Consider the following 62,859-nt stretch of genomic DNA (forward strand, 5'->3'; position numbering starts at 1 on the left):
TCATGCTCAGTGAATATGATCTTTGTTGTTTTATTTTTTTGTTTGTTTGTTTCTCTCACAGAAGATGAACAGTGACAGCAAATCAAATGTTAAAGCACCTTAAAAGTATATTTTGTTTTATCATTCATTGTCCTCCATGTCACCCCCACCCCCCCGCCCATTATCCACTATTTCAGATGGTGTGAGAACACTTTGTGTATGCCCGTGTGTGTGTGTGTCTGTGGTGTTTTTGTAAGCCTTTTGTATGAGAGCTGTAAAATGGCCAACATCCACTTGCTTTATAAAGTCGGCTTTTTCTCACCCACCATCACATTTGGTTTCCTCTCCTTCTTTCTTCACGTTACTCATCATCAGTGGTGCTAATCTCCACTCACACTTTTTTTTTTTTTTTTTTTTTTCTGGACAGCTTTTATCGTAGCCAGGCACACAGGTCTTTGTTTTCTCTCTCTCTCTCTCCAGTTATTTGTTGTTTTAGGAGTCAGTGACGTATTTAAACTGAAGTTACTGTAGGTAGATTGAGTAGAGTTGGTGATTGCTGCCTTACATCCAACTCACTTATTTTATAGCCATGTATACTGTATGTAAACTCCTCTTCTGTGATGCAAAAAAAAAAAAATCATTTATGCATTATGTAGTCTAGAAAACATCAGGAAGGTGTATGGCAGTGTGCAAAAACTCTAAGCCTTTGATACAATAGGAACAGATTTGGAACAAAGACATTAAATTGGCTCCTGATATGTTTATACATGCAATTGAAAAAATGTAAATCTTATATGTTATTCATGTTAATATAAAATTCAATGCACACTCTTGGACCTAAGTATTTCTACAATATCTTAGCATTTGTTGGATGATTTTATGGGGCTGTATTGCTAATAAAATCCAGCTGGTAGATGAAATATTTCCATTTTCTTTTCTCCTTTCAGCTAAAAAGATAAGAAAACTGTGTTTGCTGATGACTGAAAAGGAAGTCACGTGACATTTAAAGGTACCCTGAAGTGTTTTTGACCTCTATATCCTACCACTTTTTTTCACACACTCACACAAAGTTGGTGAGGGGATCGTATCAATTAAAGGCTGGAAGCTGGAAATCTTGCTTTTGCTGACCTCCAGTGGATAAAAAGAACAAAGCTGGTTTTATATCAACAGTATAAAGTTTCCTTACTGTCAACAAATCCCAGAAAAGAGCGGCAATTTATGTTATAATATATCTCTTTCTAACTTTTGAAGTATTATCAGTCTGTTTATGTCTTGTATATCCTTGACAATAGGTCACAGATCCATCACTTCTTTTCTCATTTCTAAACATTTTTTCAGAGTCATTGTGCGCTGTATAAAAAGTCACACAAACAGTGGTAAAAAGTATGTTAACACTTTTGTGAGCTGTGGGTATGTTTATAAAATATCACCACACTTATTACTTCTCATCTTCCAGAGTCGGCTCTGTAATCTGTGACATCACTGGTGGGCGTGGTTACAGGATAAACTGCCGCTCATCAATCACTGACTTAGCCTTAAAAGTCTGTATATCAGATATAACTATTAATAGGTATTATATAATATAATTATGATATATGAATGATTAATAATTGAATTATGATTCCACTGAAATATAAATTAGTCTGTGTCATGTAAAATCTGTGATCTTAAATGACCTTACAGTATAACAAAATGTCTCTTTAGAGGGTTAATCAGCTACAACACTGCATGTGTGCTTTTTGTTCAGGAGAAATAGAACAAATGTGAAGTTAATTCAATCATACTGTTTTGTGTTTCTACTCTGAGAGAGACATTTTGGCGTATGAGCATATCATCGTCAACTTCCCTCATTTATCAATGCCTTACATTGCCATGGTGACCATAGAAACAAAACCATGATGCTGGTAAACGTTGAAGCAATTAAGTTGCACAGAATAGGATTTTTTTTAGAGCTGTATGCAGATGATGGATCTTGTGGTGCAGTTTTGATTTAAACTCTTTAATCTGGCACTTTGTTTTTTTTGCCTGTTGAAATCTTGCCGTACTCAGAGCCAGAGCTTGTCACTGCTCACTGAGATTAACATGCCTTACTCACAGTTTTTTTTTGACAGTGATGTATGGTAGAACTATAAAGTCCACTGGGTGTTTTTCATAATTTTGGGATATTCTGCAGACATGAAGGAAAAGTAGAAGCAGCAGGAGAAAGGGTTGGAAGAAAACACTATATAAACAAGAAGCTTTTCTTGTGTAGGCTTGGGGATGAAGAACAATGTGTGGCAGATCCAGTTTGTGGCGTAAACAAAGAGAACGACATGTGATGTGTTGAAAGGTCGGACTCGAAATGAAACTGTATTGTTAACAAACTCAGGAGTGGGGAGTTCTGGTTCCCATCCAGATCAATAGTGGCTGGAATGTGCTAGTGGGACCTCCAAGGCCTCGGAGCGGAGCGGAGCCTCCAGACCAAATAAGGACCGGAGCAGCAGGACCCGTCAACCAGAGAGAGAGAGACAGAGACAGAGACAGAGGGGAGACCAGCCAGACTCCGAGCTGCCCGGGGATGAGAGGAGGAGGAGGAGGGGGCTGCATGGTTTACATCCTCATTCTGTCCACAAGTGTCCACATACCTACTCGGTATGATGAAGTGTTTGTGTGTGTGTGTGTGTGTGTGTGTGGGCCAAAACTGGTTGTGGCAGGGTTCTTACGGATCCTTAAAAAGTTTTAAAAGGCATTGAATTCATTAATCTAAAAACAAGGCCTTAATTGGCATTAAAATGTCTTAAATCAATTTTTCAAACGTATTAAAAATGTTAACACTTGGTAAGACCCAACTCAGTCACTTTTTTTGCATTTGTGTTTATTGTGAAGTATAAGTATAAGTCTTAAATTTCATTTCAAGTGGCTTTAAAAATTTCTTTAAAAGTCTTAAATTTAACTTGGCTTACACTGTAGGAACCCTGTGTGGGTATAAGTAAAGTTTGAGTTGCACCTGATTTAAGAGACAATTACGCACTGGTTTCTATTTATAGACAGAGAGAGAGAGAGGTATGAAAAAGAAATAAGAAGAGGAAAAAAAAAGAAAAGGGCTTCACAAGAAGTTGGAAAACTGGCGAGCGAGTAAGTGCTGGTGGTGGGATACAAACAGAAGAGTCAGGTCCCAAAATCTGACAAATTACTTCACTGCTGGGGTGGGGTCTGTCCACTCTCCTCCCCCTGCAGCCCCCCCCCCACCACCACCACCACCACCACCACACTCCTCCCCCAGCGTGTGTTCAAATTCTCCATCACTTTCATAGTGCCTTGCTCTTTCACTGTGCTCCCCGCAGCGTGCAGCTCACTGCCCCGTGCTGTTGTTATCTAACAGCGGCAGGAGACTTTTTTTTTTAAAGGGTCATGCCACTCAATGTCGTGCTCAGCGGCCCGGCCCCCTGGGGGTTTCGCCTGATGGGAGGAAAGGACTTCAACCAGCCCCTGACCATCTCCAGGGTGAGTGAGTGAGAGAGTGGAAGAAAGTTTCAGTTTGCAGAATCAGTTTTTTGGGTTTTTCCTCTCAATCAAAACAAACCATCTAATGATGCTTTCATTTCCTTTCCTGGCACATTTTTACAGTGTTCTGGGCAAAAACGGGGGATTGTTTCACTCCGTTTATGATGTTTTAACCTGAGCCAATAATGTCAAACAGTGTAAACAGGAATGTGATTTTTAAACTGTTGTGTTTTAAACTGTTGTGTTTTAAACAGTGCAGAGGCGTTAGTCTTGGGTTCGGCTTCAACATTTGAGCTCTCCAGGAGGGTTCATTCGAGAAAGAGTCTGTGGCATGAGGTCTGCACCTGTGCCACAGTAAATGCAAGGGGCTTAGATACAAATAGCAACTTACATTGTACTCTGACATATGCACACACACACATACGGCTGTTTCACTGAAGGGATTTCAGACTGGCAAATTTAGGAGCATGGAAAATACCCCCTAAAAGTGCACTGCATTACTGCAGAGCATGTAAATCAATTCAGTTTAAACAACCTGGTAAGAAAACATGGCACCTGGAAAAGACAGAGGAACAGGATGGTGGAGTTTTCCAGATGCAGGATGAACTTTATCCGTTTGGACAAAGTGGTTTAATTCAGGGAATTCACACTGACAGCTGAGGCAGCTGAGTCAGAACAACGGATTTGTGTGTAATGATGATGTTGTAGGCTCTGTTGTGATGTTTCTATTATAACAGAGCAGCTGTTCAGGAGATAGTGAACCTCGGCTTTAGGGTCAACACGCAGCATCACGTAACAAATCATCCTCGTAAAGTGACAGCTACAGGTGGAGCAGAGAGATGACACATTACGCAATGGATAAGGAATTAAACCCCCAGTGTAGTTCAGTGAAGAAAACTTTACAAACACAGTTACAGATTCTTACTTAAAAAAAGAAGAGAGCAGACGGTTTGAAGGAGTCGTGGCTGCAGATTGAGACGAAGTGGATCAGGATTTATCTTCATCTGTGAATAAAAAAGATAATTTCCTGGAACTGATATGGCATTTCCTGTTGATAGGAAATGTAGCCAAACAACTGGATCAAATGTAACTACAAAACTGAAGATACCAGTAAGACTTTAGACCATTTAAAGGACCAGTGTGACAATTTGAGAGATATTTTTTTTAATTCACCTTTCTTTGCAATATAAGAAAATTGATATCAAGCTTGTGGTAAAAGTTTCTGTTTACCAACATCCTCTCATCAAACGATGTTAAAACAATCCCCCCCAAAAAACCCTCTGTTAACATCACAACAGTATGTGCTTTAAATGATTTCCTCTTCTGTTTTCTTCATTTTTTTTCTAAGGACAAGTTTTATTATTTCTAGTTGTTTCTAATTATTATCGTCACACTTCCAAATGGACACAGTTAATGGCTCCATCAAGACTAATTAAATTCACAGGAAGACAATCCTAATGGCGGAGTAAATAAAACCAAAAATACAAAATATGAAATGAAATTAAAATGAGGAAGAGAGTGATAAATAAACAGAGGAAATAATTACACACAGGAAAATAATATACAGAAATAAATGTGCCTGGATAATGCATAAATAGCATCATTAGGACTGTATTGCAATAACAGCTGCAGTAGCACTGAAAGATTTCTTTTTCCTATTTTCACTTTCATAATTGATATTTGCCTATCATTTATAACTCTTCAGCAGTGAACATCCTGCATATGAACGCTGACGTCTTCATCAGTGTTTGGCCTCATTTGCGAGCCATGTCCCCAGAGTCGTGGATCAGATGTGGGGAGATCCAGTGATCCCGCTCTGTTGGGGTTATGTGCGTCTATATTTAGGGGAAGATCTCAGGAAGTAACTGTCTAAAAGCACAGTCAGTTAAAAGCTCCGACCAGCGGCTCTGTCCTATAACCTAACACCTGTTGTGTTAGCGGACACTCGGCAGCTCCACATGAGAACAGTGATGAGAGAGGGCTGGACTGGATGAGGAAGGAGAAGAGTGGAAAAAGAGTGGCAGAGATGAATCAGTTAGAGTAAACTATACATGAGCTGTGGTACAAGAAGCATGTGCTAGAATGTGCTGGTAATAGAGACGTGCATTAAAGAAAAGACTCTGATATAACCGAGGAACAGTCTGTGTTGCGTTCAGTGTCTAATGTGACAAATGGACGGGATTGTTTCTGCAGCGAAGCCACAGACTTCCATTCAGGCACAGTGAATCGACAGTGTCTCCCTCCACTGCCATTTTTGGTCAGGAACATCCTCCTCTCTCTATGACCCGAGCCAGTGTTCCCAGCTGGTCGAGGAAAGTAAACACAAGTGATTATCATCTTTTTTTTCTCTCCAGCAGACAGCAGCAGCCTTAAAGGGACACTCCATAAAAAAACATGCACCTCAGGATCAGTTTATGTGATCCTCGAGTCACGGGAGCATTACAGTACTGAGCCTGTGAAAGCAGATGTATAGTTTCTTCTGTGCCTCTGGAGGAGCTGAGAAAATAACCCTGGTGATGTCATCATGGTCATTTTAGGTCAAGTATTCAAGTCTGCAGTAAATTAAATACTTAAAGCAGAAGTAAGTGATATATTTGTGTTAATATAAGTCTTAAATAGTTTTATCTTCCGACAGCAATCACTTACATAGAGTGTTTGGACCGAAACACGGGTCTCTCAGTCCCTCTGCTCTGCTCTGAGCCGAGGAGAAAACATTTATCGTATCCTACAGATTTTATCCAATGAGGAGAGAGAACGGCATGCAGGGCTGTGTGTGCAGCCAAGGGACGCCGTGAATGTGGCGACGTAGGGACGAGGACTGTTATGGTGCGTTCAAGGAAACTCGTAACTCGTGTTTTTCCGACCAGTGAAGTGGTACCAGTTCGATCTGGTACGAGTTCACGGGTCGGAAGTTACGAGTGGCCGTTATAGTGACTTTCACAGGTAAAACAGGTCGGAAAAACACGAGTGGGTTGCCTGGAACGCTACAAAGTCGTAAGTTCTGACTTGAAGCTGTAATTTACGGTTTCAAAAGCCTGCCTGGAATGCAGCATTAGCCAAAACGACCGGATCGCTTACTTCTGCTTTAAGTGAGGTTTCTATCCAAATTTGTTTCAAATTTTAACTGAATCTTGAGAAAATTTGCGAAAGAAAATGAGACTTATTGCACCTGTTTTACGTGTGAAAGTGCACTATAACGGCCACTTGTAACTTCCGACCCGTGAACTCGTACCACATCGAACTGGTACAACTTCACAGGTCGGAAAAACACGAGTTACGGGTTGCCTTGAACGCACCATAACTTCTTGTCAGCCGATGGAGTTAGCAGCCCCCGCCCTCGTCATGGATCTATTGGTCCTCGTCCCTACGTCACCACATTCACGCGCATCCCTTGGCTGCACACACAGCCCTTCATGCCGTTCTCTCTCCTCATTGGATAAAGGTTGTAGGATACAATCTTACAACAGAGCAGAGTGACTGACAGACCTGTGTTTCAGACCAAACACTCTATGTAAGTGATTGCCGTTGGAAGATATAACTATTTAAGACTTATATTAACACAAAAATATTGCTTACTTCTGCTTTAATGTGCATTTTCTTCCACCACCCTCACATACCCTCACACTGCTATCACTATTTTTGTCATTTGTTGTCATCTGTACATCATCATTTATTTGCCCAGGCTTTCAGTGATACACCATCCTTTAAAAGCAGCATTTCAAATTTCAAATTTCAAATTTTTTTATGTGGCCAGTTGTGAACACAATATTGACACTTTTTCTTCAAAGTAGGAATGGATGCTAACATGTTAGCAAATTGTGGACAGTGAGAACATGTAGCAAAGATAGAAATACATCTTCATTCACTCAGAGCTGTGTTTCTAGGCACTAAGGCGACTGTAAGTCCAGTGTTCATTCTAATTTTAACTCTGTTTGGTCTTCACAAGCTCCTTGGGGGAAACGTCTTATCTTTAGCAGCAGCCATATTCTACCAGTCACTTAATTAATCAGGCTGCTGTCTGGTCCTACTGTAGATATTGAGCATGCTATAGGGTTTGTTACAACTTTTTCTCCTATATCAAGTATGTAAAGTGAATTTAAACCTGCTTTAAAACCAAAACAATAAGCCAAAAGACCCTAAAATGCCCCTGTACAGTTAAAGGGAGCTGTAGAGTTTGGTGATGGTTTTCTGTGGGTTTAGCACAGTGAATAACCCATTTCACTTTGTCACAGTCATCTGATCCACTGTTACTATATAAATTATATGAATAATGATGTGTACAATACCAAATAACTGGAGTACAATGTTTTTAATGCAAGATTAGCAAACATGTATATATAGCATGTTTGTTTTTCTAATATTTTGTGGACAGTTATCACTGTAACTGAATTCTCTCTTTTTTTTTTATTATAAACGTATTGAAATATACTAGAAAATTGTACTGGAGTACCAATAGAGAAAATAATTCAGCTTTCATGTTCTTTCTTCAGTTTTCACAAGGAGGCAAAGGAAGAAAAAAGGAAAAAGTGCAGAAAACAAAGGCAAGAGGTTGTAGCAAAAGGACAGAACAAAGCAAAACAAAGAAATAGAGAGAAAGAAATAAGCAAAAGATCACATGATGGTCATCGTTTGAACAAAGACAGCTGTTTGACAAGACAACTGAGCTGCTGCAGCTAAAAGAAAGAATCCAATAAAAAGTTGTGCATGGATTCAGGTATCAGACATCAGAGCGGTAGAACATGCAGTCAGGCAAATGCTCCGCTGTAATTTACTGCTCCCTCTTTGGCAGCATGAGGCATCCCCTCAGCACTTTCATCCACTGTTATTTATAGGCAGATGACCTAATTCAAGTTTCAGTGTAACATCCCAGTGTAGCAAAGTTTCCTATGTCCCGTAATGCAATATGGCTGAGCATAGGTCATGCCCTGTGTAAGTGTCTAAGTGGGAATGTTGGGTTTGGTTGGAAGCTGCCTCCTGAGGTATTCCCTCTGACCTTGATGGCTTGTCTGGGAGTCCTTATTCATCCTGATCACTTCCTGGCCGGTACAGCACATATTCCATCTGGATGCTGTCATTTAGTGGGAAGCTGCACGTGTTTATTTTATCTCCATGACGGGGGGACCGACGGTTTATATGCATGCATACCAACCAGGGCAATGTCTTTCATGTGTAACAGAAACACTCCTGTTGCATCTAAGAACAGGCCTGTGTTTTTGCAGAATACATCTGGTGAAATAAAAAAAAGAAAAGAAAAATGAACAAAAAAGAGAGAGAGAGATTTAGGCTATTTAGAGGAGTCTGTGTTTTTATGTTTTGTATTTAGGCCAGGTGAGGACGAACAAAGAGAAACATGAACAAGGGGCCTCACTGTTGGGTATTGTACTAAGAGATGACGCGCCAGTGATGGAGAGCAGACCTTAAGTTTTCACGAAGCTGCACCATCTGCAGATAGTGAGCTGTTTGAATGGGTTGGATAAGAAACAGTAGGAAAAGACTGTTTTCTGTTTTCTGGCTGAGCAGATGAGAAGACATCCCTCCAGGATTCACTATGAAATGTAAAAAGAAAAAAACAAAAGTCCAACTAAGAAAAGTACATGTCTTAATCCATTCACAGTTTACAGTATTGATCTTTTATATATTAACTTAAAAGAACAATATTAGAAGAAGAATTTAACACTGAGTTTCCCATATGCTATTATTAGGAAAGTGAACTTAGAATACATTTATCCTCACACTCAGTACAGTGGCCCAGACAGGTCACAATACAGTTTAGAAGCTACAACACAAATGCAAAAGCCACAGACACAATGAGAAACATAAACCGCATCCATGTTGTGGCTTTTGTATTTCAGTTGATGTTGATGTAGCATTGGCCTGTCTGGGCCAGATCCTCTCAAATATGTTTCTTACCATGCTTGAAATTAACAATTTGTTTCCAGCCGATACTGGATTGTTACAGGTTTCTGAAACACAGATTGAATGCTGCGGTCACAGCACAGCAACGTTTAGAGTAACCACACATCATATTTACTTCAATAAAAATTGCATTTTTGTCTGACTTAAAAAAGCCTCTAGCATTACAACTGATTGATTATATAAATTTGTTCTTGAAAGGCTAAGTATGGTATTTGGGTGTTGTAACTTACAGGGTGCATGCTCAAGTTGTGTACAAACATAGTTTTTCATACATTATAGCTGCAAATCTTTTCAACTTTAATTTGAAGAAGAAAAACAGTTTTGTTGTTGTTTGCTGGTTGAATATGTAACATATTCAACCTTTCCTGCCCTTTGACCTGGCTGGCTGAAGTGAACTTCCCATGACCTCAGTGGAGCTGTCAGATGACTCTTATTTGACTCTTAAAGGCTTATTTTTGTTTGTGGATGGAACTCAAAATATAATTATACTGAAATTACTTATTCATTGGTTTATTTTTTCTGAAGATAAAACACCAAATTCATATTTAGGAGTTAGATAAAAAATGGGAAATAAAAACAAACAAAGAGAATTAGCTAAAAGTCCTTCAGGTTTCCTAACGTGCTGCCAGGTGACAAGTTAAAGAGGAAACAACATAAAGTCTCTCATAAAGTGTTGATATAGGATCTCTAGAGGTGCTGTAGGGATAAACACCATTCCTTTATCATGTATTATGTTGCTTTTAAATGTGATGTGGTGACAGTTAAAGCCACAGAACAAGAGTCACAACATTTTCACATGCATTAAATCATTCAGTGGTTCCTCATGTTGTGTATAGAGCCATGAGTCAGGTTATCAGGTCAGGTCATCTTTTAAAAACCAACTTTTGAAAAAATGCACATTTAACCCCTTAGACACCTAGTGTTGTACTTATTTTTGCAGAGCATTTTTACTGTAATTTCTTGGTTTTACAGTATAAACCATGGGCCACAGGATTTCCCTTTTATTTTACTTTTCATTAGTTGTGTCATTTGTTTGCCCCTGTTTTCTCTTCTGTTTTAATGTGTATTAAATTATGTTTATCTGTACAAGCACCTTGTAACTATGTTAACAAAGGTGCTATATAAAGTAAAATAAGATATATAACGTTTATTATTAAATTATCATGCAGCTGTAATGTTTACCCTCTTTATCTGGTTCATCCTTTGTCACCATCTCATGGTGACATGTCAGACCAGTTGTTAGTCGTTGTTTAGGCTAGGCAAGGCAAGGCAAGGCAATTTTATTTGTATAGCCCGTTTTTACAAACAGTTTGTCTCAAAGGGCTTTACATGGCATCATAACAACATCCTCTCTGCCCTTAGACCCTCACATCTACTGAGGAAAAACTCCATGGAAAACCCTTTTAACAGGGAAAAATCTGAGAAACCTCAGAGTGAGCAACAGAGGACGGATCCCTCACCCAGGATGGACAGACGTGCAATAGATGTTGTTACAGACAAGAAAACAGTTTACAGTTTAGGCCGGTGCATATTCGGCCTAAACTGTAGAAAAAAAAAAAAAAGTTTACAGTTTATAAACAGAGAATGTGGGAAACATGGAAATGTTAACAACAGCTGAAGGAGGAAGCTTCAGGTCGGCAAGGGAGACAGGGAGAGCAGGCCAGCTTAATGGGAGGACTGGATGGTAGACTGGTTCATGGGAGGGGAGCGCAGGCCGGTTTAACAGCAGGGGAAAAGGGGGGTTAGGGGGGCAATGCAGGCGGCAGTTGGCGAGGGGAGTTTACACCTTTGCTCTGCTCTCCTGCAGATCACACCTGGCAGTAAGGCCGCCCTCGCCAACTTATGCGCCGGCGACGTCATCGTGGCCATCGAGGGAGTCCCCGCTGCAGACATGCTGCACTGTGAGGCCCAGAACAAGATAAAGGAGTCCTTCAGTCAGCTCTCTCTCACCGTTGAAAGGTTGTATGAAGAAGACACACAACAGAAAACACAAACAGGTGTTGAACACAATGAAATTTAACACATGCAGCTGTGCAATAATGACAGTGTTTATGAAAGTTACTGTGCTGTTTTTGGTCTGACACCTGTTGATTCGAGTCCAAGTTACATTTGAAACCCAATGTTATAGTGTTGTATTGGATTACATCTTCTTCCACTGTGTCCATCAGGTCACATCTTTGTGTCTGCAGCTGTGTCCAGACACACAATGAACATCTTCACACAAAACCTATGTTTAAATGTTGCTTTTTCCCCCCTCGTTTTATCTGAATTGTTATTTTATTTCTTTAATTTTTAAATCCTTATAAGGCAAAAAATCATCCATGAAATCAGCCAATCATCTCACAATGGTTTGGATTTTTTCTTTGGACCTCTTACAGCGGTTTCCCCTCCTAATAGAAACCACAGCTTTTCTCTTGTGTATTAAAACAAGACTTCTTAGTACATTATTGTTTAGTGCTTACCGAAAATGATGCAAGTCTTGTGCTGCAAATGTCAGTGAAACCTTTAAGGGTTTTTTTTTTTTTACTTCCTCCATCTGCTCTTAGTTTAATCCTTCTGCAGCTGTGAGCATGCTCCTGCATTTTCTTTTGTGGATTTTACAACAGGACAATATAATATTCAACGACACTTTAAAAAACCAAGTGACTTTGCTATGACTTATGAATTTGGCTCCATTCAGATGCTTTTTTTTCAGTTTGAATTTGCTTGTGAAATTGTAAAATGGGAACCTGTGGTAAGACCAGACATGTCAGCATTAGTTCAAACCTCAGTCCTGATGTTTTTATAGGTTTGGATTACAGACTCAAACACGCACACACACACATACAGAAGAGTTATTGAACAGTCAGTCCATCAGTCATGTTGCGATGACCTTCTGACCAGGATCTGTTTTTTAACCCCCAGGAATGAGTCCAGACTGTGGTCGCCTCGTGTTGTGGAGGAGGGCAGAGCTCACCCATTTAAAATCAACCTAGAAGCAGAACAACAGGTTTGGGACAGAGTCTAAAGAATGCATTCACATTTATTTTAGCCTCACATTGTCTCACTGCTGTTCCTGTTCCCTTTGCTTGTCTGTTCAGGAGTTGAAACCTATTGGCACCGCTCACAACCGGAAAGCTCAACCATTTGTTGCTGCAGCAAACATCGATGACAAGCGCCAGGTGGTCAGCACGGCCTACAATACTCCGATAGGCCTTTACTCCTCAGGCAACATCCAGGACGCCATGGAGGGCCAGATCCGAGGCATCGTCCCTCAGAAGCCTGCGAGGTGACTGATCACAGCAGTCCAGTTAAAAGCCTCGCACCACACAAACTAACTAACACAAGTGTGTGAGTTGTTTAGCCCGACCTCTGCAGTGCACATCCATCCATCTGTTTCTGGTACCAGGTAACATTTGTTATCTTGGCAGCTAATGCACAGACAGACGTATTTAATGGGAATAGCGACAGGTTGTACAATAATTTTACCATAGTGGCCATCATCTCAATCAGCAAGTCACACGATGGGCAGCAGTAACAATGTCAGAATTTGAATTGCATCAAAAACGTCAAAAAACACATATTTCTAATAATAACATAAAATGAATAATGATTAAAAAAAATAGATAGAAAACACTAAAACATGAGGTTCAGGTGATTATATTGCACAACAATTAATAATATTGCAAATATGGTGTTGCACATGAATAAAGAGCAGTGTGAGATCAATAACATTTTGGCTGCTAAATTTAAATTCAAACCTCTTAAACAGTAAATTATTCCTATTGGCTGTCTTACAACAGTATTTCCTCCTGTCTTAGTAGATCCATGTTCATCTGAGCATGCATAACTCATCCCTGCACATTTCATTCTTGGCTTACACTGTAAATCATGACAACACACCATAAAGCATCCCATCAACCTCAGCTTAAAGCTAAAAGACATGCAAAAATGAGTGACCATGCTAACTGCTAATGTTGCTCACATGTAAAATGTTAATATTCCATGTTGCGTAATTATTTTTCTCATTAATAATAAGTTAATTGTTTATGAAAAGCACCCTTCAGGTCAAACAACAAAAATAACAATTTCTCATATGTAGCTATGACGCTTGTTCCCTCTTTGATTCCTGTTCCCCTCCAGTTCTGGTTACATTTACTTTAGCCCACCTGTTCTTTACATGACTCACCTCTTGAAGGCCACTTCATCACCCCGTTGGTCTGAAGGTGTCAGCTGAATAGCTTAATGCACCACAGTGTGTCAGCCTTCAGCCTTCCCATGCAGTCATGTGGATTTCATTAGGCTACCTGATATATGGTGTGTCACACTGAGAATATACAGTATTACCGCAGCACACAGGAATGAATCTTTCCATGGCTTAAACCACAACTTCTGAATAAGACATAAATCACGTCAGACCTGGGCCGTGGCAGCTGATGCAACGCAGACTCTCTGCTAGTTTCGGCTGATTTACATGGACCTTGTAATGTATTCACAGTATTATCAGCAGACTATATGAAATCATTTTAGACCAGAACATGATTATGATAGAAGCTATTACAATGTGCATGAAAAGAGCATAAATCTCAACTAAAACTGTTCATTAATCAACATCTTTTCTACGTGGTCTAGTCCATGAAGTTCACTTAAAACTGCAATGTATCATTTCTGCCACTAGCAGGAGGCAATCCCCTCTTACTGTAAATTAAATTAAGTGGTAACAAGGTATTGTGTGTGTGTCTGTGTGTGTATGTTTGTGTGTGCATTGCTCAGCCCCAGGACTCTGACCAGCATCGAGGACTCTGATGTGTACCGGATGTTACTGAAAGACCAGGAGGAGCCCCAGGAGCCTCGACAGTCTGGCTCCTTCAGAGCCCTGCAGGACTTTATTGACAGTGATGGTGAGCTCTTCCTCTTCCTCCAGGACAATATACAGTATTTCCTACACAAAAACATCTCACATGTTGAAATCATTCAGTATAGCAGAGGAGGTTGACAGTCTGAAATAGTTGTATGCTTTAAATGGTATGAAGATGCAATATTTCAGTTTAAAGACATAGAAACAGATGTTTTACATTTATTTATTTTATGTTCTTGCTCAGCTTATTCTTCAAGGGCTGTTTTGTGCTGGGTAAAAGAAAAAAAAATCCAATAGCACTATAGTTTTGATAATAAGCCTAACTTGTGTTTGTCTTTTCTCTGAGCTTTCCTCGTCAGTTTGTAGTGGGCGGGGTTTAGTTGGAAACCTGTTATTTCACATTCGCCAATCAGATATGGTGACTTTTAAAACCCCTTTTAGCAACCTAAAAAAAAAACATGCCCAGTTCAAGTCCAAGTTTAACCCCTTCCCTGCTGTGTACAAAGGAGGAAAACGTATCCCCACCTTTACTGCTGCAATATTTACACAGTTTACATTAATATCATTATCCATAATGAGCATTTTAGGCACATGGTGATGATAATACTTCTGTGTTTTTGGCTTTTCTTGTAACTGAGTATTTCTGCACTGTGCTGCTGCTACTTTTCCATATGTAAAAGATCACATTTCCTCTTCCATCACTGATTAAATATGAACACATCACACTCACACAGTCTAGAAAAAGCAGAGTGGGAGTGTGTTTAATGTTTAATAAATGAACATTGAAGGAATTAATATTCAATACAGTGGCTTTAAAACAAGTTTGTATTGCTACTGCAATTTTATCTTCATGAAATGTGTCAGGAATTTAAATGTATCGAAGGATTCAGTATTTTTATGTTGCATATCTACACAGTTCTGGGGTTCACTGCCCTGCACAAAAACAGGTAAACAGGAAGAACCAGGGATTGAACCAGCAACCCTACGACCAGTGTGCAGTATCTCTGCTGCTCATTTTATGTACTAGTACTCACACAAAAACTTTATTCATGGTGATTCAGGGAACAAAGATAAAACCACAGATGACATAACATTAGCTTACGGATTATACAGTATATGCTTTGGCACTGGCACACTCATATCTTGCATAGTTAAAAGCCACACAATATGTCATTATGACACACCATGTGTTCCCCTCATTATGCATGGAGTGACGCGCAAGAGCTGCACAACACGTCGTTACAAAACCACTCATGTTTTTCTTTCATTCATTGAGAAGTAAAAAATGTGTCAGACACAGAGCTGGGCAAGGCTTACAGCCTGAAAGGAAGTGTCATTTAGGATTCAAGTGTCCCTGCCTCCTGTCTCTAGAGTGTTTTGTTTATATTCACCTGCCCTAATCATGTATGAGTACAGAGTTGTCTTGTTGAGTGGTTTCTCTCCCATGTGGGCAGGCACTCGTCCCATTGTGACCAGGACAGTGAAAGCCCCCATGACCAAACCGGCTCCACCCACAGGAAACCTGCAGAAGCTGCCCGTCTGTGACAAGTGTGGGAATGGGATTGTGTGAGTAAAAATAGAGCAAATCATCTGTGATTCACATTCAGACCCAGCGTGAATCAATCCAGACAAAGGATGAGAGAAAATTACTACAACAATGTAGTCTATACGTACTACAACAGCACTGTAAGCAATGTAAAGCTTGTATAAACATGAATTACCATTTGAACATACTGTACTCTGCATGACTGGGACATGTTAGACAAAGAAAAGTTATCAAACATAAAATTATCTGCCTTTACATAAACAATTTATTCATGAAATGTATAGATTGGAAACATAAAGCTAAACTGAAAACAACAACAACAACAAAGTGTTATAAAAGCTAATGTAAGTGCATCATTGTGTTAAAAAATCCATCATTATTGCAACTTTTGTTTTAGGTCAAAGGAGACATTTGAGAAAGTTGAAGACTGTTTGAAATTGATTTCGGATACCCTTTTAATTTACAGGCCACTAATTACATGGTAATGTCAAGAAATAGCCCAAAAAAAAAAACAAAAAAAAAATTAATTGCGTAGTAATGTCAAGAAAAAGCATAGAAATAACAGTCAATTTAATAGTAATGTCATGTTTTTCAAAAAGGCAAAAGATTACATAACACAGGCTTCTCCTGCTTTGAATTTCTGAATTTTTCTCCACCAAGTCCTTGCAATTGACCGTTATTTCTGGGCTATGCAATCAGTTGTTATTTTCTGGCTACATTTCTCGACATTACTATGAAATTGACCTTAATATCTAGGCTATTTCTAGACATTATGACGCAATTAATTGTTATTTCTTGGCTATTTATTGACATTATCATGTAATTAGTGACCTGTAAATTAAGGGTTACCCATTCATCTAAGTGTCTTTGATTCTTAAATTTAGCATTTGTGTATTAGTTTTCTGTGATCAGGCATGGTTAAACATGCAACGCTGCACATTTCTGCTCACACCAAACAGTGATGCTCAATGGGATCATACAGGAGGTAAATTGACCCCAGCCTGGTGTTTAGGTTTTATTGTGTTTTTTTTACTGATTTGGTCCGTCCAGTGTTTTTTTTTTTTTGCTGCTGCTAATTGGTGGTTCACATAACTTTTTGTTCTTCTTCTGTCTCTGTTTTTCATGATACAGCGGGACGGTGGTGAAAGCACGGGATAAATATCGTCACCCCGGCTGCTTTGTGTGCTCTGACTGTGACGTCAACCTCAAACAAAGCGGTTATTTCTTCGTGGAGGGGCAGCTGTACTGTGAGACTCACGCTCGGGCCAGGATGAGACCACCAGAGGGACATGACCTAATCACAACTTATACATCTGAATAGATCCCCCTCCTCCTGAGCGCAAGACCCCAAGCACTTACACATGGCAGGCACATACACAAACAGACACACACTTCGGCACACACTCCTACGTCCTACGTCTGTTTAAGCGATCATCTGCACTTTGAAGTTGTCTGTGTGCAATCATATTTCAGCAAGAATATGCTTTTCTCTGTACATAACTGTATGCTGTGTTTACCTGGAAACCACTAACACGTTGCAGGTGATAACTGAACAGTCGTGTTGTTTGAAGAGCTCAGCAGAAGAGACAGCAGCCACTTTATTTCTTGCCAGTTTCTCACAGTTTGATGTCTTTCCAATAAAGACGCTCTGTTCATAGTCTATGATGATGTGTACTTGTTGTCTTGGGGTGATACTGCTGTGAGTTTTGCTATTACTGCTTCCAGCTTTAGCATAAACAGTTGGTTACTTACCAGTGTAGAAGACAGTTCATTATAAAAGTGAGTTCATTAAACATTTTTAGCGGCTTGCAGGCTATCTGATCATTTTCCGACACCCTGTTCCTGTACTGTCCAGTCTGTCCTAAAGAAGTGCTGTATACCACCTTTAACCTTTCTCTGGCAACATTATTTGGTCATAATTTCAATTTGTCCAATATGTTTTCGATACGAGTGCATTCCCATCAGCTCCAGCACTATGGATTTTCATTAGCCTGCTAACGCTAACACAATAAACTAAAATGGGAACATGTTAGACACAGTTCTTCCTGAATGGAAGTGTGTTAGCATTGTTATTGTAAAGCATGTTAGCATTTGGCTCTCCGGATACTTTTCAGGACCATCACAAAGCCATTTTTGTTGTTGTTGACACTGTTAAACTGATAACCAATGAAAGCAACATAACAGAGTGGCTAAGTTGCACAATACAATTGATACGACTAATATAATGACTTAAAGAAGACATATTATGCCCGTTTTCCACAAGTTAAAATAGTTCCCAGGTGTCTTAAAGACATGTCTGTGACATGCTGTGGTCAAAATACCCCAAGGATCAAACATCACAGCTCCTTTCATCCTCTCAAAACAGCCCTGTTCAGAATGGCTGGTTTCAGATCCTGTCCCTTTAAATGCAAATCAACCACTGCTTGCCCCGCTCCGCCCCTTCTACTGGTCCCAGGTAGGGGTGGTATTATGCAAATTCGAGTCCTAGTTACATCCCTGAAGGACAACTGAGGGAACAGCTCATAAAACCACATGGATTTCAACCTAGGGAGCCTGCACATTACAGATTTTTTTTTCTCGCATTTTGGGGGCCGGAAGGCAAGAGAAACACCCAAATAGCTATATAATATTAAAGAGCCTTCAGAAAGTGATATTTCCAGAATATGTCCCCTTTAAAAACAAGACTTACTGTATAGTGGCCAATAAATAGTGTAATGTTTACAGTAGCTTCCTTCTCACTGTTGATAATACTTGGAGCAGCCATCTTGGATTGGGAGTTCAGGGTATCCGAGAATATAAAAGCACAGCCTCACAGTGCTGCAAGCACGACTGTAGGCTGTTTAGTCTTGTTCAATGTGAGATGTTCACCTACTAGAGTGATGTTGACATTTCACTAGCTTTGACAGAGATGTGCTTGTATTTGTTTGTCAAGTTCAGTTGCACAAGCTACAAACAGAGGCCGTTCATTTGGCCATATAAAGACTTATCCTGGCTGAAATGTGTGCTTTGAACATCCTGAAATTACAAGTAGCCTACATTTTATGCTGCGGGGGTCATTTGTGAAGTTTCCAAAGGATGTTTTGACGTATACCACAACAACCTGTGACTGTTAGTCTTTTTCACAGAGGACATTCTGACAGCAGGATAAACATGCATTTATACTAAAATCAATAAGTGCAGAGGCATCAGTTTTCAGTCTACTGTAAAATTTAAATAGGACCGACCCTTAATGTCATTACAACACCCATGCTATGAAAAAAAGTATTTCATACTGGGGTAGACTTTTAGATGAACTGTTACCTTATTCTTCCTATAAAATGCTCCCAAAATACTTCAAACAACACACATACAAAAATAGCTAAAAGCAATTCTTATACTGGCTTCAAGGGCCTTGCACATGCACACAGGTGATTTCACTTAGTGTGGCTGATTAGACCAGCGTGACTGTGCCAGCCAGCCCTCCACCTGGGCTGCAGTCTAATCAGCACCACAAGTGAAAACACCTGTGTGGGTGTGCTTCATCTGCTGCAAACTCTGAGAGCGCGTACACACACACAGTAAGCCTGGGTATATTTGGCATTTTTGGTTGAGCAACTGCTAGTGATTTGTGCAGCCTCAAAAGATTTTTAAACAGGTCACTTTCACTGAGTGAGTAAATACAGCTAAATGCGTGTGTGGAGTGTGTATGTGTGTGTGGTGATTCATTTGTTTTTTTTAAAGGAAGCAACGATATTTCCTGCCAGCTGGCACGCCAAGATACCACACACAGCAATGTATTTGATCAACAGGACAAAAGTTTCTGAACATTGGTGCTCTGGTGAAGTGCAATAGTGTCAAGGTTATGAGATAAGAGAGAGCACTGGCTGATGTAATACAACTCCCTGGTATCACCGTTATTGATTTGGTCGCTTTTAGCAAAAGACAGCTACTTTACAACAGCCTTTGACGGAGGGTCCTGTCATTGTTTTTGTCCCCTGTTAAAATACAATATTGATTAGAATCCATTAAACAATTGGAGAAATTAATTTAAATTCAAGCTACATAACTTAATAGTTCCGCTCCTAATAATTGTTGGCTTCATCATTCGCCATTCGATAACTTTAATTAAACAGTGCACATAGAAAGGGCAGCAGGGATAAAATGTTGCCGCTACAGTTACATAACTGTCTGCTTAGGCTGAGGATAAAGCACAAGTCGATAATTACACACACACACACACACTTGTGTTTCTCAGAACTGCACAACTTTATTTTAAATTCCAGTTTTCAGTATGTATCTGTTGTATGTCACGATACAGTCATTGAAAAACATTGCATCAGGGCACAATACAACCGTGAATCAGCAGTGAAGTGTCAGAAACAGAAAATCCATACAATATTATCATACAGATATGAAAAATGACACTCCTACTAGTTACCATATGAGTCTCCAGTGACCAGTTCTCCAACATTAGGGACAGACAATCCAAGAACAATGTTAAATCAATATTGTAATTAATTCAGTCCACTGTGTATATCACACCGAGGGGAGGGGTAAGATCCTGTTGAGACACTGGAGGGAGCTACAGTATCATTCTTCAGCTCTTTCAACATCTCACATGACAACAGAAAAAAACAGTGCAGTCAATCTGAGGTACTGAGTTGCATGTTTTGAGGTTAGGAGATGTCTACTGTCTATATACAGCATAGCCTACTGGTGTGTGTGTGTGTGTGTGTGTGTGTGTGTGTGTGTGTGTGTGTGTGTGTGTGTGTGTGTGTGTGTGTGTGTGTGTGTGTGTGTGTGTGTGTGTGTGTGTGTGTGTGTGTGTGTGTGTGTGTGTGTGTGTGTGTGTGTGTGTGTGTGTGTGTGTGTGTGTGTGTGTGTGTATTCAACTGTAACACTGTATATATATATAATATCAATAATATAATTTTGACTCCTTATGAGTCTCTTTTCATATGTATTGTTGTAATATGTAAAAAACAAAATGGATAAACATGACAAATTCCCTTCTTGGGTTTTAGCTGGTAAATCTGCTTTGATTTAAAAAAAAAAAAAAAAAAAAAAGATTAAAAAGAAACAAACTTAGTGTTTGGTAATACAAAGGGTATTCCATAACAATGCAGTTTTCCCAAAGCCTTTCACCTCTTGTTTTGGTATGATCCACTCTCATTAACCCTTTTGTTTTCCAGGGGCTGGCTTTAGGTGGCCGAAAAAATGAACCTAACGTGAAAGCTGATACTGCTCTACGTCTGCTGCATCTGTGAGTAAGCTACAGTACTGTTTTCAAACATGTTAGCTACAACTTGCTGAAATGACATTATAAAACTGAAGCCAATAAATGTTGAGTTATATTGCTTCATACATGATAACATAGTGAATTTTCTGCCCTACTCGAGGAAGTGATAGCTAATGAATTCAGCGTTAGTGAATCTGTAGAAATTGTATGTTTAATAACAATGTCCCTGCTAAATGACCACGAGCCTCCATTAGCCATCACTGATTAATAAGCTGCCACACTGTGTTTCACAACTGGCACTTAATTATTTTACAATAGAATTACAATTAAACAACCAAATCAATATTCACTCCATATATGAAATGTCATTAATTAAATATTAATACATGGAGTATGGATAGAATGCAATGAGAGAGTCGTGCAGAGGCTTAAGTGCTTTTTCCTATGAAAGGCAAAAGAGAGGACCATCAGCAAAGAAGGGTAAATTGAATTAGTTTCAAAACTATTGTTCATTTTACTTGATTAGTAAGTATCCTCCCGAGGGCACATTTTGTGACAGCAGCAGCTGCTCGGACAGTTAAAGAAACAATTATTGATTTAGTGCTGAATGCACCATTGAATAGCTTACTAAAAATGGAGATGCAGAGCTAATATCCCAGTCCCTCGGCTCCTCACGTACACACAAAGTAAATCACTGAGGACCTGGTCAACAGGAAGGGCTCTTCAAAACCTGAGCGCCGGTGTAATCACTGTAAAAGCAAATAGTGGTAATTAGGATGCTCGCTGCAAACAAAGACAAGTGGGGGAAGGGGAGGAACTCTGTAGAATAAGCCCGTTTCTGCTGAAATCATAATGCAAACACACAAAAGATCATATAGATTGTAACAGTCATAGCATGTGGCACAATGAATGTCAAGGCTGAAACAAAGTCAAATATCGATATGTTTAATATTTACTTCACATGTTGGTATACCTCCATGCTTTATGTTATGGATTCATGTGTATTTTTCTTTTATTTGCTCTATAGCTTGTAGTACATTTTACCACCAGTGCTTCTACACTTGACTGTTGATTGAAAAGTTATCTTACATTATATAACAAAGTTATACTGTATTACATTGAAGCAGACTGTTATGTGTGCTCTTATGGCATGTCCAAACCAGGCTTATGTAATACAATATATCACATGACCCTATGAGGCTCAGTACAAGTCCTGTCTTTATACATCTGAATGCTGACAGTTATCACGCTCCCCTCCTTCATCACCGCACAGACATTTCCAGTGTCAGGATGTTGCAGATGATGTGCATCTCTCATGCAAGACCCAGTTTTGTTTTCTGTTGCCAAGGAATCAATATTTAACACATGGAATCAGAGATAAATGCTGTTGCATTAATTTGTCAAACATCTTCGCTGACTGACAGCTCCTTTTGACGTCAGACCATATTCAGGTTTTGACGGCACTCCAGGTTTTAGTCCAGCAAAGCGCTCACAGTAAACACTCAGCTTTTAAAACAAGTTTAATTAAAATGAATTGACTAACTTAATTATTTAGTTCTTTTTTTCTAATTTATCAATTGTGCAAAATGTCAAGGTTAACTTTATATATATCTTCAACTATGATAATAATATAATAATAGTGTAATAAATCACACAGGTGCAACTTGCATTACAGATAAGTTACTGCATAATGTCACTAACGAAACACCCACAATACATCCTGTATGGGACTACAATCTTTGTTTGGTTTGTTCATGAGGTTATACACTGTATGAAGACTGGCACACTTTGATGTATCAAAGGTCCTTACATCCTTTGCCAAAATGCTATATTCCTAGTTAAGCAGATATTACTTTCCTAAACATGTGTATAGTAATAATATAAATGTATCTCTGAATTAGGTTTTCAATTTGTGAGATGAGATTGTTCTAAAAAGCAGCAACAACGCAGCATAATGCTGCCCTCTTGCAGTTATGTATAGATCCCAGAACATACTGAGATATACACTGTGAAGCTAAACAACATGCACAAGAAAAGTATTCAGGCTTCGTCATGGCTTGTGAAGCATTTTACGGTGGTAGCGAACATGTGGCTGACGTCCGCGCTGCCGGGTCAAGGCCGGAAATATTCGGCATGAGCCTGTGCTCCAGCTTCAAACAAGAACTAATGATTTAAATATGCCCTTTTGCTTGATTTAATAAAAAGGGGACTTGGAAAGATGAAAGCTGAGAAGTTGCAAAGTATTGAATTTTAAAAAGGTCTAATGGATATCAACCTTGTTCTTTGAAATGATCATCGTCAGTTTCCATATTCACAATTTCAGTATTCATGTTTTAAGAAGCTTTGAATGCATCATGATAACGTTCTGGGATAACTATCTAAAATACGCTCTTTGAATTACTGCGTATAGACCATGCAGGTTAAATGGAGTGGAGCCAATATGGTTTAAAGCGTACATGAGTGACTTCTCTGGACACAGTTAATGATAATATATTTTTAGATATTTCATGTCTGTGTGAACTGAAGGTTTTGTTATATTTTATTTCTGTGAGTTTTATCAGTTTGAAGCAGTTGAGCCCAGTTCAGTGCTGGTGTTGACACATGGATCCAATGTCAGAGTCACTGTTTCCTGAGCTGAACTCTGGAGAGCGTCTCAGAGATGGTTTTATGGTTGATGGAGATGTAACAGGCTTTTACTTGATGTCACATGTTCTCTTGGCAACTGACCGTGACCTCTCAAGGTCTCACTGCATCCGTATACTGTTAGAAGCAGAGCTGCTATAGCCAATGGGCTGATTGAAGGACTAATTCATATATATGTTGTTTAGCATTAACTGTAAGTCTCTGAAGAGCAAGGTTGTTTTAACATATGCCTATTTTAAATTATATGTGTGTGTATAATATATAAGTTATGTATTACTTGTATGGGAATATAATGTTTTTTCAGGATCCTTGCTTTTTTTTTTTTTTTGCTGTTTAATTGTCCTGTATTGCTATGGATCATTATGAACTGAAATTAATTTTATTTGAGGATTTGACCATGTGTAAAGCTAAATAATGTAAACAACCTATAGAAAAGAACATGAATCCTCATGTATGCCAAGTCACATTCACAAACACTGCCACAAAACTGGATCATATTATGCAAAAGAAGAATATTTATGCAGTTAGACCATAACAACCACATAGGGGAGTGAATAACGCGTCGTGTTTTACTGCTGACACATAACACATATGTGTTTAGTGGCACTTTAGTCTGAATTGGAGAGCAGCTGTAGCATCAGGATTTAGTCGTTTGCCATAAATACAATATTCTAAATCACTGGGTGTAAGATGTGAATGTAGCGCTCTGTGATTTTCACACAGTCTCTTAAACACAGTCTTTATCATCACTGACTGCTTGAGCGCCGAAGCCTGGGTCATCTCTGCCTCAATTTTAGATGCAAATCGTCAAAACGTCAAGAGCAGTAGTCTCACAAAATCAACACCAATGACAAGCACAGACAATCTGAATCACAGACAAATATCCATTATTATTTGACTCACAAAAACACTTGATCTGACGAGCATTATTGTTTGGGATTAGTTAGTAGGACCCAGTTCTTTGTACGGACGGTTATTTAGTTTTGTTTTTGGGTTGTTTTTTTTGTTGTTTTTTTAAGTCAAAGCCCTTTTTTATGTTGATTTCCATTCCATCCAACCCATAAACAATTTTCATTTCCAGAGCAAAACGCCCACAAAAGCAAATGCAAACTTCCCATATCCACAAATGGTAATCAATGAAGCTTCCTTGACTGCACATCTTACACATTTGTTGATCTGCTGTCGTTGCACGCCTTGCCCTCCCCCTTTAGTGTATCTCCGTTTTTAGAGCGTCTCGACCTCAGACTGAACGGCCTGTAACACTTACACACGGACAAAAAGGCCGACCTGTAGTTGTTGTTCATCCAGCCGTACAGGATGGGATTGACAAACGTGGAGCACATGGCCACAATATGGAAAACGGTGAAAAGCAGCTTGAAGTCTTTCATGTAAAGGACGGTGCTGTCGATGTCAACAGCCAATTGAAACGCATGGAAAGGCAACCAGCTGACGGCGAAGACCACCACCATGGTGAACAGCATCTTGGTGGTCTTCTTCCTGCGCTGATGGCGGTCGTTACGGCCTCCGAGAGTCATGTGGTTCTTCAGTTTATTCCAGATGCGGAAGTAAGCGACAGAGGTAATGGCCAGTGGTAAGCCATATTGAACCAGAAGCATCGATAAACTGTAGACGCTTCCGTTCATGCTGTCTTCCGGCCACTTCTCCATACACACCTGAATGGATTTGTCTGGTGAAAGATCAAATGTCCCGTACTCCCTGAAGATGGCGAGCGGGCTGGCCAACAGGGCGCTCACGGCCCACGTTATGGCGATGACCACTGCACACATGTCTTTGGACATCTTGGTCTCCATGTGGTAGACGATGCTCCTGTGGCGGTCCAGGGCGATGATGTTCAAGGTGATGGTGGACACGTGCACGGCCATGCCCTGAGCGCAGGGCAGCATGAAGCACAGCACCTGGCCGAACATCCACTCGCCGTACAGAGTGTAGACGAGGGTGAAGGGCAAACACAGCGTGTTCACCAGCAAGTCTGCCACCGCCAGGTTCACGATGAAGAAGTTGGTCACGGTGCGAAGATTTTTAAACTTGTACACGACGTATATCACCAAGGAGTTCCCGATGACTCCGAACAATATGATGGTGCTGTAAGCAAAGATGAGGATGATCTGGACTCCGATCAGCTTGGTGCTGTCGTCCAGCTTCAAGAAGTTCTCATCAACTATTGTTCCTGCAGTTGAGCAGCAGTTGGAGGATTTGACTTCAAGTTGTGAATCTTCGACTTGACTCATGTTGAGCTGATCTACTGTATCCATGGCTCACAGTCCCCATATGTCACTCTGTGAAAAGATTAACTTCAGTTTCAGCAATCGACATACAGTAGGCTATATGTTGTGACCCAAACAAGGTCAATTATTTGTTTTTGTTTTTTTGTTGTTGATGTTTTTTATGCATTACCAGGAAGCAATCTGGCAAAATATTATCATCATTCTGTCAAAACTAAATCTGAAAAATATACAATAATACACATCAATCTATGAGTAGATATGAACAACAATTATCTTAATTAGGGCCACTTTGATGCTGACTAAATATCCAATGTGCATTACAGAGGAAATTGATGGGATGGGACATAATATCCTTCTTTAACATGGAAACAGTGCCCAGAAACCACATCTTGAATATTGTGCAGCTCAATGAGCTGATGACAGGGGCAGGCTGCAGATGACACCTTCAGGAGATAGACAAAGGGAAAACTCTGGACACTGACAGCAGCTGTGATTTTTTTTTTTTTTTTTTTTTTTTTGGGGGGGGGGGGGGGGGGGGGGGGGGGTGCACATTTTCTGATCCATAGCTATCTTTTAGTAAAGCAGCATCTCTCTGACCTAATACTGTCTGTAGCGCCATACAGTGTCATCTGGTGAATTGCTCTTTGTAGATATCTACTTGTCCAAACAAAAGGCACAGAATACACAATATTCAGATTTCCACCTCTGGAAAGCACCTCCACCACCACAGCCACACTCTCCTTTTAATAAGTTGCTCTTATCTATTAAGGATCATAAAACCTGAATTTGTGATTATGAACAAAGACAAACAACCTGCTTTTAAATGTTTATCTCTGAGCTGCCTGTCCACTCAGCCTCTATAGAGCTACTGTATGGGACTGCCAAGCACATGTGTCACTTTAAATGGCTTTAGAAGTTAAAATGCAGATGTGACTGAGTCCTACAGTGGCAGGTGATAATGCTATACAATAAAAATCACATTTAATACAAGTCCTGGGTCAGTTGCTGTTACATGCAACAGATCTTTCTTTCTTTTTTTCTCACAACTGTCCGCATCAGAAAATCAAGCGCACGCCATCAACATCTTTTGGTTCAGATTAAAATCCACTCACCTCAATCTGCGGAGTGAGATTTTTTAGATTCTTCTGAATGTTTCTGTCCAGTTAAGTTTTTTTTTAAAGCGTCTCTTCTTTTCCCTGTGTTATCCAGTCTAATAAAACGATCGATATCCATCAAGGGAGCGCAACAGCAACGCGCGCAACATTTTTGCCAGTGCGCACTGCAGCCGGTTTGGCACTGAGGGTGCGTTACTACCTGCCCCGTGAGACGCAGAGAGACTGATATATGAGGCGGGTTGAGCAACAGGGAGGAAACGAGTCCTTCCCTGAACAACATCCTGAAACACACTGATGTCTGACTGCTGCCTATACCTCTGTCTCCACGTGGGTGCGTTTTTTTTTATGCACTTAATCTGGGAAAGTACGCGTCTGCTCGCGCTGGAGTGGAAAATGTCATTTATCCTGCTGTCTGTCAACAGTGGGGAAAAGCTAACGCATTGTGTATCTGGAGCGTTTTTATTATAAGATCTCAGTGAATAAAGTGTGAGGACATCCAGCTTTAAAATTAAAAACCGTCTGAAGTATCTAGAAGCAGAGCATTAATACACTTCATCATAATCTGCTTAAATTGATCTGTTTTTCTTCAGGGTCTGAGGCTCTGCTCTGGGTGTGCCTCTCTGCAGACCAGTCAGCTCACACAACAGACTGAAATGAAAAAGACACTCATGACTAGATCATATTACCTATCAGTCCTTTTTAATAAGAGGCAGCAATTAATTTAGAAAGGATAATCATTAATTTACAGCATTGACATGTGATTAGAATATATATTCTTTGTGAATCTTAAAATGGACACAGCATCATCACTTTGCTCAGATGACATTTAACTGATGTTACAGATGAGATGTTACATTCCTGAAGCCTTATTGACTCCAGCGTGCATAAAAATATATAACTAGAAAACTCACTTGCTGCAGTGATAGATTACTAACACGTCATACCATGGTCAATGAAGTGTAGTATACAATGTGGCCATCCCATCCCAAACAGTGAAAGCCCCTCGATGGTAATTGGACTCATAATTCAATTACTGCTGTTATAAACCAAGACACCATGTAGCCGTTAGAAATTGAGTTACTGTCAAGCAGCCTCTTTGGCAAAAGCCCACTTTGCTCAGAGTGCAACAACACAGATGGTGAAGTAATGAGAAAAGCCAGGAAACCCTGAATAGATGGGCATGTTAGTGGTCCCCCCATGATTTTAGGAGTTGGAGCAGATTGTAAATAGTGACCTTGCTTTCAATGTAAATGTCAGCATCAGAAAAAGATTCACCTGTTGCCATTTAACTGTCCTATATCCTGTATCATTTTGGACTTGTTTTCAAGTTTTAATTTGTGAAAAATGCCTTTTGAAGGGTTACCAATTTTCTTTGATCATCATGATCCTCAACATCTTTTTTCTGAATGCCTATACAAAGAATAAAGGGTTACACTTTACTTGAAGGTACCGTCATAAGAGTGACATGACACTGTCATAAGACTGACATGACACAGTCATGAACGTGTCATAAACAGGGTTAACCGAATGACATTTAATGACAACGTTATGACATTGACAAAATGTTTATGACACGTTTATGACAGTGTCATGTCACTCTTATGACGGTACCTTCAAGTAAAGTGTTACCGAATAAAGTGCATGTCCTCACACCAAAGACTGTGCTGGACCCAACTCAAGGAAGAAGAGGAGTCAAGTACTTTCATGCCAAAGAGAAATTAATTGAAAGTTTCAAAAAAGTAAAATTAACATTTGGGTGGCTGAGTTAAAAGAAAATTGTGATTTGGGAGCACAGATCCACTGTTATCTTATTGGTGCTTGGTAGGTAGTGTGCAATGAATTGATCAACTTTTTTAAAGAAACAAAAATATGTGCTGCAACTACAAATTAGATTTAATAAGAGCAGTGAGAGTGAATCAACATGGCGGAGTTGCAGAAAACCATAACATTTGCAGAGCACAGGTGAACAACCAATAAATCTCTGTGGGATTATTTGGCACAGCCCACATTCATATTGTCAATCATACTCGATGTGAAAATATTGATTAGAGCAGGATTATATACTTATGAAAGGATTTATAGCAAATCAAAATCCCACTTTTATTAGATCCGACAGGATCAAGTTGGATTTTCTTGGTCTCTTGATATTACATTACATTTCTACATAGTTATCATTTTACCTCTGGCAAACCAAGTTCCAACAAGACTCCTTATAGCGCTTGATGGCAATTTCACCAACAAATATTATTTCATTCTAACTGTGTCCATGTATACCTCACGTCTCTCAGTTGGCTGCACAAAAGTAAAATGCTAAATGTATTTCCTTTGTTTTTTTGTGCTTTATCTGCCCCATTTAGAGCTGAATTATATTGTCACAATTCACATCCGTTGAATAAGAACTATCCACGGCACTAAGTGGAAATGAGCACTGAACTGGTGACTGAACATGACGGCACAGAGAAGTGACTGATTATTGATGTCTCCCATCTAAATAGAATCATGCTCCAGAGATATCCGGAGTGATTGAAGCATACCTAAATACCTGCAGGAGTTTCTGTGGCTTACCCACTGTGTCTGAGGAGGACAGCTGCACATTTATCATCCTGAGCAGCAGAGACATTAAGATGCAAAGCTACACAGGGCACCTATGTCAGGGATATTTAATCATAGCCTGTTAGGATTATCGACCACATGTCACCAGTTCTTTACAATGCTGCCAACTCCTGCGTCGAAGTCTAAAAAGCAGATTTCAGTTTGGAGCTAAACTGTTCAAAAAACTTCTCACTGCATTTACTATCATGTTGACTGTGCTGTTGTTGTTTCATTCGGGGCTCTGTGTGTTTACTGCCTTATCTCTAGAGGCAGCGGAGACTAAACAGAATCTAAATGAGGTGATCATGATCCATCTTCAGTCATTCCTGCAGCAAATTCGCAGTCAGATAACAATAATACGTTGCCCCCCACTTTCACACACACCAGGCTTCCATTGTGAGTGTATATAGTCAATTTAGACATCTATTACCACACTGTTCTCGCACAATGAGTGAGAAATAGTCTTTCTGCCTGCAGCCTGACTGCTTCTCTACCTCCCTATACATCATGATTACTACAGTTGCTGCTGAGCCATAGTATTTAATATAGCATTGGAAAACAACAACTATACAGTCTGTGCTCTATAGATTTCCCAGCAGCATGGGTTTTTCTTGAAATACCATTTTCACATCAGCAATGACTGAACTGCAGCAGTAAATACTATATTTTGGAGGGAATATAACTCCAGATAACTCCATATAATGACCAGATTGTTTTCAGCTACTCCAAAGACTTTAAGCATCAACATTTGGGACTTGAAAAGTGAAAAAAAACATCATAGAATAATTTTAGGCACTCAGTAACCTCAGAGTGCGTTTGATGCCTAAACAACAAAACATATTGCAGATAGATGGATATGTTATTTCCAGCAACAGGTGTGGAATCAGAGTTTTTTTTTTCCTCTTACAACGTATGAGAAAATATAGTTTTTTTTTCCATTTTTGTCTTGTCCATAGGGACAAGGACAAACCAGTTATCTATTTCCAAGGCTGAATTCAAGCCTGGGGATGAAGCTTTAGTCACGGTTCCATATTGCTACTCACAGAATTGCCTTTTCTTTGGTGGCATTATGTCTGATTATTATATAGTATTTTGAACATGTAGCCTACTATAATGTTATGAAGCTTAGAGCATTAGCTGGGGAACTGCACTGCAATCAAAACAACAACAAAACATGCAAAGTGTTCCTGTATAATCAGCTCTTTAATGTAGTTAATAGCTTCCAATAAAATAGCAAATTCAAATATCATTGACTACAGGACAGGATCATACTTTTTTGTTTGCTTGTTTAACTTCAGTCTAAAAACGGAATTGGTGTAGAAACAAGGCAAAAACCTGAGGTACTTAGAATAGGTGATCACTAAAATAGTTGTGATTCATGTCACAAAACTGTTGAAGCCAACTACTGGCATCCAAGGTTTGGTAGCATTCAAATGCATCAAGATAAACAAAGGAATGCAAATTCTAAATGTGACTTTTTTGAGCGTAGAACACTGGTTCATCAGGCACAGGTTTTAAATGGTCATGAGTTTCAATTTTGTTTTGCAGTTGAATTTACAGTCCATAGCTGTCCCTTGCATCCACCTGCCGTAGGACGATATATAGCTACTCCCATATATCGATAATGCCATGTTGTGCAGAACCAACATTTGTTAAGGCACCAGACTGCAACTAAAATCCTGTTCTGTGCATCACCGCTGTTCCAAGGATGGCACCACAATACCTGATTATTGAGGTTGAGGAGAAGTCCCAACAGGTGATTGGATTCATTTGCAGGCCAAACATGTCATGTGCTGGACTGGACCGTTTTTCAAACCTTGGCTATGGCCTTTGTCTACACACCAACTGTTTTCTATGTAGCCTTTGTGGTGATTCTGTTGTATTTTCCTTCACAACCTCTCTAGAGAAAGCAAGTATTTTCTGACAGTCACTTCCTAGATGTTCACAGCCCCTGGGAAGTTCGTCTCTGAATTCTAGAGAAGCTTGGACCTGAATTGCAATGTTTCAAATAGACTATTGCTAAAGAGGCAATCATTTATTAGTCTTGCAGTGGTGTGGGAACTATTTCACAGCTGGAATGCTTGAACTTGGAAAATCCCTCAAGGCTGTGGCTGGGGTGAAAAACTGTTCAAAATGAAGAAATAGCCCCTTACTTATATGCTCGAATAGGCAATACAAAGAAATAACCTCTTTTGAGAAAAATAAAGCCTTTACATCAGCAACAAGAGAACACTGATGTCTTCTGTTTGCTGTAATAATCCTTCTGAATGGTGTATATTATACTGTAGGTATGTTTATGCTGGAAGGAGAATGTCCTTTTATCCTGGAGATAGGATGTGTTTCTGTTTGTCTCCTATTTAGCCTTCGTCCTTTATTTTCGAAGAGCCCATGTGATTTGGATTTGATGTATTTATTGTTTGCTAAATAAGGGAGACCCTTCATACCATGTGCGGAATATAGAAATGAAAATCGAATTTTCCTCAGTGAGTCGGGCCTAAAATCGGAAAGGTGTCAGTTTTAGACGTGACAAAACCAGGTTACTCTTCAATTTTACAGGGGCCGTGCACCTGCACTCCACTTAATAGAACTTGTGTGTTTCTGCCCATTACATGAGCCTCTGTGAAATCAATACATAGCCTACATCTTCTCTGCAGGATAAGTGCCTTAGTGTAATGGCGAGGCAATTATCCTTAATTAGCATCGGTCTGTATCGCTCAGGTTCAAGGTACAGATGATACATTTTTTCAGTTTGACCTTTTCTGCATTGTCTTCTTTACATCCATCCTGAGTGTCTAGCAGGTTTGAGTTTGAAAGAAAACATCTCTGACATCATTCATCTCAGGATGAGTTTCTGATTTCTATGATGTTCATAGGCTACATGAAGACTTGAGGTCTGTTTACTAAAAGTCCTGATGGATGTGGCTCAGTTACTGTAATTATGGAAACCGATGTTGTGACCAGTTTTGGTCTTGTGTTCACTTCATATCAAAATGGTGCTAACAGGAAGACAGAACACTAAGCCTGCAAGGTACTGATATTTACTTTTCTTTCAGATGGTCTTTCGATCTTCACATTGTTTGTTAATGCATTTACTCATTTGGCACACGCTTTTATCCAAAGTGACTTACAGGTAAAAGTACCAGTAAACTTCAGTGCAGAAGAACCACAGTGCAAATATTAAGTGCTTCATTTATTCAATAAGTGCGAGGAGATTATATCAAGCAAGCGCACCAAAAACTGCTGGTTAAATGAATTGGGGTATTGCAATTCTGCACAAGTGTCTTCATTTTAGGTTTAGTCAAATTATTATTACTCAGGCAGAATTTGTATAATATTGTGTATTGCCAAACAACAAATGGTTTTAAATTTGCTGTGCTTTGTTTTTGATATTGTTCATCATGGATTTTTGGCACAAAATGTTATTGACACTAAGCTTTGAATCAATAAAAGAGTCTAAGATGAGATCCACTTCAGAGATAGGTACAAGACACAAGATCCACAAACACCACCTGACCCTAAATCCCTTATTAACTGCACAGTACAGTATATTACAGTATATATGTGGACTTTGTCCTTTGTCCTCCTGGATAATATCATGTATTTGTGTCACCAGTAAGCCCAGCTCTGTATTGACCAAGCGTTGGTTTGTTTTTTTAGACTTTGCCCCTTTATTTTTTTTATTTTTTGGTCACAGCAATTCTCAGATTTTTCCAATCAACTTCTCTCGTGAGATTATTCAACAAGGTGTTTGAGTTTAACGTTTTGAAGCCCATTTTGTTCCTTTGACAGACTTTCATAAACTCATTGTGGGTACATATTCACCACCAACAAAGTATAATGACAATATATTGACTAGGGTTGCACAGATTGTTGGCCAAAATACACAAATATGTCAGATAATTACATTTTTTGCCAAGAAAAAAAAGAAGAGTTATCGTGCATCCTTAATATTGACTAGTCATATAAAGATTATTCCTTTCTCATGTCTGTTTCTCCTCTGGGTCATGAAGTTATCTTGAGTGTTGTCTCTTGATCACATTTACCACTCTGAGCCTGAAATTGATGAAAGTATTCATCACTGTGAAATTCAGAGTTGCTTGTATTAATAATTCTTTATCACAGTTGAGTATCTCCTGTGTTCGGTCCATCTGTTTGGGTGATCGTTTTGTTTGTTTGATATGAATCCTCAGGGAAAATGCTAAAAATAAGTCTTACGAGCATTGCCCAGTGCACAGTGCTATGCTATTCCTGTTGTGGTTACAATGACAGATAGTTGACCACATTCTCTTTAGTAATCAGTAAAAGAGTTAACTCAAATTGAATTTTTTTTGTGGCTATTTTTTCCCAAGAATCTATTCAATAAGACGTTCCCATAGCCCCTTTTAAATGTATTTTAAATAAATGTTTTTCCACTGGGTAAAACTGAGACACGGAACGTAAATAACTTAGATGGCAGCAGAGAAGATGTGAACATAAGTGCAAGAAACACAACGGGAAACTGGTAGGAATGCAAGTTTAATGGGCTGACAACAACATATACGCCAAACATCTGTCAAACTGATCTATCAAAGTAATATCACACAACAAGGTTATTGCACTTTGTCCAAGCCAACATTCAAGCTACAGCATGATACAAGTAGTATCATACGGATGGCTTTGTTTATAAAGCACATAAAAGTTATTTTCTTCTATGCTCCGGCTACGTATATCATTACTATAGGATAAAGTATATCATAGGTAATATCTTCACTGAGCTTCATCTCAGACCTCAGGACTTTGCCTTTGTGCTGAGTCAGAGTTCATATATAAACCATGAGCTGGAGCTGCTGAATGAGATTGATGTCGAATGTCGGAGTCTGAACATTAATGATGAATAACAGATAAAATTAGACATCTAACAAAAAAAAATGGGTTTCTGATAGCACCAAGGAGAAAATCCCATTAATGTAAAAAGAAAGATAAAACATCTGTAGATATAAAAACAAAATCAATAACTGCTCAAACAATGTAAACACACAATAACAGCATTTCATTATGGTGTACACATTATCTCCCAGTGCCTTTTTGTCACACAGCTAAAGCACAGGGTTTCATTTCACCGTCCACCAGCTATACCGGTTACTTGAGTCTTTCCCCCGTGAGGCCTTTAGGCCGCCATCCAGATGGTGAATGAGATGAGCACGGTCGGCAAAACCGTCAGCGGCGTCACACACCCCAGGTACAGCATGATTCCCACACCGCAAAGAGCAGTCAAATACGCACTCATCCTGCTGCAGACGATTTTCCTTACGGTTGTGCAGAACTGGAGGAGAGGATGTGAGAATTAGACAGTGATTTAGGGCAAAGTAAATAATAAAGTAGAGGAGCAGCAGCTGTGTGTTGTCAGAGGAAGCCTTCATTACCTCCAGGATGTCAGTAAATTGGACATAAGGCAACACTAGATGGAGCTGCTCGCCTCATGAATAAGTGACATTACTTTTCACTGCAGTGGACTGAAGCCAACAGCCCACTGCAGTGAAAACATGCCTATACTGCCATGGGTGAATAAGTCTGGAGTTCAAGCTCGCTCTAGCCAGTCATTTCCTCATAAGAACATTCAGATTAGCATTGCTTTGCACTGAGTGTGACTGGCAAATTGTCCAATAATCTCTTTATCGCTAAACTCCTTATAATAACTGAGGGGTTTCCAAATGCCACACGTGCAATAATAACTTGTGGTTCTGCATGTGACCTTTTTAGTAATGCAGGATGCAGATGTAGAAATAAGGATTGCAGTGGATAGAGACTGGTACTCATTGTTCTGTAATGATCATTGACAGTAAAGCTGTTCGACCGTGACAAACAATAGTTTTGTACAGAATATGTTGAAATATTTACTGTTAACACAAAAACAAATGCAATTCAATAGCATGTCTTTTCAAATCTGTCTTAAATCAACACTCACACATACTGTATTACATTGGTTATTGATTGCCTTAATTGTTCCTCTTGTCCACAAAGGCTGTGACAACATTTCATCATCTTCTAATGTGATTTAAGTCTCAGATTGAACAAAATGTATAACTACATCCAAGCAAAACTGTATTTCAAAGTTTAACTCAGTGAGATAAGATATAAATTATATTATCTGAAGTTTTTTGTGCAGTATTCCTTCCCTTTTCCTGTGTGTTTGTGAGTTTGGGAAGAGTTATGGACACACACAACTGCAGCCACTAAAAACTATCTCTCAGTGATAGGCATGTCAGGATTGTTTTAAGACAGACTTGTGAACCTATAACATACAATCTCTCACTGACTGGAGGCCAGTAGTAGACTGTAGTACCTGGTATGTCTGGTAGCTGATAGCCATGCCGTATCTGCAGTACATGACATAGTGTTCACAGTTGTACCACAGTAAACTGTAGGTGACGGAGCCCAGGAGCTTCTCGGCCCTTCGAGCCACCTCGTCCCCGTCCAGTGGAGGCTGGCTGCACACCTTGTCCATGTGGTTGACCAGGATATCTGAGCCATAAGCAAAATCCACCAGTGAGTCCACCCTGACGCTGGCCACTTTGGTGATCACCCCAAATAGCAAACGGTTATTTGTTACCATCTCGGCAATTGCAGATTTATTCTTTGTTATCACAGGCAGGATGTCCGGGATGAGATGAGCCACACGGTTGTCGCCCAGGTAGATGCCGAAGTGGGTGAACAATGTCCTGGGCACTTCCAAGAGATCGCCACGCTTGTAAATTGACAGGTCATACTTTGAGTCCTCCTCCTCCTCCTTTTTGGAAGCTACAAAGAAAAAGTTGAGTAGCTGGTAGAGAAACATGATGTCGATGTGCAGCACAGTGCCCGACTACCTGAGCATTTTATGTGCGTTGTGATTGGGGAGGGAGGGGCCATGGCTGTTAGTAGGATTAGATATTGGTCAACCTTTCAATTTGATTTTGACAGAAACAAAGCAGCTTTCTCTAATCACTTTGTTCTGTGGCTCGGATTTTGAAACTCAGGCCTTGTTCGTGGTGTATTAAGGTCAAGGGTCCTCATTAAGACGGCTGAACTGGCATTGAAGTTAAATCCTCATTTAAAAGGTTAGATATTGAGTGATTGTGCACAAAAAAACAGCCTTTGTTATTCATTGCTAGATTGGTCTACGACCGTTTCATCATTATTCAGCTGTTTCTTGAACATTAAAGGGACAACGAGGAGTTTCGGAAAGTGTTTTCACACTGCATTTCCCATGAGCCTCCGCGCACATGGTGAAATTCTTGGACCGGCGCAATACGGACGAAAGCAAAAACATTTCCCAAGAATGTTTTCATTCATCAAGAATGAAAGTCAGAGGTTTGAAGATGAATCGGCGGCGTTACTCACATGACCCGCCGGGCAGCATCCGCAAAACCGAAATGCTGGGCGAGCCGACCACTAATATTACCGTAATATCAAAATAACGATAAAGACAAAACGATATATTTATCGAAAACTGAACCATTAACAAGTGTGGGTAACATAGATTCATCCACATTAATATGAGACTTTTTTATAACCAAATACAAATTCCTCGTTGTGTTACTTTAAGAAAATCCATATACAGTATCTTGTAGAAATATAACAGTAATGTCCATTGTGACAATGTATCGTCACAGGTTCAGATTTAGTTGTAGACTTGGGTTGATGAACATGTTTCAATGTAATTGGCTCATTTGTTTTCAGTTATTCACTTATTCTTAATACTTATTATTTGCTTACACCGAACCAGTTCCACAAACAGCGCAACATCCTAATCAGCCATTACAGCTAATTTAAGCCTCTGCTTCCACTGGCATATTGGTAGGACCACATTCACACAAGACACACGAGTAAAAATAAATTGTTTATTAAACCTTTGTCATATTTACATTGCTATAATAAGTACAATACTATAACATATCCACTATATGTACATTATGATGCTCAAGATATTGTTATCAGATATTGTTACAGTCCATGATGTGCTGTATTTTGTGAAAACTCATAATGTTATCAATGCATTTACCACACTGTTATGAGAAGAGAAGTACAAGTCATATAGTAAATTATTTATGTACAAAACATTCAACATTGTCTACACAATAAAATGAAAGTAATTGTAGTAAAGTAGATTCATGAGGCATCACATGACGAGCATTTGGAAGGGGTTCCCGGTCAGTCGTCTCTGCCAAGTAAAAGTTCAGCTCAGTTCATTTGAAAGGTCTTTGTGCTGAGGCCTCCCTTTTTTCTTTTTTACCCAGCCATCCACAGAGTGAAGGGGATAAGAACTGTGGGTAATGTAGTTGAAGGTGCCATCCCGAAACAGACGATGGAGATAATTCCTAGCAGTCCTGAAACAATGACGCTGCGCTGGTCTCTGATGATTGATTTCAGACGCTCGCAGAACTACAAAGGGGAAGAAGAAGAAAAAAGTGAGTGACTTCACGTCTCTTGGCTGCAGACAGTTTCAGCTCTGCCGTCACCTGGAATGTGTTTGTACAAAAAATCATCACATATGGCCCCAGTCGTTAAACTGCTGTTGTAAATCAGTGTGCAAGGTTAAACCTAGTTCACCCGGTGTTGGGGTAGGTTGTGCACCACACACACAAGTACAATATGAACTCTGGGTCGCCCCTGTATTATCAAGGTTTATAGCAGAAGTAAAAAATGAAGACGACACCCGAGAACACATTAAGGCTCTGGGTAAAAGAGCTGTGGCTCGGTCTCACACAGCAGATGTCATATATTTAAGGAGGCTGATGAAACAGGATGTGTCAGCACCTGGGTCTAGGAAACCCTGACTTAAACTTTTGGACTTGTCTGGTAGAGGGGGCATCAGTCTTGTTTTGAGATCGTATTTTTGCACTTTGGTGCAGCTCTATTAGGCTGCAATTCAGACTCAATTTGAGCTCCTGTTTGCTTGGCTGTGTTGGTATTTGTGTGTCCTCTACTAAACCAGAACCTGGATTTGTCAGGATTTATGGGCAAAGTTGGAGGGGCCCTAACTGAGGCAGTCAGTAGGGGCCCAATAACATATTTCCCACCTGCCTCCAAACATGTTAATCCAGCCATTTGTGGTCGATCTTAGATTTCCGATTATGGATTTGAATGACAATTATGTGATGATTCAACTCCAACATGTAGAATATAACTGTATTCATCTAAACCAGTGCTTATTCTGTACCATTAGTCTCCTAATGACCTGTGTGTTGGCCCCAGCACCCATCCATACCTTCTCTGTTTGGCTGCTCGCTGCGTGTCCGTATCTGCAGTAAGTCACAAAGTGTTCACAGTTATTCCACAGCAGACTGTAGGGGATCGCTCCGATCCTCTTCTCGGCTCTCTTGGCGACATCTTCATTGGAAAACGCCCGCGCCTTCACCATCTTATCCATGCGGTTGACCAGGATGTTGGAGCCGTACGCAAAGTCCTCCAGCGTGTCCACGCGCACCGTGGCGCACTTGTAGATGCAGCCGAGGATCAGTCTCTTGTTCGTGATGACGGAGCCGATGAGCTTCGTGTCGTTGGTGAGCGCGGGGAGGATGTCGGGGATCAGGTGAGCCACTTTGTTGTCACCCAGGTAAATGCCGAAGTGGGTGAAAATGGTTCTCGGGACCTCGAGCAGGTCTCCTCTCCGGGGGGTGCACGGTGGCCCGCGGCGGTGCGTGGGGGGCTCGTGCTCCTGCTCCTCACTGTCCAACCAGCTGGACTCAAAGAGTTTGAAGTTGGAGAGGAGGGAGAGCTTCTCCACCAGGAATGTCAGCAGCTGCAGCATCGTGCGAGTCGTGCAGGGAAACGTCTGTGAGTGCTTCAGTGAAACGAGCTTTTTATCCTTTAGTGGCACGAGGAAGAGGGAAAGCCTCCTGGACACGAGTGACCTTGTGCACGTGTGCATTCTCCTTCCATCACCTCCTCAGCTCTACTGCATTGTTTTTTTAGTCAACACATGTGCAAACACTCTCCTCTAATCCTCTCTGCTTTTGCAGTGCAGAGAGGGGGAGAATTAGCTGGAATAAACTGAACTTGTCTAATTTCTTCCAACATTCACTCTGTGAAATACCACAAATACACAAAGCTTAGTTGAAATGCGACTGAAAAACATTTTAATTCAGTCATCATTTTCCAGGATTAAAAACATATCCCGTTGGCTTTTGCTTATCTACCTCATGAACTGGCAACCCAAAAGAGGTTCTGAGTAATGAACTCCATAGCCGGAAGATATTAGGCACCAATAACCCATGTAAAGCCATGCATTACTCTCTATAAGCCATTATTACAAGGTAACTGAGTGTTAGCAAGATTATTTGAGAACAGCAAAGAGGAAAGTTGAAGAGGATCTTTAAAATCAAGGAACTTTCTGTGGAAAGATCTATATCTACAGTACAGTAGGCTATATGGATGCACTACATGGTACAGACCTGACTAAAAACTTGCATTAATTTTCAAAGTTGCACATATGAGGTTTTCTTTTTTCTTTTTTTGACAGCAGATTGAGTCCTTGAGATTTTAGTCTGATCTGCTGGTGGAATACATATTCGGATCATTTATTCAAAGAGGCTATTTACATTTTCTGCGGTTTCTTGCTGGGAGTGAGTGGTGATGATGGCTGCTTGACATCTGACCTCTGAGCAGAGCTACATCATGAGTGCAGACTGGAGGCTGCAATTGGAAAGTGATGAGACAAGATGGGCTAGCTGGTTAGCATGCTAAAAGAAAGATTGATAAAATAGTTGATTGGCTTTGCTTTCCACCTCTGGAGACAGCAGTTGATTGAACTTAAGTTGATGTGTTTTGTTGCAATGTGAAACTTCACAACTCAGTAGTGTAACACTGGTTACTCTTCATTTTCACTATAAAATGAGTTCTTATTGAATGAATCTTCATTTGGGGCACTTTGCCTACTTTGGGCTCTGCCCACCATCACACATTGCTTCTTCACATCATATCTCTCTTAGTTGCACACAGGCAAGGTGGATCATTTGATTCAGTTTCCATACAGTTTCGTAAAAATTTCACCAAATTATGATACATATCAGGCACTTTAAAGGATACTTTATTAACCCAACCGTCTCCAGAAAGAGCAGCATCTGGCATTAGGAGGGAGGACAAACTTTCGTTTAACAAGAAGAAACCTCCAACAGAACCAGGAGGCTCATGTTGGGCAGCTATCTGCCTCAACCAGATAATGTTGTTGTAAGTTAATGAGAAGAATGCATCATATGTTGTGTGCTTATCTCAGTTATTTCAATAAATCAATGATTCAACAATAAATCTCATCTCAAACTTGGCCTCAGGCAGCCTGCTCCGTGTGATGAATGACAGATTAGTTTGGGCCCCTGACAAACTGAAATGTGCTGCAAAGAAACAAAATAATGTGATTTAAAGATACAAGTTTTAAGAAAAGTTCACTATTTTCCAGTTTGATAAAATAATGACTGTTGTTTTTTTGTTGTGATTTTTCCCCCCTTCCCAACTTCTAATTAGCCTATTAAGCTGATTACAAGCTACCTTAGCAAGTCATTGTCTGGAGGTTGGACGTCGCAGACACACAGAGGCCGGTCTGTTCTGTCTCGTCATCAGTCCAGGATCAGTCCTGTGGCTGCGCTGGATGCCCTGCACTTTCTCTGAGAAAACTTATGATAAGATTCTTTTGACCAGATTATACTTTAATCCTTTAGGGTTCAATTACACGCTCATCCTTTAACCCAGAAAATACCTTGAGAAACATTCACAGCCTTTTTGATCTTGTGTCCTTGGATCAAATTGTCACAGTACCTTTTCTGACCTAGATACTGCAAATTCCTCAAAAATGGGGATAAATGATTGGTGGTATTTAATTTAGGGCAGTCACTGCCTTTTCACACTGTGGGAAAGCCCCTTTAAGCCACAGATCATACCCTACTTTTGAGGAACTGTCAAGTGCAGGCACCAAATATACCTCACACACAAGCCTTGATTAATTAAGGCAAAGCTAAATGAACATTCATCAAGTTCATACACCAAAAACATCACATGTAGTTTATGCTGTTTTAGTTTTTGGACCAGTCAATATTGAGTTAAGAGTAACACAGAGCCGGACTTAAACTGTCAGTGGGTTTACAATGCTGAACTGACTTGAAACAGTTTGATTCATTTACAGACGCACAACATTATATTGTGTATTTCGGTGCAGCAGTTGCACAGGAGGCGAGGTAGAGAGGGTTGGCCAGTAACCAGAGGGTTGGCAGTTCAAATCCTGCTCCATCCCAGTCGCTGTTGTGGTGTTGTTAAGACACCTTAGCCACCTTGCCTTGTGTGAATGCATATGAATATGAATGTTTGGCGGTGGTTGGAGGGGCCGTTTATGTGTTGTGTGTTGTGCAATGGAAGGCATTATATTTTATCATGATGTAATTTCTAAGAAATACATACAAGTGCATACAATATAAATCAGAGAAAGTTATGAGCCAGCACAGGCATGAGGAGCAACGTAAGACCAATATAATCTCCTAGTAGTGTAAATAACATGGAAGCTGTGCCCCACATCTTTTATTACGGAGCAGCTGCAGGACAAAATGAACCCACAGCAAACTGAGATGTAGGCAAATTAAACACGGAAGCAATAAATTGACAGAGCCGAGTACCGCGGCATGTTCAGGTCAACTCAGGTGCTTAGTAACGAGGTCAATGAAAACCAAAGACTACTGCGTCATATGACAGATGTTTTCCCGTATGATGATGTACGTATTATTACGGCAAAGTGGACAACAAAGTGTCAGCCTGGTCTGCATGTTGTAGCTCAGATCACACCATGTTCAGCTGAGTCGACTTACCGTCTGTGACCGCAGCTTGAACCCTGTGGTGGCATTGCAACAAACCTTTGCCCTCTGTCCTGGGGAGATTTACACCATGGTCAAATGGCTCCGGTTGCGGCCTATGAGGCACCCTAACAAGGCTCTTTCAATGTAATTCCTGGACCGACGACCTGTTCACTATGCTGACTTTGTTTTTCAGCCTTGAAACTTAAGTTGATTACTGACGGACGCATTTCCTAAAGCCGTGAAAAACAATGATTCAGCACCGTATTCCTACAGTTGGATTTACAGGGAAAACCGTGTGGACGTGCAGCTGTCAACTTTTTTATATAGAAAACTTATAATCAATGAACTAATCTCGAATTCTGCTTATGTGTTGTTTTTGTATTCTGTCAGCCTTTCTGAATACATCAACAAGTTGAGAACAACAACAACTCAAAGCACGTCTTAACGTCCTGGACACAGTGTTTAAAAATGGGTGTCCGTGTCTTTCATGGCACTTGGAGGAACAGAGAGAGACACTTTCCATCTGGTGTTTCTACACAAAGAGGCCAGTTCAGCAAAAGTTCAGCACTGTTTAGGTTCATGTCCCTGGCAGTTCATTCTCAGGTCAGCAAGGCTTTATATCCATCCTGTGTCCTGGTTGTTTTTCCCACATTATAAAACCCTCACAGAGGTAGTTAAGGTGAGATTTATCATCTAATGTCAACACGGGGGCAACCGACGAAGCATTATTAAGCTCTATCTTGTTAGATGTATCTTCACTGTTTGTTTTGATACAATAAAAAGGGGTGTGTTTGCCATGTGTAACCTGAAGAAAACCCTCAGGATAACCTCAACAGTGATGTTGAACAAAATATTCCAGCCAGGGGCGTCACTAGGTTTTAAGGACAGGGGGGGCTTAGCCCCCAGTAGATGCACAGGATGTGAGCGAATGTAGTGCGCAAGCACGAACTTTCACAATGGCCCGAAAAAAACACATTTAGAATTTAGAGTACATTTAGAGTATTGAATCATGGGCTAGTTGAATCTAAGAATAAGTAAAGTAGTACATCTAATGAGTAACTGGGTAAAAGTAGATGCTAAAAAAAGTGAACCTGAGTAATTTTTCAGATGTTTGACTATCATGGATATGTCCAGGCGGAATTTTTACCTCAGGTACCAGACTGGAAAACTAATTATATTTCACTAGTAGCCTGTGTCATAATGGTTATATACTCCATCCAAATACAGCTGTTTTTGGCTCATTTTGATTTCACTCAGACCTCCTCACATTTTCCCCATTCAAATAAGACCAGACAACAGAAATGAAGTGCGACTCCAACTGGAGCAGATATTTATGGTAAAGAGTGCACATTTCACCCTAGAAACCCCTTCATTTTCTACACAACCATCTCACAGGAAATTTTTTCTGAGCTGAAATAGACATTGGGGGGTGGTTCAAATGACTGACCCTGAGAATCATTTTAATTTGAATATTCTGCTTTTATTAGTAGTTTTATTTGGACTAGGTTTAAAAATATATATATTTATAGCCTACCTATATATTGTTATCATGCTGTTTTATATTCCTGTGTCTTACCTGATCTTCTGCATCTTCAGGGCATGTCTCTGTCTGGCCTCTCCCTACAGCATTTCTCTCCCTGTCTGTCTGTGCTGCCTGCAGTGTCACCAGATATCATTAGTATTTTAAATTAATCCATTAAATAATCTGTTTTTACTGCTAAATGTTATTTTCTTTAACACAGCCAAGCTATAAAGTACCAGATGCATCTTAACACATTACACACATACACAGCACACACACGCACACACGGCACATGAGACAGAGAGAGAGAGAGAGAGAGAGAGAGAGAGAGAGAGAGAGAGAGAGAGAGAGAGAGAGAGAGAGAGAGAGAGAGAGAGGAACACACACATGATGACAGGAGTGTTCAGGATCCCCGTTTAAAAGTTTTCCCCACCAGAATCTAGCCGAACTTTGGAGCGTTATTTAGCCCGTTTTCTGACAAGCTATCACGACATGGTTGGTACCAACAGAAGCCTCGCGTCTCCTGGTTTCATATAATATCTGTATCTTCGCTCTAGCTTTAAAACTGACCCGTTTACAACGCAATTAATATTTCACATTAATTTAAAAAATATCGCGGTCATTTTGACATCAACACTGCTATTTAGAGATGTAGTAGCTTACTGTCTGATACCTGCTGGTGCTGCTTAGCTACAGGTGGACTGACTCTCTCCCTCTGTTGACATCAGAGCTCCTGCAGCCCGTCACTGCAGGCTCGGAGCGGAGCTTCAAACAAGCCGCCACTACATGGGCGCAACCAACTCACAGCTGGGAGGGGGGGGGGGGTCACACATTCAACAAACTAATTAAATTAAACAAATCAGAAATAACAAGAGACAAATGTGATGACAGCTGGGGTTCTTAAAAGGAGAATATATGTCACAAAAAATGTCACATAATAAAAGAACACCAAATTATTTGGGGGGGCTTAAGAATATTTTAGGGGGGCTGAAGCCCCCCTAAAATAGGCCTAATGACGCCACTGATTCCAGCGATAGTACAATGTGTGGTTGAAGAAAACCATTCAAACATTCCTGTTTGACCTCAAAGAGATATATTTTCATTCACCACAACTCAAAAGAAGCACAGCAGCATGAAACCCGAGTCATGTGTTTATAACCTACTTTTACTGTGCATAATATTTATGTACTATATGTCTTTGAACACACCACTTGATAGATCAGTTCAGCATGTAGTTTCTGTATGAAACCTTAACAGCTCTGTTATTATTACTGTGAGCTGCATCTGATGCTGATGAGCCACATCTCCACTATACATACCTTTAATCTCTTGACAATGAATTGAGAGCTCTGTCTGATACAGTTATGCACAATAGACACATATTTAGAGACTTGTTCTTCCAACAGGAATGATATATTTTGTTATTTTCAGAAAGTCCAAGCCCAGAATGACATGTTTACCTCCAAGTGACAAAGCCCTCCAGTGGCTGCATCAATTATGACAGGAGCGGAGTCGGGTGATGACATCACAGAGACTCAAAGTCCATGCTGAGAGGAGGTAACCTTGGTCACTTTGGTTTGGGGGTTTTAATACTGGAGATTAAAGGTTATTACCAAATTAAACTGAAACAAATTTTCCTGGGATAAGACTCCAAGCCTGGAAAACTTTTATTTGTCTTGTACAATGATGTTTAAACCACAGCTATTACCCACAGAGAGGCTGTGTTCAAAACATTATCCCTGTTTGTTTGTTTGTTTGTTTGTTTGTTTGTTTGTTTGTTTGTTTGTTTGTTTGTTTGTTTGTGGTCAGTTTTAATCGTGTTTTCATCTCATACAAATGCAGCTGCCACAGTTATCTGCAGGTTAAAATATGATATGTTATATATTGATGTAAAGTTGTGTGTTTTATATGGAAGCCCAATTCTGCCAGCAAAACACACAAAATATGCGATGGATTATAAAAAAAAATGGTGAATGTCAAATTTACAATTGGATAATGATCTAGAATTGTGACACATTAAAATCAATGTATTGTATTTCTAATGTGTTTATGCCATAAATTAAGTCTGACCTTTTAATTATGAGTAGTGGATCGGTCAAAATTGGGGGTTAGCAAATGAATATCAACAAGTCTTCCCAATTAGACAACAACATGGGCCTCACAAATGACATATGATATTAGGATTTTCTTTTCACATCTCCCGACACCATCTGTCAGTCTCTCCTAAAACAGCTGAATAAAATAAAATCATTTTCTACTCGAATTATAGCTAAACAAATATGGTGATTAGGCTTTGGTGCAAAACTGATTTGCATATGATTACAGATGCTTTACATTTTGGCAAATACAACATTTATAGGTTTCATAATTTAAACAGTAACATTCATGACTTCTTAGTTAAAGTAAGGGAACAATAGAGACATATTCTTATTTTCAATCCAAAAATTCAATTTCCAGCATCATCATCATTTTATTTTTGATAGAAATGGACTTAATCGCAGGAAATTTTAACTGACATCTGCCAGTTCATTTGTTTATTCATTAGCACATCTGCACAGACATGTTTTAATGTTTCATGTCTGCTAACAGTGACTCATGATGCCATCTTTGATATTTGTCATTAGATGAATAAGAAAAGGTAAATACACTGCCCGTAGGTTTATTGGTCGTCGTCCAGGTAAAAAAAAGTGTCATTGCACACAAAGATGCGTCGTCATTCTTTTGGATTTGCCGTGTCACCTTTCCGGACACAGAGTTGCAGCTAAATATACAGTTTGGCGATGAGTCACATACAGCTGTATACTGTCAGTCAGTGGGATCGGTCAGTTGACAGATCCCACCGAATACTGGAAATGACGACGGTTGGACATTTGAGTCACAGCCTTGTCTGAACAGAGTGAGTGGGATGTTTGCGTTTGAACCCCTTATCGAACACTGAACTGATGACCCTGTTCAGATAAATATCCCGCAGAGTCAGGCTGCACTTCATTCTCCAAGAAGACAAGACCACAACTGGTGGCTAAAACAACATGGCTCCATCACTTCTCGAAACAGCAGGAGGACTTTTGTTACTTTTCTCCGTCACTTCAGCAGTAAGTCCCCGGTTTACTTTTAGAACCGATGCGTTTCTCTTGAGTGGAAAATCAATTTAAATCATTTTGTCCTTTTTTTGTGTGCAGCAAATAAGAGGAGACAGCCTCTCACCCGTCTGCAACCCAAATGATGGCTTTGTAAGTAAACAATAAATAAACTAGACTGTAAAAATAACTTTTTTACGCTTGCTGTGCAAATGTGTCTATTGATTAACACAGCATCATTGATATTCTTTATTTGCTTTATGTGCACTTAGGGACAATACTGTCCTACAACATGTGGAGTGGCAGATTACCTACTGCCGTACGTTTCAAGAACGACCAGGGATTTAGACAATATGCAAAGAGAACTGGAAACAATCGCTAATTTGACCCAGGGGGCTGAAGAAAAAATTGTCTACATGAAAGACTCTACTATTGCAGCTCAGAAGAGTTCCCCACAAGGTACATGTGTTCTTTTATTATTATTATTATTATTATTATTATTATTATTATTATTATTATTATTATTATTATTATTATTATTATTATAAACAAACAGTTGCATGTATTGAAAGTGTTGTATAACTGTTATTAATCTACTGCTGATATTGAACCTTCATTTCAGACTCATACGTCAAAAAGGCATCAAGCATGATGGATGATATCCTTCGCTATGACAAGACCATCATTGCACAGGAGCAACAAATTTTGTAAGTTACTTCAACTGCAATAAGATATGATGCAATAGTCGTTTATTAGTTCTTCGGTGTAACAACTGCAAAGTGGACATTACAAATGAAATGCAAAATACATGTCAAATACAACAAAATTGCAAAAGATAAAAATGGATGAATAGATAGTGTAATATAGTATGTACAGATGTTTTTAAAAAAATAGCAGCAGATGAGGACATGACATCTGATATTTGTTTCACCGATTAAGGCACGAATCACTTTTCACATTAAAGTATCCCTGGACAAAGAAATAAACAGCTTATACCTTTTGATGCATTGTACTTTTAACAGTATGTGAAGAATATAAAATACTCCATCTCTACCAGTGTTAATGTAAAAATGCCTCTCTCTCATGAAGCTATATAGGTAATGATAATCTGATTGCATCAAATGATATTGAATACATGTTGTTTTGACATAGCTGAACTGGTTCTACTGCCCACGCGTTCGGGTCATTGCACGCCAACCTAACACAGATCATTGGGCAATTTGCCACCCACCCACTCCCACTCACCTTTATACACTTGTGAGCTCAGACTCATGTGCTGACTTTATTTAAGGCAATTCAATTTGATTATGCCACTTTTCCAAATTTGATTTGTCTTTTTTTTTTTTTTTTTTTATGTTTGCCGCTACTGCTTTCCCATCTTCTTGTGTGTGATGAGTGTATTGTATTGTTTCCTTCTTCCCAGTGAACTTCAGAACCTCATTTCATCTAACGAGAGGAGAATGTTAGAACTGAAACAAGCCTCCATTCAGCTGCAGCAGAGATGCGATGAGCCTTGCCAAGACTCAGTTGAGATCCAACCCATCACAGGAACAGGTAAAAAAAAAAAAAAGATCTGTGACCCTCGGGCCATTCCCATTTCACAAGAGGTTTCCCAATCCTGCCTCGTCTGAGCACCGTTTGTCCTTGTTCAGTGTTTAGTTAGAGACTGAGATCAATAAGGTGCATCAGTGCAAAGTAAACAGTTTTATTCCAGATGTAATTTGTTTTGACCTCATTTCAAAGAACTTTTTAACTTTAAAGTAAATGTGGACAAAGTCACTTTAAATGTAATTGTGAAATAAAGCTGATTATTTCATTTAGGATTTACCATTAACAGCATCAAAGGAGTTTAAGGATTCAACCAGATATCTTTTTAACCTTGCTTTTATTGTAACATACTCAGTGATGTTGAACTATCCTTTCTCATCTTCTTTTCCTTTTCTTGTCCATTTTTTTAATCAGATTGCCAGGATATTGCAAACAAAGGTGCCACTAAGAGCGGTCTTTACTACGTGAGGCCTGTCAAAGCCACTGAGCAGTTCCTGGTCTATTGTGAGATTGATGAATTTGGACGTGGCTTCACGGTGTTACAGAGGGTATGTGTACCTGAGAAAAATGCACTTGCACTGCTTCCATTATTTTATTATTTTGTAAAACAAGTTGATAGTAATAGATTACATGCTATTGATCTGGCTGTCGCCCCTGAATGCAAGCGCCTGATACGACCGTCAAGAGACTGCACAAAAGTCATTAAGGAGGCAAAGTTGGGGCTGTACTATAGTTAATATATAGGAGGTTTAGGTCAATATTTACTTTGGATCCTTAAAATAAAAGTGCAATGCCCACTTTCATAATCCCAGACTGGCAAAGCAAACATATTTAAGGTGGTATAGCCTAGTTTAACTCTAACATAAACATATTCTTTTATAATAAAATGTTGCTGAGGGCTGTTGTGTAGGTCCTTAGATGTCTGACTTTCAATCATAGCTAATGATTATTTGATAGACCTAGATGACAAGGCCACAACAAAGCTTAATTTGAAAATGTTCACACAGTGAGTGAGCCACTTAATGAGCCACTCTCTCTAGTTACATACAGAATTATTAGGGAAATGTTTTGTTGACCAACTGGAGAAACATTAATTAAACATTAAATAACATTAAGTTCTTTCGCCTCAACAACACATTTTGACTCTCCAATTATATTTGTGTCTGCACAGAGACGTGACGGCAGTCTGGACTTCAACAAAGACTGGGTCCAGTACAAGGAGGGCTTTGGCTATCTCTCACCGGACGACACCACCGAGTTCTGGCTCGGTAACGAGAAGATGCATCTGCTGACCGCCAGTGGGACCATCCCGACTGTGCTGAGGATAGAGCTTGTTGACTGGGAGGGCAACAAAAGGTATGTAAACACGCACACATGTACGATAACAGATTATATAAGAGGAGAGCAAATACAGTCAATTACACAGCAAACATGACCCCCAGATGATGAGGAGGAAGGAAAAGATGACTAAGCAAAACACTCCTATGTGCCCTCCTTCCTCCAGGTATGCCGACTACAACATGTTCAGACTGGGATCAGAGGCCGACAATTACCGTCTCACCTACGGTTACTACTTTGGTGGTGACGCTGGCGATGCTTTTGATGGCTTTGACTTTGGAGATGACCCCAGCGACAAGTTCTACACATCCCACAACGGCATGCAGTTCAGCACCAGCGACAAGGACAACGACAAGTACGACGGAAGCTGTGCTCAGCAGGACGGCTCTGGCTGGTGGATGAACAGATGTCACGCTGCACATTTGAACGGCAAATACTACCAGGGTAAGACCACATACTCTGACAGATGCTCATGATGTTGTGATTAACAAATTACCCACAGTGCATCATCCAAAACCCTCATCCGAGTACATATTACAGCGCAAACTCCTTTGAGGCCTTGTCTAAAACTGCGCTGTGCTCTGTTCATCCAGGTGGCAGGTACACAGAAAAGGACGCAGGTGAATACGGCTTCGACAACGGCATCATTTGGGTCACATGGCACAACCGCTGGTACTCCCTGAAAGAGACCACCATGAAGATCATCCCCCTCAACCGCATCGCAGCAGGCGGCGGACAGCAGGCCGGTGTGAAACAGTTTGGTGGACTTGGAGATAATTAAAAAAAAAGAAAAAAAAAAAAAAAAAAGTAAAGTAAACGCACATGCTTGAAGTCAATACTGAATGCGTCCAGCGCAACAACCCTGACGCCACTGTTGATCAAATAACATGTCTGGTTTGTGATTTGTCTCCATGTGATGTTTGCATGCTTTGGTGATCTGACCCAGCTGGACACTGATGTTGTCATTTCCGTTTCCTTCGTCAGTGTTGTTTTGAGCACTGAATAAATAAATGTCTTTTCTGTACCAGATATGGTTTTGTCCTTTCTTCACTGGGCAGCCTTTGGACTAAGTTGGCGCCAGTCTGGAAACACCTCACAAAGTCCATATGGCAAACAGCTGTTGTATAAAACAATATCAAACTGAGACTTCATGTCTCAGGAAAAAAAGAAATTCAAAAATGCTAAAAGATGATGTGTCTGAAATGACTCTGCAATACCCTTAAATGTTTTTTCATAGTAGGCTACACATGCAATGCAGGGTAGGCCTACCGCCCTGTACTAAATATTATCTTAAATATAAGTATTTCTGTCCACATCATCTGCTAAGGGTATAGAATGAGTGTCAACAATCATAATCTATGAGTTTCTTTGAATGTAGTATATTTAGTGCAGAACCTGTGATTTAGTTTTCCTCTCAGTGTACACGTGTCTCTGGATTACTGACAACAGGTCATATAAGATTACAAACACCCACACATGGACACAAGCATGTTTGTTTTGTATTCAAATAAAGAGCTTTATTTTATTTTATTGATGAGCAATTTGTCTTCACAGAAAGCAATTTAAATACATTAAAAGAAACATGGCGAAAATTAATTTTCTTTTCTTTTCTTTAAAAAGCAGCAAAGTGCAATCAATCAGCTGCCTCTTGTCTCCATGAAATTAATAATTAAAAACTATTGACCAGCACAATGAGTGATCTTCAAAGCACTTCATGAGGCCACTTGGAAATATTCCTGTATAAATTTAGGAAGTATATAATCAATTTTCTTTTACTTAAAATTCAGCCGAGCAGATTGGTATTTATTTTCCTCACCAAAAGCTCAAAGTCACACTTCATAGCTCGGCCCAGACAGGTTGAATAAAAGCAACCCACACTTATTTTTCCAGGACAGCCAGAGCCAAGAATGTCAGTTTCAGTTGAACTGATGAAGATGAACTGGCAGGAATCATGATTACATTTTCAACATTACAACAGCAAAACCTCACCAAAACAACTCTTCGTTATCAGCTCTTATCGGGACATTCCTCTTGTCATCATGATTCACATTCGAACAGTTTATTTACCTTGCATTGTGTAGGACTACTTGTGCCCATGCATCACTTGTGGAGTCCAAATTCCAGCTGGCACAGTGTAGATGGTTGTGCCAAGATGGCAAATGCCTTTGTATGGCCTAACGTTTAGTGTTTGCATAAAGACCATGCAAGGCCGGGACTCCTGAGAGTCCCTGAGGTCAGCTGCTGTTTTTGAGAATTGTATCTCCTAAAATGTCCTTTTATGCCAAAACATGGCAACCCACACACCAGTCCCTGGATTTTTTTCTTTTTTTCTTTTTTTTTTGCCACTGAAACATTGGAAAGCCATTGATCTCTGTACTTTGTAGGGCAAACATGACCTGGTACACAAGGCAGGACAATCAAACTGTAACCTGTGGTCACAATAAGTTGCACTCACTCAAACTGCATTCATTGTATTACAATGGTATCAGTAAAAATACTGTATTTGATAATACTACTTTATTATCGACGATTAGATTTTCCTTGGAGAAAGTGTTTTTGTTCCTTTAGTTTAACAGAGTAGCAGCAGCTTGCCATCCCGGCCGACAGGAGGCGATGTCCTATTTCCAGCGTCTGCTTGGTGTTGTTTACTTCCGGGTCACCCAGTCGTCAGTCTGTGGTGGTGGAAGTGGTGGTCATGTTTTTACGTTTGTGATACAATTTTCGACTGCGGCCAAGCGATATATATTCAGAAATAGTATTTTCTTCAGCCGGGGTGTCACATCTGGATATTAAAACGCCACCATGACGGAGGTAGGTCGATGTTTTATCTCCCCTCGTGCCTTTTTCTTCGCTCCCGCTCACGCGCTGCCGCACGGGCAGCCACCGGGTTGGGCCCCGGCTATTCACTGGAGAGCGTTGCAGTAACGTTGTGTTTTCTCCTCAGGAAAACACGTAGTAAATTATGGAGTGAATTAAAATATACTATTGAATAAAACGCATGTTTGTTTTTTCTCCCCAGGATGTCCAGAAACACTCGGTCCACACTCTGGTCTTCAGGTCTCTCAAAAGGACCCATGATATGTTTGTGTCCGACCATGCGAAATCCATCGCACTGGACGAAGAAAGGTAAATCTGGTATTTTACTTTTAAACCTGCAGCAAAAAAACAACAACAAAAAACAGCCTTTTTACTGTGCATTGTACTGTAATCCTTTCAACGCTTTTACGGTTCTTGAAACTCTCCTCGGTCTCTCCTACTTCTCCTTTACTTCAGTATTTACATTTCATGCTACTTCTAAGATCCATTCCCCCAGAGTTTAGACGCCGACACCACACTTTATACTCAACTACCGGTACATTTATCATCTGATACTTTTAATTTATACTCGAGTAATAATGTTGATATCGAGGCTGAGACAATAATGAACAACCATAATAAATGTCTTAGAATAATGTCGAGTAGTTTATTGAAAGTTGTGTAACAAAGGAGGATACAGGCAGAGGAGTGTTTCCCTTTCATGTTTCCAAAGAAATCAGCTGACGAGTCTCACTTTATCTTAGGACTGACAGTATCCTTAGCGAAAATAAGAAGCAAAATCACAATTACATACAGCAGTAGTTATATCTGCCTGTATGGCCTTATTGCAGTATGATATTTTTTACATATTGTGCAGCATACTAGTTTCTGGCATTTATATTATTGATACTGTTATATGGTTTGTGCATTTATTATAAGTAGCTACTCTACAGGCATGATAATGAATAGGTGGGGTAATATTTTACTGCTGTGTGCAAAAGTTTGTCTACCAAAGAGCAATTTACATAGAGCCATGCAGAAATGATTAATATGTGATAAAATTGAACAGTGCTGCTTTCTTATGTCAATAACCATGGTGGGTTTCAGACTTTTGGCAAAGAACTAATGAAAATTAAAAAATAGTAATAATAATTGCACGCATAATCAACAAGTAAGTATTGTTATATAAAGTTACATGTGTGACACAGCAGAGAGGATTTTCTCTCCTTGTTTGTGCCAGTGTTATGCACTGTATCAGACAAAAGTCTCATGTTTTGTCCTGTAAAATAACAACACGATGAGATCATATCATCACTATTGGATGCTCATTCTCATCGTCTCCTGTATTTGCAGCCACAAAATGAAGATGGGTGTGAAACTGAAAGCGGATTACGATGCCGTCTTACACATGCCGGTCCTGAAGGAATGCAAAGAGAGAGTCTCACTTCTTCCAGGCAGCATGCTAAGCCAACAGAGCTACACGCAGCCAGGTGAGGAGGAAACAAACACTGCATGACAATTAGTCTTAATTTACCTGTCATAGTTCACTTAAACCATTTCTTTCTGTTCGTGAATACTTATGTTTTTGTTTATAATGTGTATTTGAAGATGACCCAGAATACCTGATCGCCGGGACACATGCTTACCCCTCTGGACCTGGTAAGTACGATGCTCTAAATTGAACTAATCTGCATGTTTCTGAGTTTTATGAGCTTTATGAGCTTGTTCACCATATTGCACTGTTGTTGCGTTGCGAGTGTCACACCAGTGTCTCTCTCAACAGGAGTGGCCTTGACCGCGGACACAAAGATGCACAGGAATCCCAGTGACGGAGGAGTCCTCTCGATGGCACTGGCTCTGCCACCTTCACAAGCCAGGTGAACATTTACACTCCACCACATAGGAGAAATTGATTATGGATAATTGACCGTTTGTCATAAACACTTATAGAACAATAATCAGTTGTTTTTTCTTGTGTAACTGAATCACAGGCAGGATATAAGCCGCACAGCAGCCAGCGTTGGTGACATCCACCGACACGCAGGAGCAGCAGAGAGAGTTCACCCCCACTCGACCGCCGTGGTAGGTCGCAGAGGATTTCCACGTTCAGTTTATGTGATATCCTCATTATCCCCACTTAATAATTTCTTAACAAAGTGCAGAGTTGATAATGGATTATTATTATTGGAAATTTCAGTCACTCCTGGAAGGAGGAGGCGGCACCAGAAACTCTGCTCTCATGAGGAAAGCACCAACCATGCCCAAACCTCAGTGGCATCCACCATGGAAACTGTTTAGGGTAACTACACATCATTTTCCCAGTGTTTTCCTTTTCCTTTGCAGACATACATGAAATACCCGTGTTTTTAAGTCAGGCCTGATGACGTCTGTTCTGTCTGACAGGTCATCAGTGGTCACCTCGGTTGGGTGAGGTCCATTGCCGTGGAGCCTGGGAATCAGTGGTTTGTCACAGGATCCGCTGACAGAACCATAAAGGTGAGAAAAGTGGACGACAACAACAACTTTCTCTGTCAGATATTTAACTGATTACCGTACTTTTGAGACTATGGAGCGCACCTGTGTATAAGCCGCACCAGCTAAGTTTGAAAAGAAAATACATATATAGGCCGCACTTGAATATAAGCCGCAGGTTTTCATGTTGTAACATGAGATATTTACACAGAAAGACAGTAGGGAACTGTGCAAGTCCGCTCGCTTTTCCGCTGTTTTGGTTACGCTCCTCACGCCCATGTGCATTTGTTGACAACGAAGCCGGCAAGAAATCAATAAATGGAGCGACCGGATAACATTACATGACATATACGATGTTACGGCGTGTGTTTGTGTAGTCTTAACCATCATGAACAAAAGATTACGGGTTACGGAGCGCGTTTGTGTGCAGAGACGAGAGCTGGGACACCGGGGCGGGGAAAAAAGTAGCGGCTTATAGTCCGGAAAGTATGGTAATTATTCTGCGTATAGACCTTCACATATAATAACAAAGATGCCACAGAAAAGTTATCCTTTGGTCATCTTGATGTTGAGAAATCAAAATAAAAGAAAGATAATCTTGGCATTTTTGCTTGTGTGTCTACCATGTTCAGTATTTAGCCCTTTTTGAGTTTTCTGCTCTGTCCCGTGTCCTTCACCTTTCATGACAATATCCCTCATGTCGCCTCAAGGTGGCAGTCTTCTACAGTATGATGATCCTAATATGACTGGAACAATGTTTGTTGTGACAGATCTGGGACCTGGCCAGTGGGAAGCTGAAGCTCTCTCTGACCGGACACATCAGCACGGTGCGCGGCGTGGCGGTCAGCACCCGCAGCCCCTACCTGTTCTCCTGCGGTGAAGACAAGCAGGTCAAATGCTGGGATCTGGAGTACAACAAGGTAACGCAGCATGATGTTATTCAGAGGATTTCAATATACAGCTTTATATAATGAGGCATTTGTTGTCTGTGATGTTGCATTTCTTGTAGAAGTTTCAATGACAGAAATGTGTGTTTTTAGGTCATCAGGCACTACCACGGGCACCTGAGCGCCGTGTATGACCTCGATCTGCATCCGACCATTGACGTGTTGGTGACGTGCAGCAGAGATGCCACAGCGAGGGTAAAACTTACTCTGCAATACGAGATCGAAATGTTTGTCGTCTTTGCTCAGAACAAGGAGGAGAGGTTATATTTTAGATTCTCATTTCACCACCATAACAGAGTCAAACCGTGTATAGAAACTTTAATGTGGATTCAGAAATGAGTCTGTTTTGGAGACGCCAAGTGTGTTTCCTGCTCTCTTGGATTGGTGGATTGGTGTCCGTTCTTATGTTAGGCATGAATGGATGAATAACTGCTGATGTCTAAACCTGCCACATTACACAGCCTTTTAGAGAAGTAGCACAATAATAAGCAACACACTCACTCAGAGACCTGTATTGTTGATTAGATTAGTTGTTTTCAAGGTAAATTCATGCAAAACCGCTGATGTGTGTTCCCATCGGTGCAGTTTTTCGGCAAGCAGTCTCTGCATTTACCTCTAAAACCACTCTGTCTTGTACGTTCTGTTATTATCTCATAGCGTGGTGAATGTGCAGGTCACACAAGAGAGTTTTGGAGTTGTTGGATTTGTGTATTTTATGAGTTTGATGAGGGAAACCAAGAAATCCCATTAGCCTCCATAGCGTAGCTCTGAGCAGCTCACGGCTCTGCTCCGCCGTTCTAAAAATAGCTTGCACCGACAATTAAAGGTAATGAACCTACTGCTATGACTATAGGGATTGTGGCAATGGGCCAATTTGCCAAAATGTCGAACTATCCCTTTAAAGTCCTAATCACAAACATTTAGATGAATCAGCTGCGCAACACAACAATGTTGTTGAATATGTTTTCAGCATGATACTGATCAATATGATCAATAGGCATCTGCAGGATTGTTTTGTTGGACTTATGTGGTTTCCTCTCTGGTCACACAGGTGTGGGACATCAGGACCAAAGCTAACGTCCACACGCTGACCGGTCACACCAACACCGTGGCCACAGTCAGATGTCAGGCTGCAGAGCCACAGATCATCACCGGTAAATACGTTTTACAGCTCCAGTCCTCATCAATACATCGGCCATGTTGGTTTCTGTGTAGCTGCTGCCTCCACTCCTCTGTCGCTGCTTTGTGTTTGCTGATGTTGAATTAACTTTTTGCAGGAAGTCACGATTCAACCATCAGACTGTGGGATCTGATCGCTGGAAAAACCAGAGCGACACTGACCAACCACAAGAAGTCTGTCCGAACTCTGGTGCTGCATCCCAGACAGTAAGTTCACATGTGTGTGATGTGTAGTGAGTTAGATGGTGACTCTTCACGCCAGATAATATAGTCAGGTTACTGGAAATTAATAGTGATAACAGTGATATTTGATCAACTCCTGTAAATGACCTGTCAAGTTAATGCTGATTTTTATCATTCTAAAACATACAAACTCGAAACTTGTTCTGTTTTTTGTTGTAGACAAGAAAATCCAAAAAATAAATCACCAGGTTAATTAATAGTGGATATAAACGTTAGCTGTAGTTGGTCTTGAACAACATGTTTACCAGGCACAGAAAGCCCTTTGACTAAATTCTGTGTTTTGTTTTTTGTACAGATACACGTTTGCATCTGGTTCTGCTGACAACATCAAGCAGTGGATGTGCCCGGACGGCAACTTCATCCAGAACCTGTCGGGCCACAACGCCATCATCAACACTCTGGCTGTGAACTCCGATGGCGTGTTGGTGTCCGGAGGTATTAATCACTACCTACACTGTTGCTTTCTCACATAAAGTACCTCTATTCACGTACTGATAAATATTGATCAGGTAGAAATGACAAGAAATTAGCGTTTGGGGCAATTACATAACATTACATAACATCACACATCTGTGTTTTCTCTTTAGCCGACAATGGGACCATCCACATGTGGGACTGGAGGACGGGCTACAACTTCCAGAGGATTCATGCCGCGGTGCAGCCCGGGTCTCTGGACAGCGAGTCGGGCATCTTCGCCTGTTTGTTCGACAACTCAGAGAGCAGACTGATCACCGCCGAGGCCGACAAGACCATTAAAGTTTACAAAGAGGACGACACAGCGGTAAGTTTTAGGAAAGGTATTCACAAGTGGGTCGATGTCTCTGTGCTCGTTTCCAGCTGCTTTAGCGAATCTGTTTTGTGTTTCTTCTCTCTTGCAGACAGAAGAAAGCCATCCCATCAACTGGAAACCAGAAATCCTCAAGAGAAAAAGATTCTAAGGATTTTATTTGTATTATTATTATTTGTGGCTCTTGTCACAGTAACAATGTTAATTTTTTATTTCTACCAAACCCCCTGTTGTAGATACATCCATCAAAAATGCTTGTTTAGTGATTTATCATCAGGCAGATTTATTCATAGCAAACATCCTTAACAAAGGCGAACGCATCTTTAGACAAAAAAAAAAAATCAATTTGTCTGCTTTATTCTAAAAACCACTTGCAGTCTTCATTATATGATGTCAGTCCGATGAGGCGGCCATGTCGAACGGCCAGGAACTTCCCCGAGTGTTTGTTCTTGATGATGACGGCCCTCTGGTGGCTCTGGTCTGTCTGGTCCACCAGAAGCTGCCACTCCTCAGACACAGAGGGACTGGTGTGGGAGTGGACCTCGTTGCTGCTCACGTCCAAACCTGCAGACAAAACCAACAACATGTGTTGAAAACTTGGTAGAAAAATCATCTTTTGTATCGACTCGAGAGTTGTACAGGCTTGGAAAACAAAAAAAACATTGCCCCCTTTTTTTCTGGCTTGCAATGTGAAAGTTATTTTGTTCCATTTAATAAAGACACACATTTTTCACACTCCTGATGACTTTCTCTACTCACCGAGGTATCCGTTCGTCACCACGTTTCTGTAGTATTTACAGCCGGAGCCTTTGATCTCCTCCCAGTAGCAGCGATCTCCAGGTGTCTCATCGAGCTCCACTGTGTTTCTGCTGTCGCTGGTCGAGTTGATCATCTGCTCGCCTGCAAACGCAAGTTTATGATCAACATTCATTGTTGAAAAAATAACACATTCTGTAAAAAACCTGTTAATCGTACAGTTTAGTTTCAATGTGTAAATCCAATCTTCAAAATTAAAGTCACTTCACCCAAATAATATCTCAGCAAAGATGTTTAATAACAACAATATATCAATGACAGCATATGTTATTCCAAACGATGATTGGAACTAGCTTCAATCAAACAAAAAACCCTGTGCAAACTCAAATATCGCCTTAAACCTTGTTTTGTTTTGTTTTTTTGGCCATATCAGGAAAGACAAATGACTATTGTTTTTAATTGGCATTAACCAGAATTATGCCCACCGTGCTTTTGTCTGAGAGGGAGTAGAAATCTCAGACATTTTGCTGCTGGTCATGGACACACATTTTTTCCTGTTTGTGTAACTCTTTAGTTAAAAACTGTGCTCAGGATTTATTCCTAGCTCGATTGGCAAGTGCTCTGAAATCACATTTAGACTTTATATTGGGAAAATAAAATGGTAACACTATGTTTTACAGGTCTATAATTTCATGAAATCTGATTAATGGTATCTTGTACCAAGTATGTAGTGGATGGAGAATGTATTCTTGTGCCATTTATTACATAGCTAAGTTTATTAATGCACTCTGCTTCATTTTTAAAGTTTTTACCATCAAGAATTTCATCAAATCAAAACAAAATGTAGCTATGGTTGGTGTTTATTCTGTCACTGCCATTATATGTGTTTATATCTTAAGAAGTCCTAACAGCTCAGGAGAATAAGAAGCGTTTGTTTGCCTGTAATTTGAGTAAACCGGCCGTTTAAGTGGTTTTCACAGGGTGTATTGTCTGTTTTGTTGTTGTTGCCAATATCTACCTGACTCCTGAACGTAGAGCCTGGAGAGGGCATGGCGAAAGGCTCGACCTGGTTTCTTCTTCAGGCAGGGTTTCGGTGGTTTTGGCTCATCCACCTCTTCTGTGGGAGGTTCCTCCACGGCCAGGAGGTGACCGGCGTTAAACATGATCTCCTCCTCCAGAGACCTGAGGCACATCTCGAAGAGCTCGTCGTCATTTTCTGCATTCCTAGAAGATACCAGAAAGAAGAATGGAAGATGTTTGTCAAAGGTTTTTGCAAAAGCTTCCTCTGTGTTAAGGTATCTAGAAAACATCTAGCACACTTCTAAGATTACATATTGAGCATCAAAACCGTTGTTCTGTACATGTTCTTCCACCTGTCCCCCTCCTCCATAGGGCTGCTCACCTGAAGTCCACCCACAGCAGACCTGCAGTGATCAGTCCCAGCCACTCACTGGCCTCCCAGTTCTTGGCCAGCATGACGGGCACCATGATGACCTCCCTGGTGTCTGCGTAGTTGAGCTCCTTCTTACAGCTGCGGGACGCCTGGTAAGCCGGGGTCATGAACGGACAGATCACCACGGCCTCCTCCACACCTGCAGCCATCCTGAAGACAAACACATAGACACAGCTTTACAGAGTTTATATTCTTATTCATGGTATCCCCAACATGTAGGAAAAAAGCTCACTGTCCAAAAAACTCTCTTTCCAGGTGTGTAGGCCAACAAACATTTAAAGCAGATATCAGTGGAATGTTTTTGTTAATATAAGTCCTAAATAGTCCTATTTTCCGTCAGCAATCACTTACATGAAGTATTTCAGCCTAAACACGAGTCTCTCCGTCACTCTGCTCTGCTGTAACCCGAGGAGAAAATTTTCCTTGTGGGATACAAGTGTTATCCAATGAGGAGAGAGAACGGCATGAAGGGCTGTGTGTGCAGCCAAGGGATGCGCGTGAATGTGGTGACGTAGCACGAGGACCAATTGATGCCTGACAAGGGCGGGGGCTGCTAACTCATGGTGCGTTCAAAGAAACTCGTACTTTGTGTTTTTCCTTCCTGTGAAGTCATACCAGTTCGATCTGGTACGAGTTCACAGGTCGGAAGTTACGAGTGGCCGTTATAGGGAACTTTCACAGACAACAGGATGGTAAAAACACGAGCTACGGGTTACCTGGAACGCTACCAAGTCGTAGTTGTGACTTGAAGCTGTAACTTACGGTTTCAAAAGCCTGCCTTGAACGCAGCATTAGCCAAAACGGCCGTGAAGCTGATATCTGCTTTAAGACAACAGGAGGAAAAAGTGAGTGTCCACCAGAGAGATTGAAACACTTAATGGTCCATCAAACACACCAGGTGTGTGATTTGCCCCTTAAGACAGACTGAAGATGGCTGTGTAGGCCGTAATGTTTTTGTCTTAGTTGCTTTTGTTTCTTTATTTTTTATTTTATCACCATGGTTGCACTTTTTTGTTGTTTTTGATGGACCATTAAATGTTTTCCTGCATCCGTCAATCTCTCAGGTGGACATTCCCATTTTTGACCAGTGTGCAAGCTTTTTGCTCCTGTTATCCCCAACATGTAGAAATGTTAGATAAAAACAAACCACATGTGCCACCACACATTCCTCTGTACTTACGCATCGTTGATGTTCCCTGTCACCCCTCCTTCGATGTCCATCCACACTGGCAGCCCGTCATCTTTGAGACGGTCGTAGATCTTTTTCACAAGAGCCTGGTCGTCCCACTGGTAAGAGAGCATTATATGAGACGGCATTTTTTTAATCTCCTTTCAACTCAAGTGTATCTGAAAATAAAAAAGCTGCTGAGACGAGGTTTTTCAGTTTGCTCTCAACAAACCAACATGGACAAAAGGAGAGTCTGTTTCTATGCAGCTTGTTTACCCAGGTATGCTGCTCAGGTTACATCTGTTGCCCGGTTACAGTGGCTGCGTACACCAGTGGGACAACACTTGATGGAGACTGAGACCTGCAGGAGCAATCAAGTCGTTAACAGAGATGTGAGGTAAAAGTGCTGCACGGTCCCAAACAGCTTCATGTTTAACCAGTGAAAAGTGGCCTGGTACATTTGTATGGAAATGAATGCTAGAAAATTACATCAAACCCTCACTTATCCTAAGGAATATCATATTCATCAGTAAAAAAAAAAAAAAAAAAAGATAAGTCAATGTTTTTCATTTCTAATTGATTACTGAATCATTATGTAAAGTAAAAAGTTACTCCAACTTTACTCCAAAAACAATTAGTTGATTTAGCTTTGTGTAGTGATAATGTAAAAAAAAATATATATAATTATATAATGTGTGCATGTGACATAATTTTGTTTATATTGTAATAATAGTATTACATTTATTATTGCTGATCATGATTATGCGTACTCTCTATATTCAATTCTATGTGTTTTTATGGATATCAATCAAGTTAAGATTAATAATTGAGATAAATAATCATAACATTTACAAAGCATCTCTATAAAATGTACAAACGTTTACAATAAACTGCATTGTCATCGCTGCACATTTTTTGACACTAATTTGACTCCATACCTGTTGCCCTGGCTTTCTCTCCTCCTTCTCTCCGGTAGAGGGCGCTCTTACAGCACTGTAACTTTGTGCCAAACATTAAAACGACCTCGTAAAATCACTCATTAGATGTAATTTCCTTGAACAACTTCACCAGAACAAGGGGAGTTAAATCAGAGGCTTGAATGCTCTGAACTTTCTAATATGACTGAACTCCTCCTGACCTGAGCTGTAGTATCTTTACCTCCTCCATCTTCCTGCTCACTTTATGACCTCCCTCCACGGGTCAA

At 40.2% G+C, this 62,859-nt stretch overlaps 7 protein-coding genes across 7 annotated transcripts in view; 4 read left to right on the forward strand and 3 right to left on the reverse strand.

Annotated features, from left to right (window-relative positions):
- sorbs2a (sorbin and SH3 domain containing 2a) overlaps positions 1-708 on the forward strand; it is a 44,360-nt gene extending 43,652 nt beyond the window's left edge. Inside the window, exon 27 of the mRNA XM_083994129.1 lies at positions 1-708. This exon is cut by the window's left edge and continues 1,512 nt beyond it. The gene's annotated coding sequence lies outside the window, so the exon portion shown is untranslated.
- Positions 709-3,288: 2,580 nt separating this feature from the next.
- On the forward strand, positions 3,289-17,350 carry LOC310995160 (PDZ and LIM domain protein 3-like). The gene is made up of 7 exons (XM_083984107.1): positions 3,289-3,462; positions 11,186-11,337; positions 12,283-12,367; positions 12,459-12,646; positions 14,131-14,258; positions 15,670-15,781; positions 16,893-17,350. The coding sequence occupies exons 1-7, from the start codon at positions 3,370-3,372 to the stop codon at positions 17,080-17,082; spliced, it is 948 nt and encodes a 315-aa protein (XP_083840233.1). The 5' UTR covers positions 3,289-3,369; the 3' UTR covers positions 17,083-17,350.
- A 7,432-nt stretch (positions 17,351-24,782) lies between these two features.
- Positions 24,783-25,895, reverse strand: npy2r (neuropeptide Y receptor Y2; the record flags this gene model as incomplete). Its single annotated transcript, XM_083995329.1, has 1 exon — positions 24,783-25,895. The coding sequence occupies one exon, from the start codon at positions 25,893-25,895 to the stop codon at positions 24,783-24,785; it is 1,113 nt and encodes a 370-aa protein (XP_083851455.1).
- An 8,826-nt stretch (positions 25,896-34,721) lies between these two features.
- On the reverse strand, positions 34,722-36,389 carry LOC310986056 (lecithin retinol acyltransferase; the record flags this gene model as incomplete). Its single annotated transcript, XM_083971781.1, has 2 exons — positions 34,722-34,877; positions 35,898-36,389. The coding sequence occupies 2 exons, from the start codon at positions 36,387-36,389 to the stop codon at positions 34,722-34,724; spliced, it is 648 nt and encodes a 215-aa protein (XP_083827907.1).
- A 1,433-nt stretch (positions 36,390-37,822) lies between these two features.
- On the reverse strand, positions 37,823-39,344 carry lrata (lecithin retinol acyltransferase a; the record flags this gene model as incomplete). Its single annotated transcript, XM_083981196.1, has 2 exons — positions 37,823-37,975; positions 38,802-39,344. The coding sequence occupies 2 exons, from the start codon at positions 39,342-39,344 to the stop codon at positions 37,823-37,825; spliced, it is 696 nt and encodes a 231-aa protein (XP_083837322.1).
- Positions 39,345-46,805: 7,461 nt separating this feature from the next.
- Positions 46,806-50,883, forward strand: fgg (fibrinogen gamma chain). Its single transcript, XM_083976504.1, has 9 exons — positions 46,806-46,983; positions 47,071-47,121; positions 47,241-47,427; positions 47,591-47,675; positions 48,392-48,522; positions 48,931-49,064; positions 49,688-49,872; positions 50,021-50,298; positions 50,448-50,883. Exons 1-9 carry the CDS (start codon positions 46,921-46,923, stop codon positions 50,633-50,635), a joined length of 1,302 nt encoding a protein of 433 aa, XP_083832630.1. The 5' UTR covers positions 46,806-46,920; the 3' UTR covers positions 50,636-50,883.
- A 1,630-nt stretch (positions 50,884-52,513) lies between these two features.
- On the forward strand, positions 52,514-59,004 carry plrg1 (pleiotropic regulator 1). Its single transcript, XM_083969495.1, has 15 exons — positions 52,514-52,665; positions 52,874-52,980; positions 54,004-54,140; positions 54,259-54,309; positions 54,434-54,527; positions 54,642-54,732; positions 54,848-54,949; positions 55,054-55,146; positions 55,893-56,042; positions 56,163-56,264; positions 57,121-57,223; positions 57,347-57,455; positions 57,787-57,926; positions 58,079-58,272; positions 58,370-59,004. Exons 1-15 carry the CDS (start codon positions 52,657-52,659, stop codon positions 58,427-58,429), a joined length of 1,542 nt encoding a protein of 513 aa, XP_083825621.1. The 5' UTR covers positions 52,514-52,656; the 3' UTR covers positions 58,430-59,004.
- The last annotated feature ends 3,855 nt before the right edge of the window (positions 59,005-62,859 follow it).

The sequence above is a fragment of the Trachurus trachurus genome (assembly GCF_905171665.1).
Source record: "Trachurus trachurus genome assembly, chromosome: 1".
Lineage (NCBI taxonomy): Eukaryota > Metazoa > Chordata > Actinopteri > Carangiformes > Carangidae > Trachurus > Trachurus trachurus.

What these genes read in the sequence shown, in the direction of transcription:
- fgg (XM_083976504.1), top strand. Translation starts at nt 46,921, where the DNA reads ATGGCTCCATCACTTCTCGAAACAGCAGGAGGACTTTTGTTACTTTTC. An exon ending in GCAACCCAAATGATGGCTTT is followed by an intron (nt 47,122 to 47,240) that starts GTAAGTAAACAA and finishes ATGTGCACTTAG; the next exon opens with GGACAATACTGTCCTACAAC. An exon ending in GAACGGCAAATACTACCAGG is followed by an intron (nt 50,299 to 50,447) that starts GTAAGACCACAT and finishes CTGTTCATCCAG; the next exon opens with GTGGCAGGTACACAGAAAAG.
- LOC310995160 (XM_083984107.1), top strand. Translation starts at nt 3,370, where the DNA reads ATGCCACTCAATGTCGTGCTCAGCGGCCCGGCCCCCTGGGGGTTTCGC. An exon ending in ACCTAGAAGCAGAACAACAG is followed by an intron (nt 12,368 to 12,458) that starts GTTTGGGACAGA and finishes TTGTCTGTTCAG; the next exon opens with GAGTTGAAACCTATTGGCAC. An exon ending in GTCCCTCAGAAGCCTGCGAG is followed by an intron (nt 12,647 to 14,130) that starts GTGACTGATCAC and finishes TGCATTGCTCAG; the next exon opens with CCCCAGGACTCTGACCAGCA.
- plrg1 (XM_083969495.1), top strand. An exon ending in ACCCCCACTCGACCGCCGTG is followed by an intron (nt 54,733 to 54,847) that starts GTAGGTCGCAGA and finishes TGGAAATTTCAG; the next exon opens with TCACTCCTGGAAGGAGGAGG. An exon ending in CCGCTGACAGAACCATAAAG is followed by an intron (nt 55,147 to 55,892) that starts GTGAGAAAAGTG and finishes TTGTTGTGACAG; the next exon opens with ATCTGGGACCTGGCCAGTGG.